We start from the raw sequence: 72,089 nt of genomic DNA on the forward strand, positions 1-72,089 counted from the left end.
AAATCTTAAATGCTTTAATTAAATGCCTTCTAGTGTTTCTTTTTCACCACTAAATCATCCTAGCTCTTGCAACCTTTATATGCAAATCCTTCTATATTCCTAACTCTATTTTCCAGACTTCTACAATTTTAATATTCTTTTACTGTTAACATCCCAAACTGAATTTTGTGGTTTATCTTAAGGTGTATCTTGCCCACTGCTCCAGAAGCAAATATTTTTTACTTGTAACATGGAATGCAAATATTTATTTTCAATCACTTGATGTATAATCTGAGACTGATTTAACATTCCTTGACACTGATTACCTCTTGTATGATATGACTGATTCTCAAATCAGGCATGGGCATACTGAATAAGGGGTATATGAGATACCAGACATGCCTTCCTCCTCTCAGGATCTGTGTTGTTATGTCTTCTAGGAAGCTGAGCAGGAGCTGGCTTGCTCTGCTGTGGGCTGGGGGTTCAGTGTTGTGTTTGGGATCTGAGAACTGTCCACCCTCTTTTCCCCTCTGTCATATTGCTACATAGTGCAGTTAGGGAAATTCTACACTTTCGCTTCTTAAAATGCTGAGAGGGAATACTCAGAGTCCCTTGCTTACACACTTTGCCTTTCAAATACCACAGCACTCTGCTTGAATCACTGAGCTGTAGTCTGTGACAAAAGCAGAACTCATTATGATCACTAATTTTCAGTTTTAGAGTCTATGTCCTTGACTAGACACTAAATGGATTTTAAGACCAAGACCAGATTTTCAAAGGCATTAAAATGCCTCAGAACTCATATAAACAAATAGTGAGAGTCAGTTTCAAATTCAAAAAGCCCCCACAAATGCACAGCTATTATTCACAATTTCTGTTGATATGTAACTTCATGATAACACAGTTCTGTGGCAGTAACATATTTTTTAAGTGTGTAATAAACATTGAAAATATGCCAAAATGATGCCTACCACAGGATTAAAAAGCAATTGTTTATGTTATTCTGCTTGCTTTTGGATTTTTTTGCTTCAAGCTTTGCTTTGTCTCTACAGTAAGTCCTCCAAAGCTTACAGAGCAACACGGCTGTGATCTTTCTTGCAGAGAGCTAACGTGCTTAACTGCACGCCTGTGGCATGTGCAGAGCTCTTGCCCCTCAGGCTCTGCATTGTGCCCCAGTGGTGAAAGCCCTCCCATCCCTCAGCATTCCAGCAGCACAGAGCAGAGACACTCGCCAAGTGAGGCAACAAAGCCTCTGCATCCTGATAGTTAAAACCAGGAGCACTATCTGTGCACCAGCAGCACTTCATAGGGAACACTGGGACATTTTCTCTCTTACTCTTCAAACAAACCAAATGTAAACTGTCTGAACCACAGCAGTTGTCTTTGTGTGGATGAAATAGCGGGGCAAAGACAGACCCTATGAAATAGCTGTGGTTAGTGGCTTGTTGAGGGGGTAAGGCAAGAAACTCGCTTTTAATCAATGTGATAATCGATGACATATGGCATCACAGTCTTGCCTCATTCCATTCTTCCCCTGCACACTACAGGTCTTAGTGCCCTCCCCATTGTTTTCTCCCAGCCCAGGTCCTTAGGAGGCCAACTCGAAATCTCTCTACCGGTTTTTGGGTTTTTTAATTACATCTATATTTGAAAACCAGACAAAAGTCTTCAAAAGAGACTAATTTAACTGGGGAAGGACTGCTTAACAGCCACAGTTTGTTGAGGAGGCTGTGATAACATACACATGCCCTTGCTGTGTTTTCCCATACCAGTCTGACTCCATGCACTGCACTGCTCTGTGATGCCACCAGCCAAAGGTAGGAAAAAAGCTGAGTCAGGGATTCATGTGCTATGATTCTATATTCATATTTTCATGAACTGCTATGTAAGCAGTATGAATGAAAATCATAGTATGTTCCTCTGATCATCTGCTCCCTTTTAATCTATTAACTTTGTGTTCATAAAGCAAAGGCTGTGCTGGATATCCTTTGAGTGGCATTTATGTTGGCTTCTAAGAAAAGTTTTTCATCTCATATTTTGGCTTTTGTTGGTGGCACAGACAATACAAGGTGTTTGCCCACAAGGGTAGCTTAAAGATTTGCATTTTATGCAAAAAGTCCTGCAGACCAGTGACTTTGTTGGCCTTTTTCAAAATGACTGCTGAAAGTCACTGTTACAGCTCTTTTTCTCCTTCACGTTTGTCTGTTTAGAATTTCCTTGTACTCACACAACATCATTTTGGGAAAACTCTGTAAATGAAATGAACAGTCTGAATCTGTTACAGGTAGTCTTAGAGTTTTACTCCAAAATCAAGATTTTCATGGCCAAAGGAAAACAATCCTCTCATATTGTCATTTTTCTCTTGTTCATTAGCAATGCCATCAATATTTCACCTTTACCTTATTTTATATTTAAGGATAATCTTCCTTTCACATTCTGCTATCAGTAACTTGGTTCCTCTAATTTGTTGTATTTGCATTTGTTAACTACTACTACCCCAAAGAGCTTCCTAGGGCAATTTCTAAACCAGACGTGTGAATTTATTGCCCTATGTATATGACAGTTTCTCTCTGTGAGATGACCAATGACATAAAAGGGTCCAGGCTGAGTTTGGCGTTCCTTTCAGAAAGCTCTTTCCTTCCTCTTCTTTCTACTTAGCACAGAGGTTTTGCCTTGACAAGCATTCAGTTTACCAGCAGCAGTGGGGTTTCTTTTGCTTGGAGTGGAGGTCTATGTGTAGGTAAATTCAGTTTAATTCAGTAATAAAACTACTATGAAAAACTGTTTGTAGATCTCAGAAGGTTTCATAGTATTGAAATTTAATCAAATGTTGCTACCATGTTTAAACTAAAACCCTAACATGTACTTATATACACTTCTCATGTGTTCATAAAATATGTCAACAGTTTCTGTAAGTCATCAGCCCTAAAGTAGTTCAGGACCTGGATAGTTTCCTTACTAATGCTCCCTAGGAATTGGGCTTTCTAAATTTGCAGTGTTAAAGAGTAGAAACCAGATGACAAATAGTCAACAACCTGTATTCAGTAAAGTAGGCAATTATAAAAACATGCCAGGTAACCACCTCCGAAAAGAGCTGATCTTCACTCTGATCCCATACCATGAATTAGACTGACACTCTAACAAACAGTTCTTATTTTAAGTGCCCCATAATGATGGAAATTTTCCTCATAAAAATGGACTGCTCTTGCCTATAATTCATGATAAGTTTTTTGAGTAAACCCAAATAGAAACAAATGTTCAAATGGAGACTATCGTAATCTTCACATCATTTTTGTGCCCTGTACACCAGGAGGTTGTGAATGTTTATTTACTACTGACCACATAATGAGGTATTTAGTGAGATAACACTGTTGATTTCCCAGGGTCTTGCCTCTGTCAAGTGTGATCTCTTGTATTTATACTGCTGAAACTAAAGGTGTGGGATTTGACAGTGACTTGCTGAACTCACTCAGTTTTTCCTCTGTTCATTTCAACTTAAGTCTTGCAAGGTATATGCAACAGTCACCACTTGCAATGTTTCTGCATCTATATAGCACACATATACTTTTCATCTTTAATAATAAAAATTATCTGTGATAGCAGCAAGCCAGTCTGTTGTATACCATTATTACAAATAATCTGCGCTACAGTGAAACTGGTTCATGAGTCAAGTGAGTCAGAAAGGTAATTTACCTGTATTTATTATCACTCTGCCCAACAGGCTTTTGATACATTGAACCCTTTAGTGTTTTAATTAAATAACCTCCAGTGAGAAGCTTCAAGTCTTCAGCATTTTTCTCAAGACTCATCATATCAGGGGTTAATCTGAATTTCAGTATGTTATAGATTGCATGAAGTTTGAATGGAAGTTTTTTGGCAATAGGCCTTATTTTGTAGCTTGCCAGCATGGATAGAAATGTTGTGTGTCGGAGTTCACTCTGCTTCAAATAAAGGTGGCTCTTTGGAAAGCAACATTTTGAGGAAACACCTATACAGGAGAGAAATTGTAAAAAAAAAATTTCAACTAAAGCACTTCTACCGGTCCAGTTCTGTGAAACACATAAAAAATACTTCACTACAGTGATTGATGGTTTAATAAAATCACTTTTAATGATCAATAATAACATAACATGTACACCTCTGGCCACTGGCAAGGTAAATGATTCTTGCTGTACAGAAGCATGGAGCACGAGTTTGTTAGTCCAACAAGCCATAAATGTGAAGACCAGGTAAGACATCATAGAGTCAAGACACTATGCTGGAATTATTATGCAAATTGGAGTGGATTGCAAGCTTTCAGATTTATTTTTCATACAAAAACCTCACACATAAAATTATGTGAATTATATATTAAAAAAGCAAACCAAAGAAACTAAACCTTTAATAAATATTCACTGATGATATGTTGATTGCCTCATGTAATGCCCAGTTTGACACACAAACTTATAAAAGGCAATCTCTAAACAGGGATGCAAAAGTTAGCTGAGATACATTTCAAGCAATTTGGGAATAAGAATCACAAAAATGTTATGTCACTGCTCTTTAACTTAACAGGGAAATTCTATAGTAAATGACTAGATATTAATTCCCATGGCAAGTGCATTTCTGTAGAAACTATTGTATTATTACAGCGGCATACACAAAGGAAGTGGGTTACTGCTGGTCCAGCAGTGATAGCTACCCCTTAGGTGGTGTTATCATAAAGTCATTTTGACAGTTTTCTTAATAATAATTTTCTTTGAAAATTATGTGTGGCTTTTTTCCCACAACTTATATTGTATCTAATAAGATATCATTCTCTTCCTCCATTGAACATATACAATTATACTGTTTGAACTTTTCTCAAAATCCCACTCTATATCAAAAGTAAATTTTTTGAGTTCAGTATCAATCATATATTCATCATATATCCTGCTCTAGTTTTAATTCATTTCCGTGTGTGCCTATTCACACAAGGTGCTTTACTTTCTGACATTCTAGCCTATATTAATGAGCGATTGATTTTAAACCAAGTTCAAAATCCATTCAGACTCAGAGGAATCTTCCCTTTTGAAGATTTCAGATCACGCTTAATCCATGAGATAATTTTTAACATTTCTTTTGCTGTTATTATGTTAGTAGACAAGCTGCTTCCAAGCAATTTGTTTGAAGAGATTGTGATCGGCCATTTAACAGCACTCTTCATCTTGCATTCTGGGTCAGCCACATCATGGCACAGACAGACAACAGTTGTCCTATTTCTGTGGCTATCTGGCACACCATTACCTCATGTAGACAAATGTGAAGTGTTTGATCTTCTCTGTTCTTAAATAGAACCCAAAGGGCTGATGTGAAAAGGAATAATTGATGATTTAAAAAACAAAAAAAGACATTATAGAGATTTCAAAACAGCCCAAATTAGTAAATTGCTTGTCTGCCAGGTGGGTTTTGCTTTTTTGCTTTTTTGGTAGGAAAGATTTGGTGCATACCTTTTGTAAATTATTCAGAAGGCATTTGGATAGACTTCACAGCCTTCTGCTACTTTTCCTGACCTGTCCAAACTTCTGATGAGAGGTGCCTAGATTGCAGATTTCAGTTCTATCCATTCAGCATTATCCTTTTTTCCTTAGATTATGGTATGACTCCAGTTATTTTCCACAGGTCAGTGCTAAGATCATGCCTTGAAGAGAAATTCTGCATATATGAATCTAAGACTATTCTCTTGACACAAAACATATAGATATCTTACCAAGCAGTATACAACTTTTTGCAGTGCAAGGGATTTGGGGTAATTTTTGATCTTTGTTTCCATTTAACCTCGTTGCTCACCCTCTCATCATGTTCATAACAAAGCTGGGTTGATGCTGTACTTTTTATCTCTACCTTTCAATTCAAGTAGCCCTCGCTGCTTCATTGCATCAGCATTCCAACCTGACTTTTTACTCACATGCTCAAACAATACTTGTCTCCTGCCCTTCCTAACCACTCACTTCCCCTCATTTTAATACTGCTCTCTTGAATTTCAGGAAGGTAGGTTGGGTTAGCACAGAACAGGATTAACATAGCTATTGATCTTCTGGGTCAACAGTCCATGTCCAACAGTTCTGAATGTGGATAAATGAGGATAAATGCTCAGAGCTCCCACATCTGGTCTTGTTTCTTGGCCTACTAGAAGTGCCATGCAAGGAAATTGGGATCTGGAATAGAACTTCTGAAGAGAAAAGTTACAAACTCTGTTGTCAATGAGGTGATTTGTAGTAAAGTGGTTATGAACTTCAGGGCTTTGACTGCTATTTTAATGAAAAGACATAGTGTTCTGGAGTAATTATTAAAAGAGTAAACATCTCTGGTCTCAATTTAACCTTGGAAAGTGAAAAAAAAATATTTCAAGAGAAGGGTAAAAGTAAATTGTGACTGTACCCTTGTGATATGGAAATTATCAACATTATGTTCTTCATCTTCTAGAGTGAGACATCTGGAGTTCTGGCTTTATGGTATGATTTCTCCCAATAATGTAGTGCATTTTTTGTTTGGCCTATCTCACTCAAAAAACAATGACTGAAGTTCAAAAACAATCAAAAGATGGTTTTATTTAGCTGCACCTATCCATATTTTCTTCAGAAAAATGTTCTGTCTGTACCCACTGGGGTTTTTTTCCACCAGGAATTCAGTCTTGGGGTTAAATAAGTGTAGCTCTGACATTATTGTTTTCAAGGGATGCCCAGAGTTCACCCAAGGATCGCCACTGTCACCCTTGATCCACAAGCCTCAAGCCTGAAACCAGCCTGGCAGAGCTGGTTATGGTTGTGGTCAGCTAAGGTAGAACATGGCCATGCTCTAGTTTTACCACAGTGAGCAGATGGCTGTAATGCAGCTTGTTCATACTGGTGAAATGCCTCAGGATCATCACTTCACCTTCTCAGCTCAGCTTCCTTCCTTCCCTTCAAAGTGGCCCAGCTCTACAGACAGAAACATCCTTCTCACACTGTGTTTCTGATAGATCACAGCTACAACAAATAAAAGCAAAATCTTTGAATACGGTAGGAAAAGACAAGGGAACAATATAAATTATTTTACTATTTCATAACAATTATTTGAACACAATAGGCATCTTCAATTCAGTGGGCTTAGGGCAGGTCCCAGTGAAAGATCTACCATTGAATTCAATGTAAAAAGACATAGGCTCTGCTCTTTAAAGCTATCATCCTATTAAGACAAATAAGAAACACAATCAAAGCTTTGCTGCTGCCATTGTCTCACTGTCTTTGAACACAGCCTCAGCATGGCATTGTTTTAACAGCGAAGGCCAGACTTACATTTATAAAGAAGTTTCAGGTGATTTTTCTTTTCATATGAAAGAGAATACTATAGAGAATATTAATAAAAGTTATAAGAAAATATAGTCCTAAACTTTGTTGTCTCAGATTTCCTTCTAGTAATTAGGCTTCCTCTGTAGCCTCAACTAATAGTAATAATAACAGTAATAATAATGCTTAGAAATTGCATCTTTGTTCCCGAGATTAAAAAACCCCAAGAAACGATGCAATATTTTCAAAAAACCTTTGAGTTCGGATATGTAAGGAACAGCTGTGTCATGACAATCCTATCTGAAATTTCTCCTATTATACACTGGGGTTTCAGAATATTCTTTGACCTTTAACTCATAAAGCACTTGGAAGCCTTTTGTGAGAGCAGGTGCTTTGAGATGATGTTTTTGTTTAACATGTTAAATTGTTTTTAAGGCAAGTCAGATTTGACTCTTTTCCCCCATTGAAACCCCAAATCTATGTAATTCAGTGAGTAGATACCAACAGACTGACTTTTACTGATCTTGGATGATTTTGCAATTTGTCTTAATCTTCCAAGAAAAATATGGTCTCATTCAATCTTTCTCCAACATTTGTTCCCACTAGATGCTGCAAGCAAACCTCTGACTTGGAAATTTTGCTTTTTAGGGCAGTTTTTGAACTACAGACTAAAAAAGTGCCCACTAGAATACATAAAAATTTTTTTAGAGAACCACACAACTTTCCTTCCATGGAGAAATGCCTAGAATACTGGGCTATAGCTGTGCTCCTCCTTCCAGGAAATTTAAACAAGGGTCTCTGGATCTAAAAGAAAGCTGAATATGAGGAGGCAAGGGGTTACTCAGCCATGCCTGAATGGAGACAGGTCTGCAGGGCAGAGCTCCTCTGATTTTGGCAGTGTGGCTTAATTTAAGCATATGATTTTTGTGCACGAAGAGGTAAGAAGCTACATTTTTACAGGATCAGCTGTGATCTATAACTTTGTCTGGGGCTCCAGGAAACAGCAATCTATGTGGAGAAATGTTACTTATGAAAATCTTGATCAAACTAGTCAATTCATACAGATGTGAGGCAGCTAAAATGCAGGAAGCTTTGATAAAATAAAGTGGAGCGTGTGTACAGCAAAAAGTTGAGAAGAACTAAGATCACTGATCTAGAGTCAACATAATGTGTTTAGGAGTAATCAGAAGTCAGGTCTTGGAGCTGAGACCTTACAGTTTTCACTGAAGCTATCATGGATTTGGAGGTGTTCAGGAACTCCTGGGACCAGACCCATTGTTTAAGTCACTTTTCTCATGCTTCTCATTTAAAGGGAGATCTGGAATAAATTAAGTTTCAGAGAGTTTTGAAAAAAAAACCCAACTAGATTGGCAAGCTGGTATTGCATTAAAATTGGGAGCCTGCAATGAGACAAAGAGCTGCAGTCTGGCACTACAGGGAGATGGAGGATATGAAGAAGAGGTCCAGTAAAAAGAAGCAGCTCCAATATGTACATTTTCAACAGAGAATGTGTGTTCTAATGAATGGAAGAATATCTATAGGGATTTTTCTGATCTGTGGTTCATTACTCATATTCCCTCCTCAGATTTCACCCGTATTGACAATAAATTTATGAGGAAGACCAAAGAGTCTTGTATTTGTTAAAGTTTCATGCCATCATCAACATATTCTGCTCTAAGACTTAAGTTACTTCTCCCCACTGCAAATAATAGTTTCCATACTTTCAATACCTCGGGGGAGTTTGAAAATGACTAATTGATGGTTTTTCCCTGCTTTAAATCATTACTGTATTTCGGACTTAGAAATGTATGGCTAAGTCAGCCAGTCGTCAAGTGAGGAATTAGTCTCCCCAGCGCCAGCAGTAAATTCTCCAGTTTGCCCAGCAACCAGTTGAACAAGCTCCTCAATATTTAACCATGTCAATTGTAAACAGGCAGATTCTTTGACTATGTTGTTTTCTCAGGAGAACCTGAACCTTCCTTGTCAAAATATGTGTTACAATGGACATTCATCTGCCTCCCTCCTAATGATGAAGTTTTTCACATTGTGTAAGACAATGCCTGCTGTCATGCATCCATTAAAACCCCATCCATAGAGCCATGTATAGAACAGGGTGGCTGGCCAGGAGTAGCAAACTTCTAAGGAACTTGTTTGTTGTGATGTGGGTTTTTTTTTTTCACTCTCTTGAGTGTTGGATGCATAATATTTCCAGGTAACTCTGACTACTGTGTGATATTTAATCACCTCCACTGCCTCCCAGTAATCACTTTTATTGCGTTATGCTAGTCAGCATATTCTGTGCACTTTAATATACATGAGGTTGAGGGAGGAATATTTTTAACTGAAGGCTTTACAGAAAATTTTGCATTTATTGATTTCTGTTAAAAAAAAAAAAGCAAACTGTTATTCTTAGAAAATCGATGGAAATGATTGCTGTGGCCATATTTGTTCAAACAAACAAATAATATAGTATAATGACAACGCTATCTCTCATTTCCACATTTCACCTGGAGAAGGAAAACATTTGATCTGAAAAGCCTGTGTACTATTTCAGTCCACAGGAATATCTTTTATTCATGTGTATTAAAAAAATATGCAAAGAGTTTGTACAAGCTGGATAGGGGGGGAAAAAGTTTGACAAAAATAAAACAAATTCATCCAAACAAGCATTGCAGATTTGGGACTTCTGGGGCCAACCTGGCAGAGGCAGTCTTGCTATCCTTCTTTGGATATATGCTGAAAATTTTATATGTATAATTTTTCACAAATAAATTTTTGCATTCCAGACAAAGCTTTTCATGGGAAAACTATGCCATGCATATAGAGCAACTCTCACACAGCTGATGATTGCAAATCATCCATTCTCAGTGTTTATCTATTAAAAACTATGGAATAAAAGGAATAAAAGGAACTTATGAATTCAAATCAGGTAGCTCCTCTGGCTTCCTATAACACTGTACATGCTTTTTCCAAGCTTTGTGAACACAGGAATTGCTCATTCAAAACTATGTTTGCAGAATGAAAATCACAATCAAAATGTAATTATTGATATAAAAACAAGAATCTGCTTCATAGCAACACGTTTTCTTATCTGAGAAAGTACATGTCTCAGGAAGCATTGCATTGCAGCACAACCAGCTCAACATGTCACTGTTACACGGCCACCAATTAAGAAGGATTCTTGGCATGAATGATGTTCTGCCCGAGGCCAGGTCATTGTCTGATGTAAAAGATTGGAGCTTGGGGCACTGGCGGTTCTGATCCTCTGTTCTGTACAAACTGAACGAGCTGATCATTACAGAAACCTTGTGAGCCAAGGCGCTGTTATCATCTCCATTTTACATATGGGGATTGAGGTGCAGTCAAAAGATTTCTTTGAATGTTCACAATGAAAAACCTAGGGTCTGATTTTTTTCTGAAGGCTTAAAATTTTTCACTACTTTACACATTCCCAGCACAGTTCTCATTGGCTCAAACTTGGCTTACCTGTACTTACACTTGATATTACCAGCAAGCCCATTTGTGGTGTCAACAGAGTGTTAAAACAGCAACACACCCCTGATCATAAACCACAGATGCAGGAATAAGCTTGCTTTCTCCTTGGAGGAAAAAAAAAAGAGTCTTCTATTTTTAAACAATAGAATGATTTTGATGCATCTTTTAACTAACCAAAAGTAGCATCTTGACAATTTTAATGGACTAATTATACACTGATGGTCATCTAGAAATGTGCTCATTTTCAGGTCGTTATGTCCTGACAACTCTAAGAGTTATCAGCTGGAAAATTGGCATGCAAACACAGAATTTCAATCACTAAAACCCTGCAGAACTGGATTTGACTGTCCTGAGGTTCTGCCTGCAGTGTCAAGGGAGATAAAGGTTTTTGATTCTCTTGGTGTAGGATCCAGTCAGTGTCCTGATTAGTTCTACTAAAGCTAAAACCTTTCCAATATATTAAAATGCACAATCAGAGCCCTGAGAATCTCAGAGATTAACAGTAGTTCACAAGGGTTCATACTGACCTTTGTTTCAGTCTCAATTTGCATGAGTTTGCAACGTCTGCATTTTGCTTTGTGTTTCTGGTTGGAAACCTTGAATCCCCTTGCCAGAGCCTGGAGATGGTGAGCGTGTTCATCTTAACCCCACCGTGGCATTCACAGCGTAGCTGCCAGTATCACTTATGCATGAAACCAGTCCTGACAAACAATATTGCTTTAAGCCTCCTGACAGTGCTCTTCTCATGAAATATTGTACCTGTGGGGGCTCAAGTCAATCCTTCTGCCTATTAAGTCTGGTGCAGAGATGGCTCTTAACAAATTCCAAGGCAGCTCCTGGTTAAGTAACACCTTTATGGTCCTACCTGCAAGATTCCCATCTGCCCCACCACAATGTCTTCACCACCTTCAGGAAGAAAAATGAGCTTGCAGTGATAACCTTTGTGAGGCACTGACATTTTCATTCACATTGTTCTGGCGAAGCACCTGCCTGCAGGTGACATCTGCTTTCCAGTTTACCATGGCAAATAAAGAAGGCAGTGGAGGGTTCTCCTATATCCTAACCATTAGGGGTTCTGCCAGTGTCCAGCATCCTTTCATGACCCATTCAGGCAGTGCCATGGAACTTGGCAGCATTCATATTTGATACACCCTTCAAACCACAATTATTCTTTCAGAAGCGAAACAGGACACAGAGGAAAGGCCCAGCAAGTGTTGACAGTGAATCTGGGGCTCACAAGATTGTCCTCTCTGGGTCTCCCTCAGTACTTTGGTCTGTGCTCATGTCTGTCTCACATGCCCACCTGTAGACCAACAAATGGCTTCAAGTACAGGGGTCACAGAGCAAGACAGGGATAGTGGCAGTGGCTAAGACAAGTCTAGTTGTGCTGTGTCCTTTCCAGCAAAGTCTTGACAAGCTGGGGAGAAGGGCAAGAAGGTTGAGAAGAAAGGCAGTAAAGGGAAGAAGCCTCACCAATAAGGAATAAATAGGATTTCACAGATCAGAAACAAAAAGGTAAAGGAAGGTCATGAGAAGTGTGGGCAGCAGAGCCCCTCATTTCTCTGTGTTGCTGTGTCCCTTTTTCCTCCTAGTTACTGCCTGTCACCATAGAGTGGCAAGGTAGGGTTAATTAAAAAAAATGAGAAATACCTCTAAATCTCTTTGAATCTGTTAATCATGTAATATAGATTACAGTAGCCAGAAATAGAATGCTGATTTAGATGTTTGCAAAATAAAATAGTTGGGATTTTTTTCATCCACAGCTCCTAGAATGAAATTTAATACTATTGCTACGATAAAGTCACATCATGAGTTCTAGTTCACTCCCTATCACATTAAAACCATAACTTAAGTTGGCATCACTCAGCAAAACCAACCTCCTTCAAGGGGTGGAGTGGTAGGGAGAAGCACTGAGTGCAGGTCTCTAAGGGCAATACAGGACATGGTGGCAGAGCTTATGGAGATGCTTTTTAGTTCCTGACTACAGTACCCTTGGCCACTAGCAGTTCCCTGATTCCCATGCACATTAGAATTCGCCCACAAATTTGGAAAGAAGAAAAAAGAGGAATGGAAAAGTAATCTAATACAGTCTGATATTCTTTTCCATGTTACATTATCCTGCCAACCAATGCCATCAATCACAGTTTTTAAGAAGCATGATGACATTCTAAATGGTCTATGAATATTACTTTGAAATTGAGACTAATTCCTTGGATGAATTTTAACTTTGCTTTCTACCTCCCCCACTTATTTTTTTTTTAGACAGAACTCTCTCTATCTCTCCCTTTTCCCCCTGCTCTTACTCAGGATTTCCATGGCCACTGACATCTCAGACTGCTGCAATTAAACTAGTGAAATAGCAGGTAGAAGTACTATAAGTTTCTGAATGGTATTTTAAACCTTTATTGGAAAGTATTTCAGGCTGAATGAAAGATATAAGTGACCACAAAGCTACCTGGCAATATTTTTTACCGCTCTTCAGTAATTTTGAGCCATCAATTAATATAATGCTTCTGAAAGCAAGATTTTAATTGAACTGTGTAAAAGGTGCATGACTTATGCGTGGTATATGACACCACTCCAAATTAAATCCAAACCCAAAGAGCCCAGGCTGGAGGGCTTGCCTGTCAGCTTGTGTGAGTCCTCTGCCTTCCCATAAACCAAATATAGATGCTGAGGTGGTGTGGGCATACACATCTCTCTATACATATTTGCATGATAGACACAGGTTCATAAGCTATGATTTTAAGAAGGGTGGGCTCTTTCGATAATCGGTCTTCGATTTTGAGTACCTTGAAGCTAACTCATTGGATGAATAGATTTTTCATATGAGCAAGGTATGACAGGACAGTTTGCAAATTTTGTATGCACAATCTGCAAATTGTTTGAACCACAAAGCATTTTACTGAGCAGGCAGTCTAATGGCTGTGTTGCTTTCTAAGGACAGATATGCAGGAGGAATTTTCCTCTTTTGACACTGAGCAAATACAGAACTGTTACTTACTCTATTGCAAACTACAGCCAGAGAGGATTTTATAGTATTTGCAATCTGCCTGGGTGAGTGATAAGCTAACCCATTTCATAATTTTAAGCCTCACCTTTCTGCAGAGATGCAGTGTGATCCATCCTTCTCTCCTGAGGGAGGCTTCCAGGCAGCACCATTTTTCAGATGTGAACTCTGTAGGTTCATGTTCCTGCAGCAGTCTCACTTTGTCCCAAATCACTCTTTTTTGCATGCAGAGTCATTAGTTTTGATGGAGGGCAGCAATTTTTCCCACAGATGCTCATGGATAGTCCATGCACTTGGATGTGTTTCTTTCAGGCAAATATTTGAAATGTGCTGTTTTTCTCAGTCACTAGTCAACTCTTAAAAATACCTATCTTTGTTAAATCTAAATCTATTTTATCTGAATGCACTGTCAGATACCAACAAATGGATAGGCTTTCAGGGCCTCAAACCTGTAGTAATTATTTGCACTACCTGAAGGACTGAGTGAAGTTTTTTTGGAGGTCAGTGTATATAATTAGAGAGTACATGATCCCTGAGGCCTTCACTATCCCTTAAGAAGGTGCAAACTGTCACAGATTCACTGAAAGCTTGAATAGTTATTATTTATTTAATATCTGAGCCATAAAGTCCCAAGTGAAATTAAAGGCTAGCTTTATTATAGACTGTAAGTGCAACAAGGCATTTGCTTTCTGAAGAATGTCCCTGTTGAAATATATGAGGACAAAAAGGGAGATGTATAGTCAGGTATAGAAGATAAAAGAGCTTTTCTCAGGGGATGCCTCAATTTTCTGAGGCTTGGCGCAGGGTCTGGTTCACTGGGCAATGCTGCCTCTTCAGTAACTTTGTCACTCTACACCAGTGCAACACTTCATCTCAAGAACCTTTTTCTAGTCCCTCTTTATATTCATGCTGGGAAATTGAAGTTCTCAGTTAAGTTGGTGGGAGCTGGGAGAAGGGAACACCTGGACAGGACCCTGGGGTCCCAGGATAATCCAGGCTGGTATGGGCTTCTGTAGGTCCCTAGTTCAACCTGCTGCTCAGAGTAGGGTCATCCATGAGACCAAGTTGTTCAGTGCTTTGTCCATTTTTGTCTTGAAAACCTCCAAGGTAGGCAACTGTACAACCTGTCCAGACAGCCTCTTCCCCTGCCTGGCTGCCCTCCTATAGAAGTTCATTCCAACATTCATCTGGATCTGCTGTTTGCATACAAATTTCATTTGGCAACAAAAACAAAAAATTAAAGAATGAGAAACCCTGAAAGCAGTTTCCTTAAGTATTTCAGAATTTGAGTCTTTTTAAGGCTAAACTCATGAACAGATAGAACATGTGACCTGGGACAGACCTCACTGGAGTGGGGAGATTGTACATCCTCATGTGCATGTGCCTGGAGAAAGTGGGGACAGGCCTAACACTTAATACTTACTACACTCACAGGGTACAGAAGTGGCAGAACTGTGCAGGACTAAACTAGCTATGGGACAGATGATTTTCAGAGGTAGCAACCTATCATCCCACCTGAGAGACAGAACTTAATATGTCAGATGCATCCTGAAGATAGTGTGACCACACAGCTTTCAGATCCTGAGAAAGCATCTCTGAATTTAGGATTGTACCTGCCCAAATATAAGCTGTCACTGCGCTCACCTTCACTGGGCAAAATACTCCTTCCTTTTACAGTGCACCAGAATTGCAAAATTCAGTATTATAAGCAGCCCTAAGAGATGAGCATGAAAAATGCCTACCAAAGGTGGCTAAAGGAATATTTAAATCACACAAGCCACACCCAGAGTACTCAAGAACCCAAAGTCCTGTGCTGAATCATGCAAATAAAGGTTTGAAGTGTGGCTCCCCCTGCACCACAGAATAACCCCTCTGAACTGGCCTCACTGGCAGAAGTATAGCCCTTCTCAGTCTTGTGGTTAGTTCTTGAATCGCATTATGAGAGTAGCCTTGCAGTTCCAAAAATTTTTTTTTTATTTTATTTTATTTTATTTAAAATACACCAAATTTAACTGAAACATTTTGTTCCAGACTGAAGAAACCTTTTGTTTCAACCAGAAGTACTGTTATGCAGACCAAGTGCAATCCTGAAAATGAAAATTTCAGAATGCTCCAAAGCAACAGAGCGTGTACATGTGAGCTGTGATGAATTTTTGTGTAACAGCCAAAGAACTGAAAAATCAGTTAGTTTCACAGACTTTAGCCTCTGTCTCCTTGAAATATAAATTAACTGCAGATCAAAGGACAATATTGAAAAGTATTAGTCTCAAAATAAGCTTTCAGGAATATAAAGCTATGCCAAAAACATTAGCTATAGTGGGCATTACTTAGCCCACACTGTAAATGAAATATATGCAGGTACACCAGATAGTAGTAAAATATAGAAACATGAGGACTAGATTAGTATTAATGAGAGGTCTAACCTTTTAATTCTTTATTTCTCTAGTTAACCACTCTATGCATTAATGACAATGGAATATTTTATGATCATCTTCTACTACCTGTGTTCACTTAATGCACTCATCATTCTTTCATCTAAAGGTAATTGTTTTCATGCACATGTGGTTTGCTGGGTGTTGAAATAACAGTCAAGCAACACTGATTTTCCTCTCCCTGATTTTATTCCCCTTTGAGAGATTAGGAACAGGAAATTCAGTTGTTGTTTCAGGGCAAGTGCAAAGCATTACATTTTCTGACAGCTTGTGCAATATGACTCTTATACCAGGGCCCATAGAGCCTCTACAGCCCAGTGAGGGGTCTGATGGGGAGCAGGAGCTACTGTCTGGTTGGTCTAGAGTGGCACTTTGCATGCAAGGACAGAGCCTGGCATCTTTGCTCTCAGAAGCGTGAGAGGATTTTTTAGGGCTCATGGTTTGAATGGCAGCCATCAGTTTTTGACTTCGCTGGAGAGTATTCAGAATGTCTCTGCCCACTCTCATGACATCATCATCTGAGCAGGGGGATTGCACTGGTCCCTTTCAGCTGGTCCCCAGCCCCCTGATCCATGTCTCTGTTCTGCTTTGTGTAATGCATTAGGAGATGCAGGTCTGTTTTGAAAGACAGAATGTGTATATGAGAAATTGTTTAAAATGCTATTTCTTAGAGCTAATATTATGAAAATAGCACAGATAACCACACAGCCTTCGAGATTCTGGGAGTCCTGAGTGGTGCAAGACAGAACAGCACTCTGTTCCCTTCACAGCATGCCTTGCAGATCCAGAGAAGTTATGGATGACCCATGCCTGGAAGTGTTTAAGACCAGGTTGGATGGAGCTCTGAGCAACTTGGGCTAGGGGGGGAAGGTGTTCCTGCCCATGGCAGGGGGATTAGAATTAGATGATCTTTAAGATCACTTCCAATCCAAATAATTCTATGATTGCAAGGTTTCTCACGGTTTGGTCTTTCAAGTTACTATAGGATTTTCTTAGAAAGAAATTACTCTACTTGTCACTTTTGCAGTCAAAAGGAAAGGAGTTTCCCACGAGAACTTCTTGGTGCACTGTGAGATAAAGGCAAGGTGAGGCAGGTGGTGAGGGGGCCAGGCCCAAGGGAGCTGCCCACGGGTTCCTGTGGCACAGCACTCTGGTGGGGGCTGACTTGCAGCCAGGGATTTGGGCAGAAAAGGACCATGCTGCCTGTGCCTGGCTGCACTCAGGCCAGCTGCGCAGTGGATCACTGACTCCTCCATGCACAACAGCCCTCCTATCAGGATCACCACTCTTTCCTGTTTACATCCCTCAGGGTGGATGAAGCTGCAATGCCCAAATGCTAAAGGCAATTTTCTTCTTTCTGTCTTTTTTTTTTTCTTTTAATCCACTGAGACCAGCCCCTCCACACATACTCTTTCTTTAAACCCTACTATCTGCCCTCTCCCCCACTAATTATATTTCAAGGCAGCACTAAAAGAGGCAGTGCCGTTTTCACAGGTGTTGGGTGGCCTTGGCTCTCCTCTGCATCTAGAAAAAGCTGCAAGCACTCTGGCCTTCTGCAAAAGCAAAGCCCACAAGGACTCTTACAGCAGCAACACAGAGCTGCTCAGTAAACTACAGATTAAGAGCCTAAATGCTGCCAGGCATTTTCCAAGGCCCTCTTATTCTTCATGAAAACAGGTTAAAATAAGCTGAAAAATAAGGAATAGTGGACTTTATGATTGCTGAGTATCACTGCCTGGTAATACAGATGTTAACTGCTGCACTGTTTTCTTTTTCTAACCAATTTGTGATACCCTAGAAGTGCCTCATAATAGCACTTCTAGCAGTTTGTCCTACTTTTGAGGTTAACGACCAGTGAGATGGTAGGAAGTGATAAAAGTACAAGTATGTAAGAACAGCAGCACTGAATATCCTTCCTTTACCAGACTATGTGCAACCCTGCTCATACCTTTCCCACAAACCCCTTGAGAAGAGTTTGCTGTGCAAACCTGCAAGATGTTCACACGGTAATGAATAAGTCAGTTAAACTTCAGGGTGTGTTATATCTGCAGTTACTTACAAAGAAAATTCTTTTTTCTTTTTTTTAATAGCACATCATACATAAGAATGTCCAATGAAAGTGCAGCAGAAAAAAGAAAGAGATAAATTACAGAAAAAAGTTTCTCTTCACATCAAAGCTATTTTCAGGTATCATCATCCAAGTTTTTCATTGTAGTCCAAAACAATAAAATAATTTAATATTTTACCATCAGACCTTGGACTTTGAAATGAGCTGGTAATGTTTCCCAAAAGCAAGGAAAAAAGACTGTTCATGAACTTTTTTTAGGACTACATAAATAACACAAAGTGCACAAATACTTGACAGATGCATTTGTAATAGAGATTTGGTGAAAGATCTAATGTAGATAAGAAAATAAAAATCAAGACAGAGAAAAAAAGGAGAAATAAAAGAAATACAGTGTTTAGACTCCTATCAACAACAACAACAACAAAAAAAGGTATTTATATACTCAGCATATTTCTTGAAATTTAGAGGGCAAGTTCCAAAGTTAAGGAAGCAAAAAATACCCAGGTGTAAGGTTAAATACATACAGATTGTGCAAAATTTACATTGATTTTAATAAAAGCAACAAATTGTCGGGCATTAATCATGGACTTTGTGCAGTCATTGCACTGATTTTTTTTCCTTATTTATGCTCATGGTGGGGCACAGCGTAGTACTGTTTATTAGTGAAGAATTTGTTCTGACCTCCAAAAAGCAGAGGTATATAAAGGAATGCAATAAGCATGACTGCACTGCATCCAAGCTCTGAGTTCAAAACTAGAGAGTAATGGGTCAGGAGGGATTATTTGGGTAATGCTGGGCAGTTCTAAGACACTACTGTCATTAAAGCACAATACACCCAGTCTTTCAAGGAATTAAATAAAGAAGCTTATTTACTTCTTCAAATTAATTAAATTATGCAACTTTGCCTGCCTGATATCTTCAGAAGTATTTATACATTTTTTATTACAAATGCACATTGATGTGTGTTACAACTATTTACAATCCAGAGAGTGAAATATGGAAAACTCCTGGAAAGTCTCCACCAGCTCCTGCAATCAGGGCATTTCGAGGATTGTCAAAGAAACAAATGAAAACTGTCCTGATTTCCATCAGCCTAAAGAAGCCAATGTCAGTCTCACAGTTGGGTGCTTCTGTGGCTATTACACTTCCACCCTGTCATCAGGATGAGATTGTTAAAATGTGAAGTTCTCTCTATGTCTGTATTAGCAGTTTCACTAGGTCTAGAATTTGCTTTTGTAGAAGCTTCACTACCTATTATGACAACTAAAAATATTTTAATGAAACCTCTTAAAGGCAGATTAAAAAGCGTAAGTTTTTTTCAGGCCACTTGTGGAAATTAACTTCTTAGCCTGCTGATTTGCTGTCACAGTTTCTCCCATGGTTAATAAATGGCTAGCAAGTGCTTTCACTCAGAGAATAATTGTATGGGCTATTGCTAGTTATGCCTTTGTCTTTAAAATAAATGTTTCCCTACTTATTTTAAAGAGAAAGAGAAAAGAGGAGAGAGTGAAAAAGGAAAGAAAGAAAGAAAAGAAAGAAAAGAAAGAAAGAAAAGAAAAGAAAGAAAGAAAGAAAGAAAGAAAGAAAGAAAGAAAGAAAGAAAGAAAGAAAGAAAGAAAGAAAGAAAGAAAGAAAGAAAGAAAGAAAGAAAGAAAGAAAGAAAAGAAAGAAAGAAAGAAAGAAAGAAAGAAAGAAAGAAAGAAAGATAAAGTCAGCCTTTTTGCTGCAATCCCTTCTTCTCAATGTGTTTGCCAAAGTTTCCAAGTGATGCATTTCATGGTGACATGTCACATGTTGTGTCAGTCATACTGTGTTACACCAGAAGACGTGACTGACAAAGCCCAAAGTGACAGCACAATACAACATATCATCGAGGAAATTAGGAAAAAAAATGTTTCCCCAAAGTATAATGAAAAGAATGCTTTTAAATATTCCTCCTAATTGTTCTCTCTTTGCCTGCTAAATTCTGTAGGACTGGTGAGGCTTTTGTGAATCAGGCACAGGAAACACTACCGTTTTATTTGAGTCTGAATGTCTGGGAAATTGGTAAAACCATGGGAATGTTAGTTGGGGTGGAGATTAGAACTTTACAAAACTGTTCTTTCACACAGTTGAGTTTGTGGCTAGCCTGACACACACAGGTAAATTGCAAATTCTCCTACAATTTGGTCATATTTCATCTTTTTTTCTTGCCATTTCATGAAAGATGGGCTATCCTAAGGTACTGTGAACAGATGTGCTCTCCCACTGTCCTAGTTTTAAGCTGCCCAAATATAGTGTATTACAGCTTGGCCTCTGTTTTGTTCCACACTGTGAAATAGCTGCTCAGCTTTTGCTCAGCTTTTGCACAGCTGTGAGCACAGGAAAACTGAGCATGTACTTTGGTTCTGTTATCTTGGTTAAATTCATCTCTGTGACCAAACTTTGCTCCTTTGTCTCATTCAAAAGACATGCTTAGCTGCGACCTAAACCAGGCCTGTAACAAAGACCTGAGTTAACTCAAGTATTTTGGTAGAAGACTGTTGATTTTTTCCAAGACAGACCACATTGTAAAAATTGTATTTGTGGTCAATGGAATATTTTGTTATTCTGCCACATCTGAGACAGGGGAGTGGGTAACATTCACCAGTCCCTGCACCATTTAGGCACTGCTCCAGACACACACCCTTGCCTAGGACTCTACCTGACTGTTGTAGCATACATAGACAAGAGGAAAGCAAGTCAGGGTAATGTTAATCAGAAGATGACGTCTCTCTCAAGTCCAAGCTGGAAATGATGTAGCTAAGGGGGAACAAAAGAAGGATGGACACTTTTCCACTTGATTGAAGTCTGATTATTGTTGACAGAGATTAAATCTTAATTTAACAGAGTTAATTTAAATTGACAAATGTGACCTTTAAACTGAAATAACAGGGGTCTTTGGCTGAATACAATCAGTTAAAGTAACACCATTTGAGACTTATACTCTAATATATTTCTATTATGTAATAAATTACATAAAGTGAATTGCCATAACTACCCTAGGACACAGCTAGACCACACTAAATGCAAGTGAATGAGATATTTTCTCAAGATGTAGTTGTGTCTAAGTCCATATACATATCTAAAAGCAAACATCATGTACATGGCTCAGCTGAGCTGACACACATTAACATGTTAAGCTATGATTACTAAACCATATGTCTGTGGTTTCAAAAGAAGTATTTTCCTGTATGAAGACTCGATTTATACAGTATTTAAGCCAGGTAAATTGCACCAATAGGGTTTAGTGGAGAGCAGTGTAGTAGATCATATCAAGGACAATTTCAGATGGTCACACACAGTCAGCTCTTGAACTCTTACAAAAGATCATATGGTTAAAAGCATAACCTGCAGTCAAACTTGGTCCATAATGTATGTAAAAATTACCTTACTTTTATATTTTTTGAACACCATGTTGCTTTATGTTGCTCCTTGCTACTTTCTGTTGTACTAGACTCATAGAGTATGATTTATTTTAGCTACTGGGATGTTATGGGGCAGGCAAAGCACAGAGGATTTAGGAGGTTGTAGAAAAGGCTCATCCATTTTCCAAATCAGCCAGGAATAAAACATAATGCATGAAAGTTCCTTCTGTTCTTGCATCATCTTCTTCTGATTTACTGAGCTGGGGCAATGGACCTAACATTTAAACATAGGTATTATGATCCCATTAGACACATATAAACTTTTTGATGCACATTGCAAGTAATGTGTGGGATAGAGAAGGATTAAAATGTAACATTCAGCTGCCTGAAATTGATGTGGGCAGATGCCTGGTCTTAATTCTACATGCCCTACTTAATCTGTGTGAATATGTGAAAACCCCATTCTTCCAATTCTTGCTGAAAGTCACTCTTGCTCAGGTTTCACTGAGAGGAATTATCACTGACGACTTTGCTTGAAAACATCTGGCCCAAAGTTTTATGTTAGAGGTGTGTTTTATTATGCAAATATGTTGTCCTCTGGTTTATAACAGGAACTAATAAGCATCGGATATAGCACATGCTTCCTAAGCAAAATGGGCTCTTTTTTGGCATACACCGCCTCTCCCCTCCATCAGTGTCTTAAACACAGAGAGTTTGCAGTCTCTCATTTATTGTGCTGGACGAAGCCCACACAGGCTAAAGTATCAGTGAAGTTGTTACGAGGTGCATGAATTCAGGGGAAAAAAGGGGAGAGAAGAAAAGAAAAGCTGCTTCAGAAGACCTTTTCTTTCAAGTAGTCCCTATTCCTTGTCAAAAGCTTTTGGATGTATGGCCTGTTCCGAAATCTTTTCGTGGATTTTGCATACAAATTCTGCAGAGAGCAGAGTGAGAGGGGAGGAGGGTCAACACAGCAGGGCCTAAGATGTTAGGATGAATCTAAAGTTCCATTGAAACATTTCGCCTGTCTAAAATAGGATTTTTATTTTTTCAAACTACAGAGGAATAGATGGATATTAAAAAAATACCTACTGCTTCCTTTTTCTTGTCACTCTGCAAAGAACCTGCATGGCCGTAGGTTGACATGTGACAGATAATTAGTGTTGGGCAGACTTAAAATGTTTGCAATGTGAGTCTAAAAACTTTGCGTGTTTACGCAAACTTCTTTAGTCTAGAAACAAGCTTGACAGACAAGCTTTATTCTTAGGAGGTTCTTGCCACCCCCCAATTGTCAAAGAATCTAAAATGTTGCAAAATAAAGTGCTGTGTGATGTTTCTGTAATTAGGCTTTTCAGTTTTGTTTGGATTGGGGTCATGCGCATCAGCATAGCTCTAATGACGTCAGCTCAGGATCTGCCTCATAAAATTCAAAGGGAAGTTAAAATAAGTCAGCATCAATGTGGTTCAGTCCTTTTTTATCTTCAAGGAGTGATCACTCTAATTTGGGTTTAGTTTGAGATTTCAGTTATTTGTGCGGATCATAGAACAAGCATGTAATTAAACCCCTTGATCCAAGTACCTCACAACTTCAGTAAAGTGATATTTTATATCACCTGAGCCACACTGGCCACACTGGCCATTAGCTACCAATGTGATATGGATTTATCCATATCACATGACTGTGCCAAGGTTCATTGTGACTGGTTTTTCAGTTTTTTGTTTGCTAGCCAACCACTCCCAGTTTTGCTTTACATAATTTCTGCAATCCAAAAAGTTAATTAATTAATTGAAAAAGAAATCTCTTCCTTCATCTTCTACGATACTCTGAATGCCATGACTGTGACTTCATACTGCCTAAGAACCTTGTTTTCTCAGCTGCTGTACTGTTTGGGAACACCACTGAGGAAAACAGCTGTGGCTCCCCTGGAAGAAGCCTATGTACACCCAGTTTTAGCCACTTGAAGAGAACATGAAATCTAGACCACGAGCATCTTAACTGAGGGTGATGGATGCGCGTTGCAGACAAATATGAACATCATGAAAACAGAGGAAGATGTGAGATTAGTGAAGAGGCAGATTAGTGAGGTAGAGTAAGGATTTCAGATTTGAAATAGAGTCTTCTGCAACTATTAGGAATAATAACAGAAAAGGACATCTTTCTTCCTTATTGTGCCAACAGTGCTGCAAACACATCTGTAGCCCCAAAGCCCAGCTCTACTGGCACATGAAGAAGGGGCAAAACCAAACATTTCTATGCCCAAAGCATGCTGGCAGACTGTTGGCAGGAACCAAGGTGGCATGCTGGCCACCTTGGTTTTCCTGCTGACTGTCCTCTTATTGAGCATGAATGTGGAACTGAGAGCATCACAATGGCCACAGTGAGGCTAAATCTGACTGGAGATCAAGAAAATCTAAGTTTATCTTGATTCCACATTACATTTTGGAATTTGGCTCAGCTGAATGTACATGTGATCCTGGGACTGATTTCAAATTTGTGGCTGTTTTATCATCTGATTTTGCTTTCCCTCGTAAAAGCTATCCATCCTTTAGTTGTTAATGCTCTTGCTTGGTGACAACATAGCCACAAGGGAAGGCTACTTGGTTTGCTATCAAAATGTAACATAAAAACTGTTACCTTCATTATATGTGTTATATAATGGGGTAGAGGTTTCATCTGGGTAGGATTCAGTTTAAATATACTTTAAAGTGGTCTTTAAAAGGAACAAACTCCACTGTGAAGCACTATTATAACACCAGGGAGCCCTCATTTTGTGACCACTCTGCTTGATGGATGTGAATGTTCAGGTCAGTATCCACAGAAAGACAAATTCAGGGCTTTGAAAAGAAGCTGTGATATCTTTAGTTTATTATTTAATCAGTGAGCCAGTTTCAGGCTTGGTTTTATACTCATGACTGACTGTTGAAAGCCTGAAAGATAATGTTCAGGGATAGCAGAAAGGGAAGCAGGCTGTCGTTTCTCCCATGCATTCCCCTGACCCACCACATGCTCAGACAAGGATGAGATAGGCTTATCTGCATTTTGATTCTATTCAGTAGCCATTGTCTCTGAAAATGTGCAAATAAAATAATGAAGACCATGATAAAATAGAGCAGGAAAAATATCTCTCTATTTAAAGCAGCTGTTTGGGTGCCAGCTGCTTAGTAACAAATACATCTTTAATGAAATCAAACAATCCAGCAGGATTTATTGATTGCTAACAATTGTTTTAAATACAGTCTGGTAGGCTGGGTTGTTTGCATCCTTTTTTGTCCTATTAGTTCTGTTGGTTTGAATTAGACATTCTTTGCTATTATTTTTAAAAATACGGCTCACTAGACAGCACATTATTTTCCTCCAGAATAAAGTATGGGAGAGATGCATAGAATGAAAGATTTTGACACTATTCCAGCTGTTTAGAGGAAGGCAGCAGTGTGCCTTGTCAAGCTCTTTCACCTCAGCAGCTTCAGTTCAAATCCATCCTGAGATCTTGAATGAAGAGGATATGGTATTCACTCCTTGGAGCCTGTTGAACAGTGGAAAGAACAAGATCTCCTGTGTTTTTGTGGCACTTCAGAGCCAATTTCTGCAAGAACGATAAGAGAGTCCTGCGGAAACTTAAATCTTAGGGCTGACCTCTATCTGCCTGTAGTTCCACTCTTGCTAACGTTGAAGGGAAATAAATCAGAAGTATTACTGGATGGCGGAAGAAGTCCTTTCAGGTCTTTTTTCTAGGAACTTGGGAAAATCTGCCACTGACTTCAAGATTGTAGAAGTTCTGCTCCCAGACAAAGCTGTGTTTTTTCACAAAATAGTATACCAGTCTTCAGTCATACCAGTACTAGTCGGAAATCTCTAAGTACCAAGTTATTTTCAGTATGCCTGCACAGCCACTAAAGTATTCATTATGAGCCTGATCCTTAATGATCCCTGATCCTAGGGCTTTTAGATTCAGTAAAGACTGTCACTGATATCCTGGGAATTTTTATTATGAAAGAATGGCAGATTCAGATCCAAACATGCATGCTGAATGAATTGGTGCTGATTTCAGCTCTTTTTTCTCTGCTTCAGTGAGCATGAGAAATAGTGTTCTAAGTGTTGGACACACCTCACAGAACCACAGTAGCAAGCTAAGATAACCATTCATAGGCACATGCAGATAAGAAACAAATGGAATAGATAATTGACTAAAAACACTAATGTGTTTTCTTGAATGATGTGTTTAGACAAACAAGTGCTGGCATATGATATATCGAGACTAAATGGTAGTTTGAAACTGCAGATGCTCGGGCCCCACACTGTGGGGTAATGCTATCAAAATGTTGACTGTTCTGCCCATTTAATAGCTATCCACAGAAACAGACCTTGTGGCATTACAGATATTCCAGTGTAAGCATAGGGGCTGCTGATACGAAGTGTGCAGGATGGAGTCATATATACAAATGGAATGGTTCTCATGAAATATACTGAGACTTGCTATCCTTTCAGAGTGCATTGTGCTTAATTCTGCACCCCTATATTACATTACCTTTTGATCTGTATGTGAGGGTGGAAACAGCCCATAATATACACCAGAGAGCACCGTGACACTGCATCACCAAAACAGCTTGTGTTATCTTTATATCCAAGATCTGAACCCTTTGATGTAGATCCGTGTATTAATCTGCCTGTGTAGTCAAATATAGAAGTCCTTTTCTTCATGAAACACACAAATCCCTCCTTCTTCCAGGCATTTTATCCTAACAGATAGCATGGCTCAAGTTTTTATATTTGCTCTAAAATGAGTGGCAATCTTTTCACTACTACACTCCTGATCAGGGTGTTGTGGTAGTAGGGTATAATTATTATACGGGCAAATAGGGTACACCCAGACATGTCACCACTGCAGCGAGGTTGGAACAGTGGGGCAGCCTGGTATCCCTCCACCTATTGCCCCTCAGCAAAGTTCCAGCATGTCGTCCTGCAAATTAGCTGTGGTGAGAAAGCAGCCACTTACCAGGTACAGCATTTTGCTTCGCAGTTAGCTGACGCTGCAAATCAGTAAGACCACTAAAACCACCAGCCTAGATCAGCACCTGATAAAAAGTCATTGGCTATTGGTTTTGATATGCTTTTTAAAGGCTGTGCAGAGCAGAAAATCATCTATTAAAATATATGCCACCAGTGAGGAAAGTCTTTTTTCACAACATGAGTTGATATTCACAAGGAGGAATGGCTTTCCATGCGCTGCAGATGTTCCTGCTTTTGCCTGTGCCTTCCCTTTCTTTCAGATGGAATCATGCCCCTGAGATGTTGCTTTTTTCTAAGATGTATTCTTGTCCTGGCTTCCACTGTACAGAATTTGTGGCTGCTATGAGATCAGCTGACATGTCTCTGCTTGGTGGCAGGAACCTCTGAGAAGGTGAGGGTGGTCAGGTGTGAGTGAAAAAGTTTATGACCATCTCCATGATTGCTCAGTATCACAGGGGAAAAAGGAAACCTTTGCAGCTAGTGCTTGATAGACCTGCATTTTATATGCCAGCAATCTAATTTCATTAATTGACTAGTAAGAATATACTCTACATCATGGTGTTTGTTCACTGGTACTTCATCTCCATTCAGTGGCAGGTCCTTTGATGATTTTCAGAAACAGTTATGACTACAGAAGAGGCAAAGAATGAGTGTTCTGGCCTCCTTGAGCCAGGTGCTATATAAACACTTTGTTTTAGGCAAATGTTGAGTTCCAGTTTGTACACATTAACTAGATGAAAGCTGGGGTAGGAAACAAAGGCAAAAGAAGACTAAATTTTTTTTCAGACCCCTACATGGAAGGGATGGAGAATCCCTTTTGAGTTTCAGAACTAGGAGCTCAAAGGCATCTCTGAGGATCAGCTCTAAATTTTATATAACATCTTATATTCAGTTGTCACCTTATCACTAATGCCAACATATATCCCTGTAGATAACAAAAGCCTTCTCTAAACAGTTTAGAATAGTTGGAAAACCGTCATTATGAAGACACTCCAGAACTGAAGAATGTAGCAAATGTAAGGCTTTCAGTATATGAAAGACTGAATGGAATGATTGATTTAATATTTAAAATTCCCTCAATACAGAAATATAAAGTAGTGGCCATAGACCAACACATCTTAAAGCAATATTATTTTTATTCCATTGCCCAAGGAACTGAACTACAGTTGAGTCCCTGCTGTGCTATATGTTTGATATAAACATATTCTTGCTCCTACGCAAGCCAAAATCAGAAAATATTTCTTTTCCATTCTACCAATTTATTTGAAAATTAATGCAAATTAAAATTTTTACTGATTTGCAGGTAGTACATTTGTAACCTGCTCTCCAGTTGAATAAACAGTTAATCTGACCTTGTGCAAACTAGCTGCATATTGGTAGCACTCATCTTTTGTGCAGAGAATCCAAATAGCAAAGTCAGGCATAAGAAAAGGCCCAAATACATAGAAAAACCAGAGGTGGAAGCAGTCTAATAAAGTGCATACTTCTGTAACTTACACAACATAGCTTCTCTTGAAGAAGAAACTCACCTGGATTAAAAAAAAAAATATTCCCTAAAGATGCCTGTTTCTCTCAATTGACACTAAAAGGTACATGGGTAACTGGCTCAGGTGTCTACACTGAAGATTTTGAAAGTTAGATGAGACCAACCCCGTGAGCCATGGCCTGTCTCAGGTCACAGCAGACCTCTCTGGTAGGATAAGGACAGAGATAGATCTGTGGTTCAGCTTCTTACCAGGAACCACGAGATTGTCCTTCCATGCTTTTAGCAACATAATTTTATATTATTTTCATCACCTAGAGAAAGGGCCACATTGGGCTTCTATTTGCTTGTCTTTAACCATAGGAATCCTGACTTCTCTTCATGAGAGACAAATCCAGGAAGATCTCCAGCTTTCTCCGTTCCCCTTTCCTGGATTTCCTTCAGTGCTAATCCTAAAAACTGTGATGAGAGGAGAAGAGTGACCTGGAGAAGGGTAAATGTTTTTGGAACTGCTTTTGACACCACAGTCACAAAGAGATTTTCGATCTCGAGTGTGTGGGAATAGATTCTAATGAAAGAGGTTTCACATTCCTTAAATGTACGACTCTGAGTGAAGCCATCTTATATTAGAAATGATTCTGTCACTTGGTGGGAAGTCCCCTGCTCCAGATTTCCTACATTATTTTTTTATTTAATTCTCTGCATTGGTTATTTCCCCCAAGCACATTTTTTTCACAGAGTCATAGAATGTAAAGGACCTCCAAAGATAATCCAGTTCCAGCCCTCCAGCTGTGGGCACAGACCTTTTGCACCAGGATCTGATTACTCAAAACCCTGTCCACCCTGAATTTTTTCCTCATCTTCCACTGAGATGCCCTTATTATTTCCATGGCACAAAGTTCTCCTCAAAGCTGGCTAGCATGGCAATCAGGAGGCTTCAGATAAATGGAAATTGAAAAGTCCTTGATTGCCTTTGGGACATTATTAGATTAAGAGGACTTTGAATTGTATATTTTCATATTACTTTTTTCAGCTTTAATGAGATATCTGAAAACAGCTGTTCCAACTTTTTGCCATATCCCATCAGTGCAGTGGACATGCATCCCAGTGTTTATTAATAATTTTTATCACTGTCTAAAATTACTTAAAAGAACTGATGAGTAGTTTCAGATGGATTGGCTTATAGCACACTGGCCAAGGCTGGAAAGTGACAGAGGGTTTAAGTCCTTCCTATCTTTACTCTTTTTGTTTTTTTCTTTTCAATATGTGATATGAAAAAAAAAGAAGCAAGCATTTTTCATTTTACATGTTCAGGCATGTAACAGCTAGTCATGCACATGAGCTTGGGCATCTATAAAACCAGATGTCTCTTTTAAAAATCAGGTCCAAGTATTTTATCCAAATTCTTATGAAATTCTCTCAGTTTGTCTACTTAAGGACACTTAGCATTGCAAATTCACAGGAGTAAAATTCAGTCTGGCTTCAAAACCTTGCAATGTAATTAACTGAGACTTTATAAAAAAAACATAATTTGCAAGCCAGCACACTATTAACATATTAATACTCTGACCCTTTCTGTATGTGGCTCATGAATTCAGTTGTGCTACATCTATAGGATGCTGTGACAGAAGTAGAAAAGTGAAGTAATGTAGCTCAATTACACCAATCAAAAGGTTGCTGTGTTCAAAGACAAGGATTAGTGTTAATAATTTTTCTCCAGGGAAGAAAATGCTCAATCCAGGTTCCTTTAGGGCCTGTAGATCCTTGTCAGGATGCAGAAGGGAAAGAACTCACATAACTAGGTCATTTCAGCTCCTTTTGTTTGGCAAGGCCTATGAGATAAAACATTAGGAAAAAGGCTTTCCTCCGTAATTGTTATTTTGTTATCATTCACTACATTTACTAAGGTTGTATAAATACATTGGTAAGTAGATATTACTTAAACCTTTACAAATTGTCATTAAAAACACATAAGAATTCTTCAGTATTGGTTCAAGACTCTCAAATAACATTTATTATTATACAATGAAGTAATAATTAGAGACAGTGCATAAAATGCACAGCTATTGTTGCATTTCTCTTTGTATATGCTATTTTTAAATTATTTTCTGTGTTGCAGTAACACAATGCACCTGAAACTGGAACAATACATCTTAGACATACTATTCATATTTGAAATGGAAATACGTCTGCAGTGAGTTTATAACAAGTTTACCTCCCCTTTTTCGTCATTACAATAATTTTCTTACAGTAAAGAGGTGCAAGTAGAATATGAGATGAATGTGTAGAACTTGCAGCTCCAGCAGATGAACAGCTCCTGTAAGTTTGATGTCACTGATGACTTTTAAGGAGGCTAATAAAGGGCAGAATCAGAGGGGAATGCATCCAAGGCTGATTAAGCTTAATCGGGCAGCTGCCAAAGATAGTAAAGGCTCTTGTCAGTGCCCCTGTAGCTCCTGCCACAAGCCCAGGAGAGTGATACCCCAATTTGTCCACCAAATATTTTTCCCCATCTGGTCTCATTAAAAAATTTACTGATATTATTGTGAGGGGTTTGCTGTTTTTCACTGGAAGCTCTGTCTTACATAAGACAAGTATTTGAATTAGGGCAAAATATGGTGGTAGATAATGGAAAGGAGGAAGGTGGACGTATCGTCTGTTAAGCCTGTTTACATTCTGATATATTATTAACACTTGTCTTGGATTTCTTTGAAATTTCAGGACTGAAATTCAGTCCTTGATAAGTCAATGACAAAACTGTTTCTGTGTCGCTAAGATCTTCCTCTGATAACAAGTCACAGGGAGGGGAATGCAAGGCAGATTCCTGTGCTTTTGTGTTCACTGGGTGCCTGGTAATTCTTAACTTCACTCAGATAGTGTTGGGTCACATTATAAGCTTGTCACATGCAAATATTTCTATTCTTTGGTGTACCATCATTTTCAGTTGTTTTGAATTCTTTAGGTGAATAAAGTGGCCACTATGACTTTGAAAGAAATTGTCAAAATATATGCTGCACTATTTCCCCATTAACAACACACAATTATTTGGGAAGAAATTTTTTGTGCACTAGTATATGTATATAGGTAAAATAAATAATTCATGCAAAACATACTGCGCATATTGTGTTTTTCTCCAGTTATTACTAGAATATGTTATTAACATGCTTAGGCTTCTGTAGTGGTTTCATTTTTCATGTATTTTCTACATACTTCTAGTTTCCTCATTCTTATGAAGTTCCTAGCTTCTAAATAAATTATGTCACATTGAAATGTTTTATGGGAATTAGAGCCATAAAAATTAGGTCTTTGGGGGTATGGGTTTAAATGGCTTCCTGGCTTCTTAGGTGTGCAATTTTTCTCTTATTCACTATAGATTTGCTTTGTTAACAAGGTAGAAAGAAGAGTGATATTTTTGTTTAAAAAATAAGAATTGTGGGGTTTTTTCCCTTACCCAAAATAAACAAAATCAATGTTTTCAAATGCTTTAAAATTTTGTGAATTATAAAATGTTCTTGTTTAATTGCCATGTTTTGATTAAATCAAATTACTTGTTTTCCTACTTTAACTTATTTTTAATCACAATGCAACAGTAATTCTAGATGACAGCTAACAGTAGTGGTCAAAATGGAATTTTCCAATTTTATTGTAATGTATCATTATATTTTTTAGATGACACTTCCTCACATTAGACATGTTTCATAGAATTTGTGTCCCATGAATTCTCATTTCCCACAAGAAATATGTATCATCAAGTAATTTACAAGAGCTCTGACAATAGTTTATTTTTCCACAAAGTATTGTGTCACTACTGATTTATACCAATGAAAAGGAGAGACAATTCAAGTCACACTAATTCCTTATATAAAGCAGTGTGTGGAAATATTCAAAAGAAGAGTCCAGAGGTGTGAAAATTGTATTTGCAACATTTTTTTTCTCTCTCTCTGGGTTTTCAGTGGATTTTGTTCAATTTTAGAGTTTTGCAGCTCAGTTTTTCAGAAGAGCAAATTTTAGAGATTATTAGCTGATATAAATGTTACGGGGTTTGTATTTATTTGTATACCAAGTACCTCAAATCTCTGACTGCATGTATTCCAATTCTTCCAAATCAGAGCTTGCAGGTACAGACTTGCCTGGCTAGATTTAAATCTTGTTTTGGTCTTGGGCTTTATGCAGTTGTAGGCAGGTATTGAGTCTGATTTGCTTTTTGAAACAGACCTCTGTCACTAATTTCCAGTATGAAAGGAATCCAAGAGACTTGACCAAATGGCTACACCCCTCTTTTCACAAAAAAAAAAAAAAAAACACCTCAGACTTCAGAAAAAAGGTTGATCACTTTGACAGTTATAAATATCTCACAAACTATGGTCACTTGCAGAGAAGAATTTCATTTTCCAGTCTTATCCAGTGACATTCATCTAGCCAAACATGGATGTCTAAAAAAGTGTTTCTGAGTTAATCAATATAAGCTTCCTTTACAGTCAACAGAATGAAATAGGTACTTTTCTGAGCAGTGTATCTCATTAAAAGGTAGTTTTCTGAAATAAGTCCAATGACTCATGCCTTAAAAGTTCTTATAAAGTTCTACTGATGAAATGGACTCTATGCAGACTATCTTAGAAATAAATATTCTGTTTGTGGCTGATGCTGGGTGAGATGAGTCCTGCACTCTTCGTCTACCCACAAGAATTACCAACTTTTTGACTTAGAAAAATGTGCTGACATATCCTGCTCTATTTTAAGCATATTTAAGAAACTGAGCGATGTTTCTCTAGGTCTGTCAAAAACTAATAATAGACATCAGCAAAGAGGGGTGGTTTATGTTTAGTTTCATCAGCACAGATTCATTTTGTGCTTGCGCTTGAAGCAGTTTTGAGCACTTCTGTTCAAGGCTACACAATGAGGTCATGAGAAGGGGAGAAAGCAAACCTTGAATCCATTTCCCCTTGTGCATTTTGAATAGGGTGTGAAATTGTGCTAATATAATTCCAATAAAATCAATCAATTTAGTATTCTCAACCTAAGAAACAATTTTGCCATTTGCCTCCATGTAAGACTGCATCCCTCAGCTTATTACCAGCAGTGTGAAAAAGACACAGATGCAAACTTATCAAAGACTAACCAAGACAGGATATCTCTGATCCCTTGATTCCCTTAGGGGAACTCCTTCCACTTAATGCTGTGCAAGCTAGTTATTTTCTCAAGCTCTCTGGAGGCTTCTGAAATTTATTTCCAAAGGTGTCTATTCATAACGTGTTGCCTTTTTTATACTGCTTTGCATTTATTTATAAAGTGGAATTTATACTTTTTTTTTTAATCTTGCGTGCATGAGATATTTCTTTCCTCTTGATATTCCCCTACTGCAAGATAACCCCTTATGAGGGGTGAAAGATGCACTCATTTTTCAAATTTTCTACTGTTTCTCATGGAGGATAAATGTGTGCTGACTCACTTATTTAGCAGAAAATTCAGTTTAAAATCTTCTGATTTCTGCAGTATATAACCATACCTCCATCTCAGAGGAAATCTAGTTTCAAGAGAGCCTTTTTCAGGCATTAGTTTCACAGAAGCATAGTTTTCAAGTATGCTAACTCATATTGATTAAAAAATCTCAAAGCCACCTAGTAGTACATCAATGGCTAAGCCAATAAAAACAAATAGCATTGTAACCGATCACACACATAGGCAGATTCTCAACGGGTGTATATCATCTTTGGTTCATTAACCTCAATGAAGCTAAATGGATTTTACATCAGCCCCAGATCTAACTTTAATGTGTGAATCTGTTACCAAAAAAAAAAAAAAAAAAAGGAAAAAAGGAAACATTTATTAAGACATCAGTATTTTTAACATTTTTAATGCCTGCTTTGCAGAGTCTGAGTACGGCTGTTTGAAGGAATCCTGCCCTTACTAAAATATTTCTGACATTTCCTGACACCCTAAATTCTTCAGGAGAAAGAAAAAAATTTTCTTTTTCTTATCAGACTTTCATGGATCTGTCTTCATTTTAGTTTAAAGTTCTTTGAGGCTCTGTGAAAGTTGCTACACAAGTAGTTCTTGAGGCTGAAATGTTGTTTTGCTGTATCAGAGAATAGTAGCTACACAGTGTGAGTTCTGAAAACAACAGACACAAAATAAGGGGTAAAGCTAGCAAAAAATCTGGGCTGTAAATTATTATAAGGGAAATAGAGATTGACTCTTCAATTTTTCTACTAGACACCTCAATGCCTTACTTCAGCACTGAGCCCTTGTCAAATCTTTGGATTATTGTAGAAGCATAGGCTCTACCCAAATCTCATTGCTGCTTCTGTTGACAAAAGCATTATGGACAGTCTAGGTTTTGAGGTGGTACATTTTGGCACATGTCTTTTCTCTAGTGTGTGTGACTGCTTAAAATCTCAGCCAACAAATTTTGGTGTTGAATATACAAAAAAAGAATAAATAAATATTCCCACAAAACCAAATGAAAACAACATACAAACAGACTTTGAAGTGGAGAAGTAAATCTTGTTACTTAGATGAAACATTAACAGCCCTTCAAACTATTCATAAAATAGCATTCTGATGAGTCAGACACAGCTCAAAATAAACTGAGAAAAGTATTGTGTAATAATTCTTGAAAACGTTGCTTCTACTTCCTGGCCTTAGTTAAATTATCATTGACACAAACAACTGTATAACTTACTGGTGAAATTGTCTTCTTTTGCAGCTAGTGTGCTCAGGAAAAATAATGTATTTAATCTTTAGCTTCATAGGTGGCTAATACTGGGACAATATTTCTGTGATGAGACTGCCTTTAATAGTGTGTTCCCTTGTTTGTATTATATACTTGTGATAATATCAGTGGGTTTTGTATCTGTGCATTGAATATGTCAGAGTATATGAACAGCAAAATCAATGTAGATGGTGTTAATGAAGTCAGGCACAAGGTGCTTGCATGTCACAAACCCACTGGGTAATGTTTCAACACTCATGTTTCATGTTAGTGGCCAAGGCAAGAAACTTGACACAAATTTTGTTATCTACCCACAATAATGATTGAAAAATACTGCAATTAATAACTTTATGCATTTTCTGCTTGCTTTTATTTATGTGAAGTGAGGTTTAAGATTTACTTAACATATCCATCAGATAGGAAATACTCTTTTCTGATTCTAGGTACTTCTAGAATTGAGATAAAATTGATAAAGTCCAGAACCTGTCTTGCTATTGTAATATAGTAAACTAGATGTAAAGTAGAATAAATGGGTGACACAGAAATGCAAACTGTTTCTGCTAATAACATGCCTTGATATCCCTCCTGTATCCTGTACTATATGATATTCTGAGACCTATTCTGGCATTTTAGAGATCCTTCTCCAAGGAGCATGCTAACAAATGTGCAGCTCAGATTAAACAGGGCAGTACTCAGATCTGTGTTCTGGCACTACTTATTTTTTGTAGAGAGATGCAAAAATTGTAAGGTGGGCTGGGTTTTCCCAGTGGTGGGGTAGTTTCAGAAAGACTAGGAAGACTGCATTTCTCATGGGTCCAGGATGATTAACTAAAGGGAACAGCTGTAGGATGGAGAAAACTATGTTTCAAGGAATGTGCAACCTTCCTTCCCACTGGATACACACTGGAGGTCTTGATGGTTCCTTCTGCTCAGCCTGTGCTTCCAAGGGCTTAGGAACCAGGACAGGTAGTGATGATTGCAAGTGAGTCTGATATATTTTCAGGTGAAAAAAATTCTCAATTTTAAATAGCTTGAGAAAGGTTGTATGGCCCAGTGGGAGATCACCAGCAGTCCATGTGACAATATTTACAAGTTAAGCTATGTGGGGGGCTTTTTTGCAATTGGGAAAATTTACTAAGGTCACCATCTCTCTCGCATGATGGGCAGTACCAGTTTATTTCCAGGAAAGTGTATGAAATCTGTAGACAACATTTTGCTGCTTTAATTTTTTAATTATATATTATTGCATTTTGTTTGGGGGTGGCATTAGCAGATGACTCAGGAGTGTGCTAAAGCCATATGGTCTCAGGTTTGTGTTTGAGGACAGATACTCAAGGGATCCCCTGCTCTTCTACTACTGAGAATGAAGAATGTGCACTGTGAGCACTTAAGTGTCCTGGTCAGCTACATCAGCTCTTACAGCATCTGTGAAAATTTAGAAAAGTTTCTATACTTTCCTTACAAGGTGAAATCATAAAAGTTCCAGAAAGAGAACAGTGCTGACCCATAGAAAGGACTGAACAGAGACCTTTTCACTTTTCATACCATTTTCCTTACACTGAAAGTCATATATTTTGAAATATCATTATATTGCTTTATCCACAAGAAAAAAAATAAAATATAGATTGATATGAGGTGAAAAGCATGTGTAGCTGAGAATAACAGTTTGCTGCAATTAAATTGTGACATATGAATAGTCACTCGAGAGAACACTGTGGGATAAATGACAGAGGATGGCCAAGGACTAATCTCATCTTCTTCTAAAGGTGTGACCTCCCACATTAAAAAGTCTTTAACACCATGCTATGATATTATTAACTCAGGTGAGTGTCAGTGAATAACAGCAGTTTAGAGGGCTTTTCTTTGGCTTTCTCTAATACAACAGCTGGCCAGACTTATTTGATTAAGGAACCTCTGGCAAGAGATGAGCCTTGGTTAGATGAACCTTGGAGTAAAGTATGTCACAGAAAAGAGTATAAAATACCCTCTGCAGACCATTGTCAGAAACTCTATTGTATTTTTATTTTGCATTTTGTCTTATGTTTAGTTACCTCCATGCTGGTGTGTCCAACACACAAGGATCATTTTGAATTGTTTTTTTCCTGTTAACATTAAAACCATGCAAAAAACAAAAACAACAAACCAGAAAGCCACAGACCACCATCACCAAAAGACAAAACCCTGGAAGATGTTTTCTTGAGCCTCTAGTTTACCTCAGTTGTAGAAATGAAGGTGCTGGGCCCATAGCAAAAATCCTCCTCCCACTGCAGACTCAAATTTGAACAAGTATGACGAGTCTTCCCTACTTCTGAGTCATTGTCAAATGAGACCTACAGAATGAAGTACAGGAATGAACTGTATGAGGTCTAGACTGCTTTCAATATGTATAGAGTTTTCAAGTCCACAGCTTTCAATTCTCTTTTCTATCTGCAATCCACATCAGGTTGCTGCACCCTTCCTGAAGGAGGCAGAAAATGAAGAAAAGAGGGAGGCAGTTTTCTGTATGAGTAGTTTCTGTTAGCACCCATTTGCATTGCTATTCACTGGAAATGGTGGAGGGCAAGTGTGAATTGAAGCCTCATCTGGATTTCTGCAGAAGAACTGCAGGAAAAGTCTATGAAGAATTTGCAGTAGTTGCAATGTCTGAGATGCAGAACACCAGAAACGAAAATGAAAAATATTTGCTCTCTAGTATGAAATCTAGCTGCTGTGTGCTACAGTGCATGATACAAGCATGCAAATCTTATTAGAAACAAATGAAGTCTAAAATATATATGGAAATAAAGTATAAAATATATATGGCTGAAGAACTTTGGGCATTTGGAGAAGCAAACAGTCCTCTAGTTCTTGATTTAGGTTGTATTCAGATTTGTCTGCCTATTATGTGCAGATTTTTCCCCCCAAACTTCTTCTATGGCTTTTTCTTTGTTTGCTAAAGATTATTAATAGAGACAGCTTGTTCTCTTTCCTGCTTACTCACAGAATGGAGGAGCCACCCCAGCGAAAATCTTTTATCTTTCATGTCCTTAAATTACTGAGCAAATCATTCTCCCCCAATAGAGAAATTTCTACTCCACCTTTTAGTTTCAAGATATCTGGAAATCCTGCCATGCTGGCAAGTTAGGAAGGGCAAGCATAGATGACATAAAAGTTTCCAATAGGAAGTTTTACTAAAATCATGTTTAACTCCTCGCCTCATGTCTGACACCAATCTCAAGATTCTTGAAAAAGGACTCAGCAAGGGACAGAAAAACACAGCCAAATTGGTTCTGTTTGAATGAATTATAGGTGCCAAAGCTTTTTCTCCCATCCCAAGATCCTGATTAGTCCAAGTACTTGTCTACATTGAAAGTACACAAGTGCATTCACACACTTACACGTATCAAATGTGTTACTGGATAAAATTACCAGCCAGCAGAGACCAGAGCTATAAAGAAGATCAGGGCTGAGAAGCAACCTGGGAATTCACAGACCTCCCCTCTACAGACTGAGCAGGGAGATCAGCTGTTTTCAGCCTCAGTGGCCCACCCCCTTCAGCAAGGGTGTGAGCTCTGCAATAGGGCAGTGAGAGGGAAAACGAAGAAAATTGAATAGTTGACTGTGGGGTAATGAGTGGAAGAAGCTGCTCAATGTAGGGACAGGCAGGCCAGTGTTTTTGGAAGTCTTTCAGTGTGAGCCACTTGTCTATGCCTGTCAATGAATAAATAAACTGCAACTTTTTAAAGGATAACTAACCTAGACTGAATATCTAAAAGCTACTTAAAATTTTAACTTTAATGAGCACTTTAAAAATGTATCTTTATGATACTAAAACTAATATACATGTTTTTTAAGGGGAAAAAAATTATAAGATGATGTTCTTTATATTTATGCTGTCACTCATGCTTTGACTCTGATCACTTATCTGGATAATTAAGCAGTATCACTGAGGAACCAGATACCAGAAATCTGATATTAATCCATCCCTCCTAATAGCAACGCAAAGCCACTGGGGTGGAAAGCAGCCTAGTCTTCCTAATCCCCTTTTACCAACATTTCGGCATCAGCATATCTCATTTATTTTCAAAAGTGGTTCAAGACACACTATCGCTGGCTTAAGTCTAATTTAGGCTTTAAATCAAAATATATTAAGAAATGCAAAAATAGTCAAGATTACCAAGATTTCTTGAGGGAATGATTCACAACCAGCTCATGTCCCTCTGACAGGAACTGGGGACAGCTAAATGATTGTTGCATGTCTGCATTGCTTTAAGGTACATCACTTTCCTTTGAATTAAAAGAAGGCAGGATTATGGTGGAGACCTTGAGATCCCACTGCCATACTTATCAGGTATATGTTAATGATAGTCTGAGAAACTTCTACAGACATAATTCACCTGCCAGTACTGAAGAGTCCAAGGCTATTCTGTTCTCTCCCTTGTGTGTATGTGTCAGTGTATGTGAGCCTTGTTGTCCCCTTCAGAGTATTCTTGGCTCTTCAGAGCATTTTGGGTTCAGTTTCAAGACTGTCCTAAACCCTTTGTTAGTCACTATTGCTCCCATTATCCCCTTGTGCATTTTGAGGGGGTTTGACTTGAGCTCAGCATGAATACATTTTGACATGTACCACAGCAGTAAAGGTGGTGAGTAATTGTCAGAATAGGAAGGTTGCACACCTCTCCCTTCCCTGCCTCCTCCATGCAAACCAACCTGAAACAGATGAAGAGCACACATCCAGACTGAACATCATCCTCAGGCTGTGCTCATGGTGCAGAAGCACAACCTCATTGATGACATGAGGTTGGGCTCTGCTCCTGGCTTGTGGTATGAGGCAGGTCCAGCCATCTCACTTTCCGTGGCAACCTCATCCATCAGCCCTAGTCTCAAGTGGCTGGAGCTGGTGCTGGGCAGTTGCCTCTAAAGGCTGACAAGCTACAGATATTGGTGTGTTTGAATCATGAAGGGCAACTTTGATTTTGATCGTTATCTGACTACATGTTGTGTACTGTTTACTGTCATATCATTTTATTAGCTACTGCTGACATCCCCTTGTGCATATTGCAGCTGAAATACTTTGAACTCACAGCAGAAAAAAGAAATATATTATGAAAAAACAATAGATACCAAGCTTAGCCATCTACTTTATCTCCAAGGTGATGCCTTCTAGTTCCTGAGGGGAACTGAGAAGACATGAGTCCATTAACCTTGCCTACTAACAAAGTTTTCAAAGACAGTATAATGGGGACAGGGTCCATGTGTCATCATAGCGAAAGTATGAGGCACTTTCACCTTGTTTTTGTGGCTCTGCCATCAGAGACAGACACACTTCAGTGCAGGAGCCTTCAGGAAACTGCTGGTTTCCCATGTATATTTTATTAAGTGTTAGTGCCACCAAACACTGTACAGATGGGGGAATCTATCACTTTATAAAATAATTAGTCTGCTATTTCCATGACAAGAAGAAACAGCGGCATGTAGGCAGCAAACTGTGGTGCTGCTTTTACCTTCCTCATCGTTTTTGTATTTTTACCAAAACAGGAAAATATTTTTACAGGATAGGCCAATAGTGCCACTGAAATTGAATTAGAGCATCCTTAATTAATATGTCAGAATATGAGAAATGATGAAAATATGTATAATTAAATTCTTGCACTAAAAACAGAATTATAATATGTGACTAAAATAGATCAGGGAGCTTTTTGTGTGTGTGCATGTGCTTTTTATTTTTTTCCCTTATATTTTTATTTTAATTAAAAAAATATGAGTTCTGGTATCTTTGCACTGCATCTTGATTAGCTATTACATGCCTGGCTAAGAGATGGGTCACCCCAAAAATTACACACTATCTGTGAAAATGAAAAGAATTTTCCCAGTTCTATGAGTATAGCGTTATTTGCAGGCTGATATACAGCAGTAATAACTTGGCACTGTGGCAACCTACATTGTCGATAATAAGAAGCTTTTTGAGACAGGTGCTTGAAAGAGCAAACTTCTTACATAAATTAAATACCTATTTTCAACTACATGGCTCCAATTTTCAAAGGCGGTGAGTGATTCTGGGTATTCTAGTCTTCTAAGGCTCAAAATCAGACATATGCAGAGGGTCTGATTTTCTAATTTTCAGTGTTTATGGAAGATCCAACTTCATTAAAAGGTCTGAGTGCTTCTTTTCTTCCCCTGTCACTCAGGAGTTCAATCAAATAGGTCAGTTTGGATGCTAGGTCACACCTATGCAGTAAGTAACCTCACAGACTATTTTACTTTAGACATTTTTTACTCTGTTAATCTCTTCTTTTTGTGCATGTGTTGTACTTTTTTTAGTTTAAGGGAAATATTTTAAACTGAAAATTTCTTTTTGCCTCTACTTTATGGAAGATTTATAAACACTTATGTGAAAATTAATTGTGGACTAAAACTGATGCAAAAATATGTGGACATGCAACTGATCTGTATGAAGAAACAAGAGACCTTCCTTTAAAAATCCCATCTGGTACTGAACCCAATAAAACTTTATTCAATCATTTGATATATCAGTCATATAAATCTCCCACTTCTTTCACAATTTCTCCTAGTAAAAGTTGCCACTCTACATCTCACTCAGATCCTCAAAAGATTCTAAAATCCTGAGACCAGCCTGGATACCAGCATTATAAGGGGAAGTGTCCAGATGCATCCAGGAGCAACAGAAAACCCATAAACTACATACAATGAAGAAGTAATTGTAGGAAATTGAGTTTTCTGTTCTTGTGCTTTCCTAGCATTCAGCTCTTCAAAGAGATAGCAAATATTCTATTGGTTAACATTTAACCCAAACTAATAGGTCCAATCTCACACACTCAAATAAATCATAATGTCTTTTCAATTAGTTTGCGCTTTTGCTCTCTGCTGTCCTGAATAATTAGGAAAACAATTCACATTTCGCTAGGAGATAATATGAAGTGTTATTCCTGTGATAATTACTAAGCAGCAGTTCAGTTTCCCTGACTCCCACCAGGTCACCAGGGCACAAAAGAGGACACCATGAGAGCATTAATGAGCTCTCATTGAAGATGTTAAAAAGCTTGTATTGATCTGTTTGTCCAAGAAGGAGATATTTAAGCCTTTCTGCTGAGGGCAGGAGAGACAGAGATTCATATCACAAAGCCTTTTATCCAGCCCCTTCTGTTTCTAGCTTCAATATTGCCCAGTCTCAGCATGTCTGGTTCTGGAGGTCATACTTTTAAACTTTCACAACATTTTTTTTCTTTTTCTCTTTCTTCTTTTTTTTTTTGATAGGAAAAAAAAGGCAAGAGAGATAATATACAGTGTACACTTAACCTTTACTACAGGGATCCCTTTACGCAGCTAGCTATTTCTGAGAACAAGCTGCAGTGCAGTAAGATCTCCCTTCTCACTATATACCACTGACACACATCTCAATTAAATTAAGGACACTCCAGACAATGCAAAGTCTGACTCAGTGCAAAAATTTTGTTCATATTTTGAAAGCGGATCAAATCAAATCACGTTTGGTGGAGGTCGATCAGACTTTTTCTCCAACGTAACTGCCTTTTTGTGAACTTCTGCACTTGCTATTTCTGGCTGGAAGCAGAAGTGGAAGAACTGTAAGGTTACAGAATCACCGGTTCTTGTGGTATCTTCAGAGGAGATTCCTTTCTGCAGGCAGGGGAGGCAAATCTTGTCCTGCTTTCAACTCTCTACATTGTTATGATATATTGCAGCTGTAAACTAGTTCTGGGTACACTTTACTACTCATCAATTTTGTCTGCCTTCTTTTAAATGCCACAATGAACTGTCAGTGAGCATTTCCAGCCTGTCTGGGATGGAGTATGGGAAAAAAATTAATGTAACTGTTAAAGCTGTATTTTCTTTGTTTACATGTGTCACCTGAACCAGCTGATGTCTGGTTCAGCAAGGTTATATCTCTCTTTTCACTACATCTGATTCACATTCATCTTGGTATGAGCAACTCAGTGAGGTCACTTGTGTGGGTCTATTGTAAATGATTACTGGAGAGACACATTGGGATCTTTCATGGATATTGTTAAGGAGGTGTTCAGTATGTGCTTCTTTCTTAACGTACAGTAAAGGCCATAATAGCTGAAAATATCTCAGTATTAGTTTTAAGCATCTAGATCAATGCAATTATAGGAGCCTGACAGAAGGGCTGGTAAGAAAGGACTTCTCAGGGTATTAGACAAGGCCACTCCATCTTAAGGCTGTAATTAGGGTATAAGATCAGAGCTCCATCCTTCCTGACTTGCTATTCTCCTCAGTCTTAAGTAACTCGAACATCATGGCCAGTTCTAAGATGTATTTTTTCTGAGAATATATTTCATAGTCTACTACTTCAGAATGAATGAACATACAAACCACACTCCCAGTGGTCTGATGCAGTAGTCACTAGTTCAGGGATGGAGTTGGCAAGAGACCCTGTGCATCTCTGCCATGTGTGGTAACCACTTAATAAAGATACGAGGGAAAGATTCAGGAACAAATAAAATTGGACATGGATGGGAAGTAATGACCCTTGAGTGACAACTGAGGTGATGTGGATGAATATTAAATGTGAAGGGTCTGAATTATTCATTGAAGGTTCAAGGTAAAGGGGTTAACCTGATAACATCCTCTTACTGACACCTCACTCAGGATAGAAATCCCAATTCTGTGGTGCTTTTAAAACTTGGGAGTCCTTCTGTGCATAGGAGAGAGTCATGCTGGTGGTCTTGCTCCTTCCCGCTGTTGGTAATTCATAGTGGACAAAGGTCGTCTTGTGAGTGAGTGCTGGTTACTTTGCCACAAGCTGTGCAGCTGCAGTAACATTCAGCCTCTGGGATGTTGTGGAGGCAGGCTGGGGGCAGGTTGGAAAATGTATCAGAAGTGATGTGGCCAGCAGGATCAGGCAAAAGTTTGTGTCTCTGCGCTTGGCACTGGTGAGGCTGCACCTTGAGTACTGTGTCCATTGCCCATTGCCTGAAGAAAGGCATTGAGTGCTGGAGCATGTCTAGGGAAGGGCAGTGGAGCTGGTGAAGGGTCTAAGAGTGTCATATAAGGAGCATCTGAGGGAGTTGTGGGTGTTAAGTCTGGAGAAAAGGAGGCTCAGGGGGAACACTATCACTCTACAACTGCCTGAAATGAAGCAAGGTGGGGATAGGTCTCTTCTCCCAATCAGCCAGTGACAGGACAAGATGACAGCCACAAGCTGCACCAGGGAGGTTCAGGATGGACACTGGGATGAGCTTCTTCATGGAAAAGGTTGTTAAATATTGGAATTTACTGCCCAGGGAGAGGATGGAGTCACCACCCCCTGAGATGTTTAAGTGATGAGTAGGCTTGGCACTTAGTGCCATGGTCCAGCTGACAAGGTGGTAATCACTGAAGGCTGGACTCGATTTCACGTGTCTTTTTCAACCTAAATGAGTTTGTGATTTTGTGGAGCTAATAGGCTCCTGGCCTTCCAGCTGTTATGGCACATGTCCACCCTGCCCGACACTATGCATGTCACCTGCTCACCTGCCTGGCATGACAATCCCCTATTGTCCATCCTACTCCATTTATTACATGGCATTGGAGGGAAATGAAATAATTTCCAGCTCTTTCTGCCCTGCCTATGCTGCTTCTGGGAGGACCTCATGCACAGTAGGATAAATACCATGAAGTCCTGTATGGTCAGCTAAGCTGATGTCCCCTGAAAACAAGCCAGGTACGCATAAGGGTGTGGAAGCATTCAGGAGGATGTCTGATCTTGGAAACAAACACAGAAAATGTCAAGACTAAAACATTATGAAATAAAAGGGTGCTCTGCAATGGTTTCACTGACAGTACCTTATCAAAAACCAGAGATTGCAAGGAACACAGATGTCATATGAGACTAGAGTTTGAGAGGTGACTGGAAAGTTCCTCCTCACCTTTCTGCTCCTGCTGTTTTATAGTGTTTCTTTCAAATAGGTATGGGCAAAAGAACTCAAGGAGAATGGTTTGGAAGGTCCGTTTCTGGCCATTTGGCCAGACATTGAACAAAGACTCTAATCACAGACACTTCACAGCTGAGTGAAAAATAGAAATGGTGACTTAAATGGAGGTCATTTAGGCAGGGGATTGCTAAAATCACACGTCTCACTTTTGCCTTATATTCGTTTTGGCTGCATCAAGCAAGAAACTTCTGTCTGCATTCAGAATGTGCCTCCTGAAACTCCTGAAACTCCTGAACCTCATTGTCTGTGAGCTAGAATAAACATTGTTGTCAGTAAGCAAAAGTAGTTGCAGTGTTCATTAATACATTCTGGAGGTACAAAAAATTCAGACGGAAGCGGGAACCCACTTATCATTATGTTAGAATGTTAAAGTAAATGTGCCTTGAACAGGAAATGCACACAGGAGGAAAAGAAAGAGTAGAGAAGAGAAGCAGAGAAGAACTGGAAGGCGTAGAAGGAAGAGCACGGAGGTAGCCAGCAGAAAAGGTTTAGCAGTACATATCACCTTCACAGAAAAGAAAGTTTGAGCAACTAAAATGTTGTTCCTCTAGAAAAAGCTTTTCTTCAACACAAAAAAATAAATATAGAAAAATGTCATTTTTTGTAGTTTGCACCACCATCAGCAGAAGTGAGAGATCAGTTTCAGCATGAGCAAAGTTACTCTGGGAAGGTGAATAACTCCAGGGTGAACTAGATGTCCAGATTTTACACTGTCAAATTATTGTGGTATGATTTAATCAAGATCTGTACAGAACTTTGAAATTCTCCTCATTCGCTGATATTTTCTGTTTCTTCAAGAATATCTAGACAGCTGGTGCCTTGCTGCCTTAGCCTTTGGGTAAGGTAACATAGCTTCAGGATGAAGCTGAGACTAACAGAGACTGCTTCTGAATAAAAGCATCCACACAGGAATCTGGCACATTAAACTAATGTGCTTTCTTAAACCTTTTAGAGATTAACTTTCTTGGCAATCTCTTAACATGAAGAGAGTAGGATTCTCACCAACATGGAGAAGAACTGATGTGTACTTCTCTAGTTCTAGCTACTGCAAACATTAATCTTAATCAGTTGATTTTTAAATATAAACCTTTTCCTCTCCCTGGCAGGTTCAGTTTCAATAACTCCTTTACTGCCCTTCCTCAAAAAGATGCTCACTTTCATCACCACAGTTTTAAATTTCTGACTGAAACAAGGAGGGCTGATCAAAGGTACATTCCTGATAAGTGGGGAAGGTCAGACTCTCTGATGGTTAAGCGGACATACTAAGTGACTCTTACTAAGTTGCTATTACTAACAGCCTCCTATAGGTGTCTTGGAGAGTAGTTATCTCAGAGATATTAGGAACCGGGAGAAAAAAAATCATGGAGATCGAGAAATAAATGAAAAAAAAAAAAGGAAATCTGATCTGTGCTGGAAGAAGATAGTGAAAATATGCTTAGTTTCTGCATAATGAATATGCTATAAACTGATATGTGCACAGAGAGGCGCTGACCTTCGAGACCTGTACAGATAAACATGTACTGTGGGAAAGTTAATCAAATTAACTGATCTTTAACCCAGCAATGTCAAAGTTTTCTTCTGACTTCAGTTTTCAGCCTCCTATTAACAGTTATTTATAAAAAAATTAAAAAAAGAAAAGGAAAGGGTAAAGTCAACTGTGGAAAGAATTGCAGCAGTGGCAGAAAACCCTTAGTCCCCTCAGTTATAATGTCTGTCTACCAGACTGGTTTTCACATGACACCTCTCTATAAATGAATCCTTCTGTACACTTAGATCATCAAACAGACCAAGAAGACTGCAAGGTGCCTGACACGCTTTTCTCAGGATTCAAATTAAAACACTGACTTGAGATTTTATTTTAAATAGTGCCCTACTTGCTTATTTTGCTGAAATCAGATGGTTGGGAACTTGCAATCTATACACACTCTTTCTTAATGCAAATCGTACATTTTTGTCATAAAGGTTAACAGAGAGGCAGGCATTTCTGATTCTAAGTTCTCATTTAAGTTTGAAATTAAAAGATTTCCCATTCTCCTCCACTTTGCAGGAACTACACACAGCACCACCTCTACTCCTCAAGCTGCAAAATTAGTACATCAGGGAATTGGGCTCTCTGCCTGACACTAATCAGTGAGTGTTTGGATTTAGCCATCCTTTCAAAGGATAATTCTTGCAGTTGTAGCAGCCTAGGTTGTACTTGACAGCTCTCCTGCAAAACAGCAGCAGAAAAATCCATGAGGCCAAGCACTGTTTAGTATCCCTTATTAGTTGAGTAAGAACAATTCTGTGTTTTGGCACAAAGACCAAAAATATTAGTTTAAACCTGATTACTGTTTGCCTAGTGGAAGGCTGTTTGGGGCACTCTAAATAAGGTCTGTCCCATTACATGCTGCCTGCCAAAACTGTAATTAACCACTGTATATAGGAAAAAAAAGGGAAAAAACCCAAGAAACCAGGCTTTCCTCACCCCTTTCATTCAGTAACTTTCTTCCTATAAAAAAGATACTATCCTTCCCAGTCATCAACTAAAGAAAACTTCCTGCAATGGCAAAAAAGGTTGGAACTGAATAACTCAGAGGGACTGGGAAGAAAAAAAACAGCTATGGTGAATTGCCATCCAAATAGCTATTATCACATTGCTATAATCAGTTATTAAAATTGCAGCATGCAACATTTAACTTGCTTCTAACATTTGAAAACGTGAGAAAATTAGGAGAAGAAATACAAGAGATATGGGTATCCTCTTTGTCTAAAGCTACAGTCATGGAACTTGTGTGCCTTGACCAAAACTAGCTCCTGCTAATCTCCCATTCACTGTAATCTGGAAAATAAGGCCATAAAGACAGTCTGAAAAGCATTAGGCCATGTCTTGCTTGCATTGGAAATAGGAAAATGTTTAAATAAAAGCAGAAATTAATTAACTGAGACAAAATACAGTCAGAATCACATGGTTGAACACTGATCATGGGTTATCTTTTAAATTTTCACATTTTCCTGTTCTGTAACTTTTAACAAAAAACCAAAGTTATGAGAACTATTTTAAAATACACATATCTGGGCTTTAAACTTCGTCATCTCAGGATTCAACCAATGAATTTTTTTAATGTGACTTTACATGATTTGCAGTGATTATCCTTCAACTGTTGAGTGAAAATGGTGCTGTGTTTGGAGGGCTATTTTAATCTTTTCAGCCTTTGAAAGTGGAGCTGGTAAGGATTTCTTCAGTATTTTCCTCTCTGCTATCTTCCAAAATATTGACTGGCCAAAAATCCCCTCTGGGACACAATTTTTTGAAGAAGATTTCAGAGATTTGCCCTGCAATAATCTGTAACTCGGTAGTCATTCACTAAAGTGGAAGAGACTTAGATTAAAATCAGAATACCATATCAGGCACTAAGAAGATCTGAATGCGAATCTTCAATATCCCAAGTGAGTTCTGTAATGGAAGAATATGCGAGACTGTGGGGAGCATGTAAAGGAGTATGGTAGTCATAGTGTGCTATTATTCCTCCTTTCTTTTGATGAGCAATATCTAGAAATTTTGGCTCAATCTGATGGAGATATTTTGCACAGATATTTTTTCATAATTAAACTTCTTTCTACCTTTCCCTATCTTCCCTTGGCAGTTTGGGTGAGGTCTTCTGAGATAATTTATATTTGGTACACACACATTTCATTTTATCCAGAAAAGTGTAAAAGGAAAAAGAAAGACCTTTGCTTCATCAGAGCCCAAGAGTCCCAAGTGCTAAGAGGTCCACTAAAACAATAAACACTCCCCTAAAATAATCGTGGCATAATGGAGGTCAGAAGCCAGTCCTCTATGTGCAAAAAAAGAGAAATAACATTGACTATTCCAGGGTGTGTGGGGAACACAATTTCATGTGCAATTGTAAGGTTATCAGGAGATCCTCAATCAAAATACGTTTTAAGGTGTAAGTGAAAAATACACAAAGTCCTGAACAGAACATGTTTAGATCCCTGACAGCGTGTTTTCACTGTAAAGTACCAAGTGTGTGTATCTGTTACTTTAAGACTACATTTCCTCTCTTATTAGGGCCAGTGATCTCAGGAATACCATTTCCTCTGTGCCACATGGTGCACGGATATTGCAGCTTCTAGTATTTGTTGTAATCTGGGTGTCTGATTCAATTGTTTGGCTATCTTTGGAGGGTGAATGTGATAAAGGGTGAGACCATAACCCAATCTTAAAAGCAATGGGAAATAAAGAACAGGCCCTGTTATAATATATTTTTGGACAGCTTTGGATGACTGTTTCATAGAAAACTATCCTCCTAACCTCCACTCCTCCTCTATCAGTGCAGATGTGCTATGGGTGACACTGGAAGTGCCTGTATCTACTGAGATGTAAAAGAGCACAAGAACAAATGTAGAAACAGTAACCCATCTCATCCTCTCCCATGGCTGTCTGTAGCCCAGCTCTACCTCTGACTCAAAGCATCTTGTTCCTACTCAGGAGAAACTCAAGTCTAGCCAGGTTTCCTGGACCACATGGGTGAAATGTTGTCGCCATCTGGATGGTGAGTGCTCCCCTCCCGTATCAGTGTGTGACCTGTCTTGTGGATACCTCTGGTCTTGAGTACAGATTTCACCCAACACTCAGCAAGAAATGGCTGAGTCCATGTTGTGAAGCAAGGAGAGATTCCCTGCCATCCTCAGTGCACTCACTGATGTGCACCTGAGCTGCTCTTGGCTGGAGGGTAGGGAACACAATGAAGGGAAAGCTGGGTGTATGCTGTATTGCATGTTCCTAAATTCTTTCTTGGAAATTTATGAATAATGATCCTGATATACACTTGAGACCAACTATTATATATGATGCAGAGAAGGTTTACATGCTGTGAGAGACCTGAGAGACTGAAATATTAATGATTTATCACTCAAAACAATGTCCAATTTCTCGATTTGGCAGGGTGCTTGGCTGAGGCCAAGTTTGCACCCCCTGAAGGGGAAGAGGTGAATTTTTGTGTGTGGTGGTGCAGCCTCTTGTCTGCATAAAACAAAGAGGGTGAACACCTACCACCAAAGGCTACAAGAAGGGCTTTGAGCCAGATAAGAGGCAGATCTTGCGGGTGTCAGTGCTTTATATCAAGCCACTTGTCCTCCCTTACACCTATTCACCAGGAAGGTCACATTCACATGGAGCATTCCGTTTACACCTCAGCCTGAGGATATTCATCCTTTCTGATGGGGCATCTGTGTCATTTCACTCTAACCACCCCAGATGATATTTTAACTAGAATCTGGGTTACCCTCACCTTTAGGGCCAGTTCCTAACACATGCACCCACTATGTTTAATAGGTCAAGGACATGATGCATTGAACACAGATCATCTGCACTATGCTTATGTTCAGCAGCCATCAGCAGGGAGTTTTCAAGGAGGAAAAAGAAAGACACCTAGCAAAAAAAAGGACATTACATAGCCTAAAGATGAACATTTCCTTGGTCCCAAAACATGACAGCATCACATTCCTTCTTATGCGCTTTCTCCAGTACGGTCTTGGAAACCATTGATCAGCTTTCCTCTTTTTAAAGAATTAAAAAAACACCAAGTAAGATATGGTAAATACCAAGGGACAATCTTCTGATACTATCCATGTAAAAGACAGAAAAATAAAACCAGTTTTTGCTGTCCTCAGTTAAAAACAGGGGAAAAAGAGAGGTGACAGGAATGTTCCCGATGAGATATAAAAGGAGGCTTTCAGGCCAGTCAGAGGCTGGGTTCACACAATACTGTCAAGGTCCCAGATTTATTCTTGACAGCATTAGTGCCAAGACCACTATTTATGTTGCTTTAATCAGTCACACTTTTAAAATCATCTATGCTCAGCATTTATATCAATGAGGTGATAATATTGCTGTCAGGCACCAATATCGATAGTTGTGTCATAATCTAAACTCTTTTAATCTTCTCCTATGTTTGCATTAATGAATCTGCAAGCCAACAACTACTACTACAACAACAAAAAAAATAAGGATGGTTCTGATTATGACAAGTGACCATGGAGGAGAAAAAAAAAAATCCAGCCTTTTTTTTGCTCTTTGCAAACTATTTTAATTTGCCTTTAGCCTTCTCTTTTTCTGTCTGACTTTGAAGGCATTGTCAGCACATCCTACTGATTTTCTCACAGGCTACTTACATCTCTGAAAATATTTTTAGGGTCTATGAAAGTGTAAGGCAGGTAACCTCTTCCATAAGTGGTTGGGAAGAGGGGGATAGGGAGGAAGAGAGAAAAAAAAAACCCCTTGGTCTAATTCTGGTATGAGGAGGCATCATTGTGCTTTTCCTTTGTCCTTTTTTCCTTTTTTTTTTTTTTTCCTGAGCCCACCCTTATAGCTGTCAGCCTCAGTTCTTTTTCTATTGTAAATAAAGTCTTTCTTGGGTTATAGCTTTAAGCAATTTTTTTAATTAAAATTCAATTCAAATATGAAAGTCAAAGAAACTTTCAAAGCAAAATCTACAAACTGATTCACTCAAAGGGTCTGTTTTCATTGCCATAGCTACAGATTACTATAAAGAAACTCGAACCAGACCTTTGACACCCAGGAAGGTCAAAAGTCCTTTCTGCCTATGCTAGGACCCTTTTGACAACTTCCTGTATAATTTGACTGTTATTTGTGTGTCTGGTCACCGTCTGACCCTGAAGTCTGGAAAAAATTGAGAGGCAGCATATATCTATCTTTCGTATGGACCTCCAAAAGGGCATTTTTAATTACATTTTGGTGAGAAACTTATGCATACAGGCTGACTCAGGCAGCAGCTGGGGAAGGCCCTGGGCTTGTAGGTTAAGGATCAGCTTGCCTCATGCTACCGTGGTTCAGTGCATATGAGCTGCTCTGTGCTGTTATCTCCACAGCAAAAATGGATGTGTTTCACAGGTTACACAGATTTCAAACTTTACAGCACTTGCCCCAGTGCTACAAGCTAAAATTGGAATTACACTGCTTTGCCTTGAAATCTGTGCATTTCATATGCTTCCAATTTAAAGCCCGTTGTGCTTAGGGGTCCTTAGTGTGCCTGAGACATTTTGAAGTTCCAGCCCTAGCTCTTCATCGTAACTATCCACGATCTCGCCCTGCAGAAAACTTGAACTGATAGACCAAAGAGATCCATGGCAATCTTGCCATGTTTCCACACTAAATATCTGGGGTTTGGGGCATGTTGCAAGGTAACATAGCTTAGAAGCAGACAGCAGTTTAATGCAGCAAGATCAGGTACTGTCAGGCTGTTCCTCCTCCCTCTTCTGCCCAGCACTGAGCACACCAGGTGAAAAAAAATGGAAGACTCCAACACCTCAATCACAGCATGCTCTAGCTTTTCCCAAAACAAAAGAGTGTTTTGTCCTACATTCTGCATCCTGAGATGGGACTTGTCAAAAGGAATCACATAATGGTGTGTCATGGTCAACATGGTGTTTCCAAGGGCTGCTTGCTGCCTTGGAAGTTACAGATACCTAAGCAGTGGCAGTCTATGGGCTGCCTCTTCCCAGGGGCAGGCAGTGCTGTGTGAGCAGGAAGGAGAGCTAGGTATCCAGAGACATGGTGAGTGCTCTGGGGGTAACCATCCAAACAGCACAGGCAACATGAGGTGACTCTTGCAGGGATGTGAAAAGTTCAGCAAAAATAACAACAGGTAAACACTCAAAATAGCTTCAAGTTTGGGAACGTGTTTGTACCGCTTTGAGAAAAGTGATTTATTCTCTCATCCCGTGAAGACACAGGGCTGACCCTTGTCTTTTTACCTCCAGAGTGCTGTTTATCACGGTATTTGAAGTTTTGGATCCTAAAGCTGTGAAAGACGACATAACAGACAAACACATTGTCATGAATAATGCCCTTTCCCATGCAATCCTTTGACCTCTTCACTTTCCATCGGGAGAGCCACTTTTTGTGTCAGAAAGCTATGCAAATTGGATGCTGAGACTAGCTGCGTCAAGCCCCTAATGTGTCTCCTTATGGACAATATACGTATCCATAGAGGAGAGGGGTGTTTAAACATGCAGCTACCGGACAAAAGGAACAGACTCATCCTCTGTTGCAGGCACTGACACATCAAGCACCCCTGAAAAGGTTGTGAGGGGCATGATAGATCAGTGATTTGATTTCTTGTGTCAAATCCCATCTCAGGATGCAGAGTGAAGAGAGGCAACATAGCCAGCCTTCTGCTCAAAAAATTGCTAGGGATAGAAAAGATATGTATGCATAAATTAAAGAGGGAGGGAAGTGGAGAAAAATTCCAAAATAGTGTCCCTGTTCACTAGTATTAACTACAAACCACTGTGCTTAAAACTGGTAAAATTACATAGGAAAGAAAAAAAAGAAAAGCTGTGCTTTTATCTATTATTTTTTCAACCAGTTAATGATGTACTTCAGTTCACTCCGAAATAGACACGCTTGAATCAATAAAGAAGAACTAACTGAACACAATCTATCTAAAAGGCACTGTGTGAGCATCAATCCTGATGCATGATGGCACAGAGAGCTCTACTTCTTCGTGCTGGGCTGAGGAGTCCAGAACATTGCTGTTATTTATTGATACCTGACCTCTGTGGATCAATGGGGCTGTAGGGGTTTTGCAAAGGCAAGCAGCAGGAGCCAAGCCTTCAGTTCCTCACAGCAGGGGTATGGCTGGACAAAACAGTGCCAGGGTGGGCATCAGGCCCTCATTTTGTGGGTAACACCATGGCATAATATGGGGAACAAGATGTTACAGCAGCCCCTGAAATCGGGCTAAGCTGTGAAGGGTGACATCAAGACAGGACAAAGAGGGGAGGACTAGACCCATATTGAGACACTACCTCTTATCAGGTGGGCTGAGAGCATGGGGGTGTGCTTGCATTAGTAAAAGGGAGTGACATTTCTTTTGTGAAAGGTGAAAAGTTTTTTTTTTGTTTATTTGGGGTTTTCTTGTTTGTTTGTTTTGTTTTTTCTTGTCTTTTATTTTTTTAACTTTTAATGGAATAAAATTATCAGAGCAACTTTTGAGTGCAGCCCAGAGGGAGTGCCCCTCTATCCAGACTATGTATTAGTGGGGACATGAAGGTGTTTGTAGCTCTAATTCCCTGCCTGACCATTCCTTTGGGTGCAACTGGCCTCGAGCAAGAAGAAAAAGGAGAAAAATTAGAGAAATGTAAATAAGGAAGGTAACTTGCCATTTGTCACTTGAAAGTCCTTATTTCATGGCCTGTTCCCTGTACTCCTGGAATTTTGTGTCATTATCTCCTGTTAAAAGGATTCAAATGACATTATTTGCATGGAAACTTGCATACAAATGATGTCGTCTGTGCCACAAAGTTGCATTACAATGAAGGGAATGATGACTGTGTCACATGTACATGACATTCTTTGTGTCATTAAATTTAAAGTCAATGCTGGCAGTTATAAACCACTCACGTCTCAAGCAAATACATCACTTCTGATCTGAAATGAATATTTTAAAATGCCAACTCCAACTGCATCAAACAGCAATAACCTGCAATGTCATCTTAAAAAAAAAGGAGGCAAAGACTCTAAACAAAGGTGGACTTATGGGATTGTATGATACACCACAAAGGAAAATATTTTAATAAGCTATAATAATTTCCAGGCAATCAGAATCCTTTGCTTGATGGTTAGGCACTAGAAATGTTTTTAAAGTCCATTCAATATCATGTGTGTTTTTAGGAACACTTATGCTCCTAGAAAGCTTCAGGAGTGTTAATTTTCATGCAGAGTAGATGAATTGTGGAGCACGTTCCATAGCACAGACCTCTCTCTATGTTGTTACCTTCCATTTCCTTGCCACAGTCTGACACTGACAACAGGCCAAGCCTTTGAAAGATCTCCAAACTCTTCCAAAGAGTCAAGGGCAAATGATGACAGGGAAGGCTCAAGCAGTTATCACTGTCAAAATGAATGAGAGAAGAGGAGGGACAGTAGGTGGATTAGGAAAGGTTTCATACTACTGCGATGATCAGAGGCACACAGCAATGAGAGGCAGACGAGTAAGTACATAGACGGATCTGCTCTCTGATTGATGCATTGTTTGTGCAGGTCAGTGCAAGGTAAGGCATGGTCACCGTGTTTTTGCAGGAGCAGTGGTAATTGTGCCCACAGTCACCTGCACTGACCCTGCTGGTTCAGAGCCAGCTACTACCATTTTTCACTGATACAAAGGAGGGCTCTGTGACACTTCCTTTAGAAAGTTATTGTTTTAACAATAAAACATGCTGTGCAGTGCTCAAAAGGTTTAAAAAACTCAGTTAAATAGAGAAGATCAGTCACCTAAATACCTCAAAGGTGCTCAGTGTCTGGCTAAGCTGCTGTGCAGTTTAACCTCTCCCTGCTCTCCCCCAGCCCCATGCACACTCACACACAAACACAGACCCTTCTGAAAGAAAAAAGTTTCTCTGAAGACTGTGTCTGCATAGGCCCAGCAAGGGAACAAGCAGAGAGGAAAATCTCTGTGCATGGGTCACTTCTTTTCTCTTATTGATACCATTTCAAATCTAATTGAAACATTCCTTGGAGAAAGCTGTGCTACCCAGCCCTTCAGCTTTGATATGGCTTTTTAATCAGAGGACATTGTTATTTCATAATGAACATGGAAAGCATTTAAAACATTTTCTAAATGGAGTGCATTACTTCTGACCGCAGCCAAAAGACCACATTAAAAGGAGTTCAGTGAAATTCACTCTTCACAATCTTCTTGGTTTGAAACATTGGTGCACATGTGGAATATGCTAAGATGGGCCTACTCATTGCACAGATTTTAGCAATGAGCTGACTTAAAAATGGAACAAGTCCAGCTGCACTCACTGGTGAATCCCTGCCATGCTTGGGGAGGTTTGATGCCACTGTCAGGCCTGCCCCACAGGTGACAATGTGAGTGCTGCCACCCCATCAGATTGTGATTGGGCAGAGCTCACACAGCTCTCATGGAAGCCAGACCAGAGTGAACAGAGCAATCTGATCACAGCAGGGAGCTGAAATGTGGCAACCAGATTATCACTCCATTGCCTGTCTCTTGGTTTAGGACCAGAGCAGTGGCTGGGGGGTGGACTCAGAGCTCTTCCACTGCCTGCCCTTTCCCTGTTCCTCCAAGGCAGTGACTGATTTCACTCCCCACTGCCATCCTGCAAGCTGTCACGGTGAAGTAAACCACACACGGGAAGAAGGGCAAAGTATGCTTTTTTTGTTGGTTGTGCACTGGGGATTGTAAATGAGCCCTTAATGTCTACCTCATTTTATATTTTGGGATGTATTTCTTTCTTGTAAGAGCACAGAATAAAAGATTAAAAGCAGGATGTGACTGAAATGATGCATTGGGTCAAAGTCCTTTCATCCTTTTGCCCTAGTCTGTCTAACATTTTCTTAAATCCCATTCTACACGAGTACATTCAATTACAAAAGTGACCAGAAATAAATCATACTAAACTACATATATATATATATTTATATATATATGTATATGTGTGTGTGCGTTGTATAGTTATATATATATATATATATATATATGTAAAGATAAACACTAACATAAACCAAAGAATTTATTAGATTAAGATGATTGGATCTAAGACAGCATGAAGCCCAAAGTAGGTGTAACAGTGTTTTTGAGGAGTTCAATGCAATCTTAATTGCTTACTTTATAACAAGCAGACACTGGTGAGATACAGTGCCTGTGAAGTGACAGAAGAAATGTTTTGGCTGCTCTTTGATGTAGAGTTCAGCTGTTCTGGTTTGTAAATATAACAGAACGAAAGGATATTGTACTCAACCCACTTCAATCAAGCAAGACACTGTGGCGTCTAAACTGCCGTTCTTCCATTGCTGAGGCTGCTGCTCAGAACAAAGACATAAAGAAAGTGAGAGAGACAGAGGGACAAAGGGCTGTAGAGAGAAAGATGCTTCTGCATCTTTAATAATTAGCAAGGAACTGCGGTGTTTAGCCTGGAAATTATGGTACATATGCTGTCCACTTGTTCAGGACCCCTGTATCGTGAGAACACGAAAACATTCATCATCCACAGATGTCCGCCAGGCCCAGGTGACTGAAAATTCAATGCACAGGCTTCTCACAATGGGTTCGAATGCTAATTGGGTGGCTTGGGGAGATTAGAGTAGCCCTGGAGCTATTCTCTATCTGCAAAAGTCTCACAGACAATAGGGAAGTCAACATTGTCTTTCTAAAGCTCTGCTTAACTGATGCTTATCAGAAAAATTAGGACAAGTAAATACATTAAAAAAATACTGCCAGTTCCCCTCTGTTTTCCTTTCCCAGTTGTGAGCTAGCTGGTTACTGCCTTTCCCTTTCCCTTCCTGCATGACTACCTATAAATAGGAAACAGAAGAACGGAGGGGAGATTGAGAGCAGGTGGGAGAAGAGAAATTGTACATGAACTATATCAGGAAATGAGAATGGGTGCTGAGAAGCATATTTAGCCTAGTGAATACTTCAGAAATGGAAGTAGGTTTCCTCAGTGCACTGTCTAAAAAAAAAAAAAAAAGGTGTTTATTTAAAGTTAAATGCGAATCAGGGCAGTTTCAGAGATGGGCTTGAAATCCAAGAAAGTGGATTTTGCTCCTGTGTTTGCTTTTGTCTTGTGGGTCCTTAGAAAATCTTTGTTTCTGCAAGTGTGAAACGGGTCAGATTTTCCTGATCCAAGCTCTGCAGTGGTCTCTGAGCTCTATGGATGTATTTTTCCTTCCACAGAACAAAGAGCTGCATCACTGGAGATCTGCTGCTGTGTAGTGGGGTGCTGCAGACATGGATTTTTTCAAAAGATTCTGACACATCTTTTCAAGTTTATTTCCTAATGCTAAATGCTTGACTTAGAAAACTGCACTTGTCAGGGTTGTGCAGACATGGTCAGCATGTGGGACATAAAATACACCTCACCTAAGTCCTCTTTCTTTGACAAGGATTTGATAGGCAAAGTCTACATTTCCATAAGTGGACTACCATGGTGGTGAATTGGGCTTAATGAATTTAATACTAATTTCACTGTGAGGGTACTGGTGTGTAATTATGAGATAAGTAAGTGTGTGCTGACTTTAGCCTTTTTCCATTCATCTTCAGCATGTGGTTAGGGAGAAGTCTGTGTGTGCTAACTGAGACTGTGAATTACTACCTTGTTATCTTGTGTTTATGGGGAAACTTTCAGCACAATTGAATGTGTGATAGCTTGTTCTACTTACAAAGAGAAGCATAAAGCACTTTTGGCCAAGCACCTTCGTCTTTCAGTGTGGGGCATACTAAAGAGTGAAATATATAGTGTATCTACTCAGCCATGTAGGTTTTTTTCTTTAGGGAGGCAAACCCTACATTTGTATGGGTTTCACCTCAGTATCACCCAGGTTGAAACTTTGAATCTTAGCAAAGATGTCTTGAAATGCTGATGAGGTTAGCTGAAAAGTCTGCCAGCATCAGCTAATCTTTTGCGGAATCTGGACCAGTTTCCAGCAAGAAAAACAGAAAAAAACCCAAACGGGGTGAATTCCCCTTGCCTTCAGGCTTCATTATGAAAGATCTGCAGAGCTCGAAGAACTATGTATTTTATTATTCTCTCAAATCTGCCCTTTCTAAATCACCTTATTCTGATTTAACTGCAAAAGGCATTACTATTTTGGGTTCTTCCTATGTTAAAACTGAAGCAGTAAGCTAGGGACTTTCATAAGAGACCGTTCTGAAATGTCAACAGATGGCTTGCTAATCATGTTAAAAAAATACCCATTCCTTTTCTAAAATGGCATTTTTTTCAGTAAGTAAATCAGAAAGGAATGTTTATGATATAAAACATATTACTCACAACGTCTTTTAATTATCATACTTAATCATCAAGGTCAGGATGATAATTGTTTCTAAAAATTAACACCTCATTTTTCTGAGATGCTTACCAAAATATACGGTCAGAAATATGAATTACTAGTCTGGAACCCAGTTAGGAAAATGCATCTTCTGTTCACTAAACCAAATGTATACTTAAATACCATGAAGCCCTTTAAAACTAAATACCTATTTAAGGCACAGTCTAATTAGTCCACTCGCTGCCTAGTAAAAGCATACAGTACCATATGCCCTAGAATAGGGTGCCATGTGGGTGTTCAGCAATGACACATATTTGCAAGTACTTTATTATGAGATAACGCAGTGCCATTAATATATCTTAAACATGAATGTTTTTTTGTAACCTATTGGAGACAACTATGGTTGGCAGTTAACACAAACTACCATGATATCTTGGCAGCAACTGCACTCCATTTGTAGAGGGATGAGCAATTCATACAGACCACCACCTTATATCATTCATGCTACTCCACAGCAGCATTTTAAACATGTTCAGACTGTTCAAGCCATATCTTCTGCCTAGAGACATGTTCGTGCTTGCTTGCTTGTTTTCCTTTTTCTTCTTGGTCCCAGACCAGTCTTGTTCTGGAGGTTGGTTGCTTCAAAGTGATAACAGCCTATATTATAAATATCAGGGTTCAATACAATTATTTATTTTCCTTAATGAAATCCTTTATTAGCATCTCCAAACAGCAAATAACATGCAGACTAAGGCTCTGAGATCCATTGTTTTTAAATCCATGAGGAAAATTATGACCATCTTGCTCTCTGGTCACCCAAATGTAGTTCTTTGGTCCTCTTAGTCAAATGCTTTAGTGTTAGGCAGTCCTGCAGGGAGCAGAGAGTTCAACTCCAATAAAAGTTTATCCTCATTGATTTGTGAGTCATTATTAACTTGTCTTAATTTTTTTTCAGACACTTGCAGCCAGTTCTGTGTGTTCTGATTAAGTTTTGAAAGCTCTGCTCCCACCTATTCTCTAGACAATGTGCAACCTTACTGCAGATTCATTTGTGCACTGAGAGTCCACGTTGAAAAGCAGTGTTCTATCATTTTTTTCCACCATTTACAATATTTTCCAGTGGAGGCTCTTCAATTAAGGAGATTCACTATCACAAATAAAACCAAGCCAGCATGCACATTTTTAGAGATAATCACATTGCATAGTATAAAGTGAAACAATACAAGAAAAAAGTCTTTATATGAAGCAGCTGCTTACAGGAAACGCTCTGTGTAATCTTTGGCCATATCAGAATTTCAACTCAAGTTAGATTCTCTCAAGGAGTTAAGCGTGTGGGAGAGAGAGATGACAGAGAGACACCATATACTTCCAGTTCTCATTTACCACAGAAATGAATGTAATGTAATACCTTCTACAGTTCCAGAAAACATTAACATAGAAGTAAAGAGTAAGAACAGGGTTTTAAGGCCTGGTGCACATATTGTTTTCAACAGAAGAGTAATGTTCTAGAAAAAATACTAGAACCCACAAATCTACTAAAATACCTTTTTTTTTTAGTGAATAAATAATGTTCTATTGGTGAAAAGTCTGATGCTACAGAGGCAGTGGAGTAAGAACTGCTCTGGAAAATACTGATGTCAGTGGAAGCATTTCCATATATTCCCATAGTTTTGTAATCCAGGTAAAATCACCGAGATATCACAGATTTAATCTTAATTCAGATTTCACATTTACTATCTCTGACTATGGACTTCAGTGAAGTGATTCTATTTATATATATATGTATGTTGGAGCAATGTATATGTATAATGGAGCAATCACAATGGGGAAAATGTTTCCAGCTGAGGAAGATGGATGTCTTCAGGAGCAGGAAGTGTTGCCAGTTCTTGCCAGTCAGTCCTATTGCCACAAATAACAGTGCAGACCAAACTCTGTGCCATTTGCTTCCAGATTTTTTCCTGCAGCTCTTAGAAGAATGTCACTGAAGACACAAACCTGTGGGGCTTGTTTCTAAATTGGAAACAGCAAAACTGGGTGATGGAAATACCTGACTGCTTTTAGTCATGCTAGCTTTTATCCCGTTGGGTATTGTACAGGCACTAGTATTTAGCATATACAAAAATAAACACCCAGTGACAGTGGCTTATTTGATAAGGCAGCTAGAACACTGGATTTTATTCCAAGCTCTTTTGTCAACACACTTCTGTGGACTAAATCACTTATTTTTATTTGACCCCAATAACAGTCTATATGATAAAATCTCCCATAAGAAAGTTCTATCTTTTACAAAATATGTGGATAGCACCTCTCACATCAGAGTTGTGATTTTAGTCATGGTCTCTGTGCGCTCTGCTGAATGAAAACTAATTAACAGTATTGAGCTTGATATTTTCACATAGTTTAAAAGTTAGAAAATTTTTACTCTAAATATGCAGTGGAGCATTTTGGTGTGTAATATTTTAAAACAAGTTCAGCAGTGATCCACAAGCTTTTCTCTTCCTATTTCTAAAAAAAAAAAGATTTGGAAACTTATGTAGAAAATTATAACTTGATCTTAAATATATTCCATTGTGACAGGAGGACAGATATCAGTGTCTTTTTGTTATGTGAGTTATTGAAGTTTGACATCCTTTGAGGAATATTTTTCATAACCCACTGTTTGCTACCCTGTCTATCCAATTATTTAGAACAAGCAATCTGTCATTTTATTGTTTCCTTCCAATTATATAACTTTGGTGACAGTCATGGCAGAGTATCCTCTGCAAGTAAAATCAAATCTCACTGTGGATTCCAATTCCAAGGGCTGCAGAGTGTTTGTACGTGTACATGTGCGTGCATTGTGTGGAAATGGAGTGGAGGTGGAAATATTAAGACAACAGTTGGTGAGTGTCGTTTAAAAAATAACTGCTTGTACACACTGAAGAAGGTCCAAAAGGGAAACAAAATGTATTTTTCTCATTCTCAGTTCTCAAAAACAGAACAGTTATAACCTGTATAGGTAGTGGATGCTCTACTGCAAACAGTGAAGTGATGGCCACACTCTCTCTCACAGAATTGTACAGCAGTTCATGTATTTAGCCTAAAAAAGGCTATGAAAAGAAAATATTTAGTTTTCAGGGTGACCATTCTGTCTATCTGTCCATCTGGGATATTAGTCTGTCAGTAAAGCAATAAAAAGGGCCAGTCCCTTGGAGCTTGTATCAGGCATTTTAAAAAAGTGAGGGGCAAACAGGTTCCTCAGTTGCAGCATGTTGCTCCCTTCAACTTCAAAAGCAGTTGCATAAGGTGCTAGGGATGAAGCTCACTCTATCATTTTCATTTAGTGACTGATAGAGTCAGACTGGAAATTTTCAGCCTTATGTACTAAATCTGAAACTAGAAGTAAATCGCTAGGTTGTGCCGTCTTTGTTGGCGGCAGAGGGAAGGCAAAAGCATTCAAGTGGCAGTTGGGTCCAACACCAGTTAGCTAGTCAGAAAGTAGAGAACAGCAGTGAAGCTGAGAAGAAACAGCATGCAAACAGCTGCAGTGTGAGATAGAATAAGTGAGTGTCAGTGGTGTTAGATGGTAGAGCTGTATGAACACTTTCACACTCAGAGCAAAATTGTCAAGTTATCGTGTCCAATTGGGCATGGATTTCTTATTATATCACTGTGGTGCCACAAGCTGTACTGGTTGCAGAGTCACAGAACCCTTAATTTAAAGAAAAAGGGGAGAAAAAAAGGAAATTAATAAAATTGTTTGTTTTACTTGAGATGTTTGAAGAAAAATTGCACTCTGCTTTAAACCTATTTTGAACAAAATTATGTAAGCATATGCTTATGCCATAGTGAAGTCATGCTAAAGTGCTTTGTTGATTTTGGGCTTGTTTCAACCATTTAAGCTGAAGTTGCTTTCATATAGTATTTTTATTTTTTTTTCTTTTTCTTCTGTCTGAACATTCAGTGTGTTTCAGAGTCAGCACTAGCCAAGCCAGTTCTTCTGTGTATCTTACTTACACTTATAATTTGGGAAAATGTTGAGGCTTTTGAGGGCACTTCAGCAGGAGCTGTCAGAATGATCAGAGAAAATTTTAATGATTACAGGCCCTCTGAGGGAGCTGACCTTTTTCAACTTTACAGGGATTTTTCAGACCATTATGCAAACTTTATTAAGAATAACAACCTTTAATTGATGATTTGGAGTTGATTTCCCTAATCTGAGAGTATACTGTACCAGTATTTCTTCTAGATGTTGCTCTCATTTGGCTTGTGTACATCAGACACTTACTTTCTAACAGAGTGAGAAAACTTATAAACTGTTTACAATTTCATTTATACCATATTTCAAGAAGATTTTGATGTAGCTTTAAAAGTGGCTCAGTCCTCCAGTGTAAGTATTTCAACATATTTAGTGCCCTCTTCCCCACCCCATTATTTCTTGCAGCTCTTTGAGGTGTCCAACTGGGGTCTCAATATTAGAATGCTGTTGTCCTGATACGTAGAGAGGTCTTCATATATGAAAAAATGTATTGTCCCATTAACATGGACAACTAGGTAAATATGCCCACAACTTGTTAGATATTTATGTAATTTTACAAAATAATTGAAGCTAGAAAATAAATCAAAGCTGTCAAATCAAATAGAACCCAGAAGACCCCTGAACCATGATGGTGCCCCAGACCACCAAACAGTACTTTGAATGAGATGTGAGGAACAAAAAAGCAAGAAAGTTTTGGGAACATAATATTTTAAAAAACACCAAGGAGGGATTGCTAGTTGCAGTAACCTGTAAGAGGTACCAGCACCGTAGGTATTACTATGCAAATGATACTGTCATGAAGTCCAGTGATTTCCCAAATTTCCAGGTGTTCTGCTATTGCTCCTCCTTTCTCCTCCAGATTCTTATGCTGAAATAGAGCTCTGAATCACTAATTCTGAATAATAAAATGAGCTGAGACTATTTCTAAACCCAGTCTAAGTGCCTTGAAGCCAATGCAGTTATGAGTATGATTTTTGCTGGCTATTTCTTAACTCTTTGTTTTGTTTTGGTTTGGTTTTTTGTTGTTTTTTTTTTTGACTGATCCTTCTGCTTTTGAACATGGTAGTGGGTATGAAAACAAATTTATAACCATGTGATAATTTTGATCTAAGCCAACCTACAAGTCAGGGCTGTTACAGAAAACCTTAACACTGGCTACACTGAACTTGGGCCAGGGATCACTAGAAAACAGGACATTTCTCAGATCTCCTATATACCCAAATCAAAACAAAATGTGAGCCTCACTCTAGTTAAAAGAACTCTGACTGGAAATTCTCCATACAGCATGGATTTGCATGCTGGATGTAAATTTTCTAGGATGTTTTTCCAGAAATCTGCATTTAGATAGAAGTATTTTACAATGTCTAAGCCCTAAGATTTTATTTGTATTTCAATCTTTGTTTTCCATTTTGATTTGTCTGTGTGTGCTGCAAATACATAAAAAGAAAAAAGAAGGTGGGATTTATTTGACTGTTTTGGATACAAAGAATCCAGAACAAATTCCAGTATATTAAAAAGCTGGGAAAAAATTCCTTCTTTAAATCCTGGGCCCATATGAATGAAATATTTGCGATCTTTCAGCCAAATAGTTGACAAGGTTTCTTGAGGACCCAATTCATTAAACCTTAAACAATCTAAACTTGTTTTTTTCTTTCATCCACAAGAGAAATAAAACCAAAAACAATCGCAAAACAGAATAGCTTGGGAAATGCTTAGTTAATGCACTTGTCTTTTATATTCAAACTCCTACTATTTGTTTCTTACACTTTTACACACATTTGGAAAGCTACCTACCCCTCTGTAGCAACACATTTTTTAATGCAGCAACACATTTTTTAATTCAGAAAAAAAAAATTAACCTTGACAGATTTTTTAAGGTACTAACTCTATTCCGTTGCAATTAGGTTTGCCATGATATTATAAATATTTATCTTGCATTTTTATTCCAGGCCATTCTTCTTCTCCAGACACTGTATGTCTCTTTAGCCTGCTCCACACAAATTTCCTGTGCCAGAGAAGCCTCAGAATTTATTTTTAATTCTGGAACTCCTTCTGTCCTCTCCATCTTCAGCTATCAATCTTTGGAGGTGCTGTGTAGTTTATGATACGACAACGATTTTAAACCCAGTGAGTGGCACAACTGATTCACATCACAGCTTGTATCTCTGCACAGTGCAATCAATAGGATGCATCAACTGTGGGGGCAGACACAGGCCTCCTCTGTAGTGCCACAAACAAGGGACAAAATTCAGCATGCCTTTTGCAGAGATAAAAGCCATGGGCTGCCTATAAAACCAGTAGTTTAGGTCTAGACTAGCAGCCATATTCCCTGACCCCTACACAAAGGGAACATTCCCAGAGACTTGTACCACTTTCTTGCAAACCAAAAGATAAGTTTTTCATAAGGGAAGTGAATATAGTGTAGGTTCCCTCAGGGAAAAAATCAAATCAACCTATTGAGTGGTTTTGTAGGTAAAAAAAATAAAAATGGACCTTTTCTTTCAAAATTATTTGTAAATTTCTTCTTAAAAATAAATATCCCCTTCTTGTCTTATATTCATGACTTCATAATCCATGGATATCTCTGGGCATATCAGAACTATCTGACCACTCAAACAACATTGTTTACATGCTAAAGGTGAGGGCTCAGAGTGGGAAGTGGAGTATAGAGATCTGTTCTCTTTTGCCATAATCTCCATCTCCAACCTCAGTCACTGACAGCAGTTTTGCAATGCAAGCTGAACAAGATAATTTATTCATTATAAAGCACTGCAAATCTGTACTGAATATATTCCTGGAAAGTCTGAGACTAGTTAAAGTACACATATTCCTCTGTGTGTGGCAAGTGAAAACATTTTTAATAGCATTAGGGGCTCTAACCTGGAAGGCGCTAAGTATTTTTAGCAATGTGTTTTGAGCCCTTCAATCTGAGGATGATTGACATGTCTTAGGATCAGGCCCTCATTTTTCACCTAATAAATGAAATAATATAACAATTTAATTTGAAGTGACTTTGCCATAGACTTATTTCTCTTTCATTATCGGTTGGATATCAGTAGGATTAAATGTTCCCACTATAGAAAGAAATTCCCCCAAATGTAAGCTTTTAAATGCCCCTTCAAACAATGATCAGATGTGGAAAGTTGAGATCTGTTTTCAGTGTGTGGCAGACTGGCAGCAACTGGACCTGGGCTTAGAATTTCTGCCTTCACTAACAGAATTTTGTTAGTAAGTCTGCCAAAACCAGGAAATTGCTGGCAGCTTTGGTGGAAAGTGGAGAATTCAGTGGGTTTTTGTCATCCCAAAAGGTTTGCATTTATGAAGCAGTTTCTGGTATAATAAAGCCCGTTTGTCTGATGTAAGAGATTTCAACAGCTTGTCAGTGTTCCACAAGAAGCAGGAGAAGTTTTTCAGTTGCTGCTGCATGTAGAGGTGATAAAGATGCTGAAATGCCATGCTTTGTGTTCCCTTGTTTGTTTGGTGTATCAAGGATATGTAAGCAGAGTGAGAGTGTAATTTAATTTGAGGTCAGTCATAGATGTTATGTGAGGCCTCATAGAATGAAAAAATGAAAAATAAACAAAATTAAAAATATCTATGTCTGTCTTTATAGTCTGCTTGTTTGTTTGGCACAGTGTATTGTGGAAAGCGCTATAAATTACAGTTTGGTAGGTCAGGTTCTTTTTGTTTGATGAACAAGAGATGAACCTAAAGATAAGAAGGTTTAGAATTAGTATCAGAAAGTGGTTTTTTTTGTAGAAAAGTTTCCCAAAGGAGGAGACAGAAATCCGGTTGCTTGATGCAAGTTAAACTTGAAGTGGACAAAACACTCTAATATATAGATAGAACTGGGGTATTCTGTGCTCTTGAATCTTTTCCAGCTCTACTTGCCATAGGTTATCATTTATGAGTCCTTGCCACTCATGTTTGGGAGGGTAGAATTTAACCTGACAGTTGCACGCAAACATTTAAAAAAACCCCATTGGATTATTTTGCCAAGAATTATACTGGTGTGTCCTAGAAAAAGAGAAATGTATCAAAGAATCCAGGTTATAAGACATTATTTATTTTTCATTTGGAACTAGTGTCAAATGGCTCACTAAAGTTTTTGAAGAGTTCTGTGGGCTGCTGTGCCTCCTGCACAGAAATATTATCAGACAAAGCTCATGTGTATAAACATTCCCAAACTTGGACTCATTGCCAATTCAAATCCTTTTATATTGCTCTTTTCCTTATGTAGATCTAATATTCCCACTGCATTTCAGCAAAACAGCAATTTCTATTTATAGTTTCTCTAGTCTATATTTGTTATAATGAATATGGATAATATATGCTCACAGAAGTTATTAATACTACTGCTATTGCATGCATAGCAATTGCATGGTCCTGTTCTCTCAGGCATTCAGATGGAAAGAATAAGAGAAAAATGTTTATGTTTCTCTACTTCATGAAAATATAACAGCAGCAGTACACCCAAAGTGATGATGCCTGGATTGCTGCGAATTGTATGCAGAATTTTTTTTTTCCACTGGAACACACTGTGTATCACTAGTGTTCCCAACATGTATCAGGGGCTTCTTGAACATTTCATGTTACACCTATGAATGAATATTGACTAACAGCACTATATCAACATTGTCAAACTCCAATCCAAATATTTGACAACATCAAAGGGAGATAGAATGCATTTGCTCTGATGGAGTTTGGACATGAGGGATGATTTGTAGAAAGAAGGAGTGGAAGAAAAGAAACCCTTGATATCAAAAGACTAACATTCAATGTTCTTAAAATATCCGACATGAACTATTAGTGAAGTTGATTTAAGCAAAGCTGAAATGTTCAGCATAGCACATTCCTAATGTGTCTGCTTAAGTGAGCAGTTTGTGTTATTGTTGAGCTACTGTATGCAAAGAACAAATAAGGCTGTTTGTTTTGGGGTTTTTTCCCCTTTCTTTATTTTTTCTATTTTTTTAATTCTCCTGAAAGAGTTGCAGAAAGCTGGACTGGATGGTCTTTCTTAATGTAAGTCACTGATTAATAAAATGTGTTATAATAGGTGTGACATGCACTTTAAGACTTTCAAAGCTATGTAGTCTCCCATTTATTCAAGTGCAAATTGGAATATGGTTACATTCTGTTGAAATAAAGTGACTGAGACTTCAAGGGTCCCATTTCACTTACATTTATGAAGTTTGTGATAATTCACCACAGCAGCAAAAACTGGCAGGAACAGAGAGATTCAATTTGGTCTCTCTCTCTCTCCCCCGTTTCCTAATGCTTAATAAATTTTCCAGAAGACAGATACACGTACTATCTTCTCAGGACTGTTAGTTTAAGAAATGTACTGTTTGCTTTTTTCTTTTCTAAATTAATTATGGTTGAACTTTCTCTTAAATCCAGAGAAAATATTTCTGTTTGTAAAAAGGTTTTTCATACATTATGGCTTAATCCTGTATAATTTTAACTGTGGTCATGATCTTTTTCTCACACTGTGGAAAACACGATTTCACTACAAAAGCTTTTTTTTTTCCCTGATATACAGTGTCTTTCTGGAATGATACAAGTTGTTTTTCTTGGAAAAATAGTACTTGTGTGGGGAGAATCATGAGGAAGAGCTCAGCTGAGTCCTTTTCAGCCTAGGAGCCTTTTAATCCACCCATTCTATGTAATCGGTTTGTGCCACTTGTGGGTTTTTTGTCTGTAGTTGTATAACTTTTCCTCATACTTTTCTGAGTGCAATCCAATCAATGTCTAATTTCTGAAACTGGCCCACTGAGGAGATTTATTTCATTATTGTCTATCCTGCAAACAGTATTTATTCAGAAGTTTCAGGAAAGGTTATCAACATACCTCAGGAAAAAAAAAAATAGAGCAAGAGAAGGGAAGAAGTTTCCTTGAGCATTCATGTGAATATGCCTGTTAAGAACTTGAGGTCCTGGGACAGGCTGAGATTTCAAAGAGCAGAAGAGTATTTACTGAGAGTGTTCACAAGATAACTGCTATTTGTTAAGTGGTTTTCTCACAAACAAGAAAAAAAATAGAAGAAGAAATGGGCACAAATCAGTGACCACCTGTGGCTGTTATGTATTTACTTGAAATCAGAAAGCAAGGTAAATCCATTCATATTTTAGATGTAATATTTGTGCCTAAAATGAGTGAAAGTGTTAAAAACTGTGTGAGATGGACCTTCCTTAATCTTCTAAATTTAATTTAATATGTTGATCTCATTACACTGCACCTGTCATACCTGGTATCTGTAGATCAGGGAAGTAAAAAATGGTCAAGGCATCCAATAAAAAACAGCCTTAAAGTCCAATTTTGCTTCTTATTCATGCCCTGGCTAAAGGTACTTGCTTAACACTTTCCAGGGGGGGATCTCAGACACTGCACAGATTCCCAGAGCGCTGGTGAAATAGCAGGTGACACTTTGCCCATCTCTTCCTTGAGAAAGCAAAGGAAGTTGCATGTTTTTTGTTTTTTGGGTTTTTTTTTTTTTTTGTTTTGTTTTGTTTTGTTTTGTTTTGTTTTGTTTTTGTTTTTTTTGACAACAGAAAGCTTGTGAAATGAACCCTGGAGAATGCCACTGCAAATGAATTACCTTACCATTTTGGTTAAAGTTTGGGATTTTTAAAAAGTCCTCAGATTTTTAGAAATCAAAATATTTTAACCTATTACAATTGATAAAAATCTATTAAATTAGTGGAAGAACTGTGAGTCTGGGAGCAGCACTCCAGGCTCCTGCTCTCTTTCTCCAAAAGATGTGTAATCCTGCCTTTATGTCAAATGTGTGAGTGAAATGAGGAGAGCAAGGTGATCCTGCTGGGCTATATCATACTGCTTTGCAGCATGTATGGAAGGTACAACAGAGGCAGAGGTTATGCCACCGTTAGAGAAATCTGTTTTCAAAAAGGGCTATGTTTCATAATGAGACAGTAAACTGGATCAGAGAAAAATGTCCATGCCTCCTTCATTTAGTAGGAAATACTCTGAGCAGCCTGCAAGCAATTATTTTATTTGGTGGGTAGATATGTAATTGCACTATATAGTTTTTAAACATGAAGGCGAAATAGCCCCACATGAAAAGGAAAAAGTCCTTTCTAGTGGTTATGAAAATAAACTGTAAAGCACCCAGCAGTGAAAGGGTCAAAATGGTTGTATTAACTGAACTCTCCTGAGGACATATGTTGTTTACAGTATACGTTTAAAATAATATTCCTGGCTAGTCAGGCTTTCCCCAGGATAATGCAATTACAACAGTAACAGAGGATTAATTAAAGACTCTCCCATAGGTGTTGCTAGAGATCTTGAATCGACCAAAGGGGGATACATTACCAACTCAGCACAGAGGTGAACAGACCAGAGCTGTTCAAAATAATTAGTTAGGCACAAGGGCAGGGTTGAGCTTTTTGCCTCATTTATCTGATTTTGATTAATACTGTAATTTCTTTTTTTTATGCAGAAGAGGCATATTGGTTCCCATTTGTGTATGAGAAATGAGTAAGGAAGATCAAGCTTCTGAATAAGGAAATCAATAGCAAATGAATTTATTCTGGTCCAGTGTCAAGTAGGATATAATTTTCTTTTCTTTTTTTCTTTGACACCTGGTTTAAATGCTTGGCACCAAGGGGTAATTTTTCTGCCATGAAGGGAACAACAGTCCTGTTCATGCACAGTGCAGGGAGTGATGCAGTTTCATGACAAGCAACAACAATGAAATGAGAGAGTGTTAGACCTGGAGGCTCACTTCCCCATTTTTTTTTGCCTTCATAATAATCCATGCATGTACTTACAAAGTACATGAAGATGGAAGCTGAGTTTTAGTATTTAATCTGGCAAGGCCACTAATTTGGAATTACGCAGTAAAGTCGGAAAAAGTGAAGGTAGTCCCTCTCTCCAAAGACCTTTTAATACAGAAAAAAAATACAACAATTCACACTGTGTTATTTTTGAATAAACTGTTATTTTTGGTTCATTTCTGTCTTGAAGTCCCTATACTGGATGAACATTCAACAGAAAAGAAAAGATAGTAATCAAAGTTTAGATGAAGTGTACAGAAGTCTGCATTAGAAATGAATGAACACCTCTCTCCAAGGAGGGATTGGGGAGATTTGGGCTAGATCCCTCATGCATCATAACTTGTCAGCAGATCTACTTTGGGCTGTAAAGCTAATATTAAAATTCCTTGGGCTGTTCTGGACACATATGCCCTGAGGTACATCAAGGTATTCCCCATTCTGATGTTATATATTTGTCACATTTTTTTCATACAAATCTGTACAACAATCTAAAAGGAGAATATTTAAATAAATCACAGATTAATTTATTTAGAACATACATGAAAAAAAAATCTCATTAAGAAAGCAATATTCATTATAGTGAATATTTTATTCTCAAACATAGGGGTCAGATTCTCATATGGGGCATATTATGCCTACCTAAGAATATGATCCATTTTAAAAATGTGGGAAATCTTTTTTGTCCGGCTAGGCTCCTTTTGTCATAGGCAAGTACTTTGTCTGAAAGGAGGTAGAGTAAGACAAAATGAAAATTCATTTATGCAAGTATTTGCTGTTTACAAAGTTTTCTTTCAGATAGTATCAATATGAAGATTAGAATAATATAATATATTTAACTTATTTAGCCATAAATGTGGAGGAAACTATGATGTTCCAACTTTTCTTAATGGGTAGGGACACCAAGCCTTTCAGTTCCTGAAGTAACATGAGAGAAAGAACAGAATTCTAAAATGGTATAAGGATATTTTTCAAATTTAACTCAAAATGGCAGAAGAATTGTAACCTAGAGAAGAAGTTAGGTTTATTTGTGAAGGAAGTCGGAGGAAAGTGTTGCCTATTTCACTGCATCATAAACATCTTCTTTATTGATACCAAGGCAGATTTAGTAAAGAGTATTCAAGAGAATACTGCAAGGAGAAAATAAAGGAATTGCCATGAAAAATATTAACATCTACTCTACCCATAATTTTCAAAGGCAACTGTAAGCAACACGATCCTGGTGGATTTTTATGTGCCATCGTGTTTTCACAAAAATTCCCCCTTGATAAAAGAGACATTTCACTGAGAATCAGGAATCATATGTGTTCAGATAATCACACCTTTTTAGTGATCTAAGAAAGTACAGTACCCTATAAGAACACAAGGGCTTGTTCACATTTCTGTATATGTGTGAATGGAAGATTTGCCTGCCTGTGGCCTTGGAGGTTTTCTTCTGTCCATGCCTTGGAGGTTTTCTTGGAGGTCTATGCCTTGGAGGTTTTCTTCTGTCTCTGTTTCAGATCTTGTCTTTGTATTGCACACTTGCTCACACCTACCAGTGTCTCTGGGACTGATTGCACTGCTCAACCTGCGAGCAGTGTGCAGGGCAAGTTTGACCTGCCTGCTAATATCAGAAGCTGTGCGTTTGTGGAGAGGTTTGTATGATCAGAACCTTACGTCTCC

This window comes from Camarhynchus parvulus, chromosome 5, assembly GCF_901933205.1.
Source record: "Camarhynchus parvulus chromosome 5, STF_HiC, whole genome shotgun sequence".
Lineage (NCBI taxonomy): Eukaryota > Metazoa > Chordata > Aves > Passeriformes > Thraupidae > Camarhynchus > Camarhynchus parvulus.